Raw genomic sequence first — 70640 nt, 5'->3', positions numbered from 1 at the left:
TTCCTCTTCCAATATAGAGTAGTAACTCTTACACAATTGACAGTTTTAGAGAGGAGCCTGGGACGCTGAAAAATTAAACAACTTATCCTGGATAACACAAGAAATATGTGTCTGTGGTAGAACTCAAACCCAGGTCCCCATGATCCTCAAACTTGCTCTCTTTCCATTGTGGCCCTCTTCTTATCCTGTGCTAAAGACAGAAAAACAAAAATGAGACGATCCTCCTCTCAACGAGCTCCCGTTTTACCGAGGGAATAACCACACAAATATAATATCATTCCTGACTTTATGTAATACTTTCAGGTTAGGAGAGTGCTTTACATGTATTATGTCGTTTTGATCCTCATGATAACCCTGGGAAGTAGGTGCTGGAATTATCTCTATTTTACAGATGAGGATTAGAGATTGAGAGGGGTTAAAGACTTGCCCACAGTCACAGCTAGTATTCCAGGTCTTCTTAACTCTTGTATGTACCACCTAACTCTACCTGCCTGAGCTGCAAATGAAAGTGAGTTAATTTGCAAAAATACCAAATAATCTTAAGGTGAGAGTGGGGTTTGAAGCACTTACAACGAGGCCCTAGAGGCAATCTTTTAAGGGACCTGGGAGTTCTAAGTAATGGAGTTGAGGACGGATAGGATTTCAGGTCTGAGAGATAACCTGCAGAAAGGAATGAATGTGATGTGGGTGTGATATATTATATGTGTGTTCTTCCTTTGTTGCCAAAGAAGACCATGCCATCAGAGAAATGATGACATGACTTGCACTTGACTTTGTTTTGAGTGAGGGAGGGCTGTGCAGGTCGCCAGCCTCACTTTTCCTCCAGAGTCATCTGAATTCAGTGACCTGATATTCATCAGGATGACTGGAGATGACTCAGGATGAGGCAATTGGGATTAAGTGACTTGCCCAAGGTTACACAGTTAGTGAGTATCAAGTGTCTGAGGTGAGATTGAACTCAGGTGCTCCTGACTCCTGCACTGGTGCTCTATCCACTCTACCACCTAGCTGCCCTGATATCTTATATGGGGAAGGCTTCCATTCCAATGGAAAGACTGTGTTTTAACTTAGAAGCAGTAGGGAGCCACGACAGTTTTCTGAGGAGGAGAATGACATGATCAGATACGTGTTTTAGGAATATCAATTGGGCAGCCAGAGATTAGATTAGAGGGAGAGAGAGAGAGAGAGTCTGAGCTCAGGAGGCAATTCACCACCCAGCACTGATTTCTGGACCATTCTGGCACCAATTTTTCAACCTAACAAAGCTGTGTACTCTTAGTACCACTGTGCATTTCTGTGTGCAATTTAATACACAAGGCATTTTGAGTTCATATGATGTGCTACCTCATCCATTTTATGTTTCAAGATTTGTACTAGCTCCTGATGTCACATTCAGTTCTTGGGCAATTTATGAACTGTGGAGATTGCCAAGGGGTTTGTGGTTTGAATCTTCTTATTACATGAAAATAACTTTTAAAAACCTGAACATTTGTCCTTTTCCAAGGGCAGATAGAAGCAACAATAATTTAGAAACTGGTTTTTATGAACCAGTGTCCTGTATTTTTTATATATTTTTTAATATATTTTTGATATATTTCAGCCCTTCTATGAAATAATTCCCATAGTGCATATGGCAATGGGTTTATTATTCAGGAGGACATATATTTAGATTTGGGCTCAGATACTAAGCAAGCTACTTAAAACTTCTTTGTGCCTCAGTTTCCTCATTTACAAAATGGAAGACTCACTGGTCTCTAATGTCCCTTTCAGTTCTACATCTATGATCTCATGACTCAGTAAATACAAGCAGCCCAATCTTACCTACCCTACAATCCCAGGGCACACTCTTCCTCTCCACCTCAGCTCCATTCTGGATCATAGCATCACAGGATTTGAAGATGGAGCCTGATGCTTTATTTTCACCATTTTACAGGTGAGGAAACAGCAGTCCTGTAAGGGAAAATAACTCACCCAACGTCACATGATCAGTAACAGAGTCAGGAATCAAACTCAGATATCAAACTCTTAACTTTCAACACAGAGTTAGCTAAACTAAACTGCCAAGCAGTTAAACTATGCTTCAGAGAGCGCAACTTCGATGGGCTGGCCATGTCAGTCGAATGCTTGCCAAAAAGACTATTTTATGGAGAACTCCCATGGGGCAGATTCTGACATGGTGGCCAGAAGAAGCGATACAGGGACACTCTCAAGGTTTCTCTCAAGAACTTTGGATTTGATTGTGCAACATGGGAGACACTGGCACAGGACCACTCAGCATGGTGTGCCCACATCAGAAAGGGTGCTGTGCTGTGCTCTATGGGCAAGGCAGAATTGAAACAGCACAAAGGAAACATAGGATGCGGAAATTTGGTGTAACCACCCCAAATATTCACACCGAGTATTTGTGTCCAACCTGTGGTAGAGCATTCCAAACTCATGTTGGTCTGGTCAGCGACAGTCATACACACTGAAACTTCACTTGATCATGGTGATGTCATTTTGGTCCTCTTTGAGAATGAAGGACAACAACCAACCAAGCTGGCATCTCCTGGAAGAGGAAAAGAGATAACCCTGTCTTACTCAAAAATGATGGCAATTACAGCCTATAATGATCACAGCTTGGATTTACTACCGAGGTGTACATACTTAATAAATCTGTCTATCTGTCTGTCCCTAGAGTTTTTGCAGTTTACTAGGCACTTTCTCCACAAAAGCCCGAGTACTCATGGGAGAATTGTTATTTCCAGCTACTCATACCTAACCTCCATTGCAATGGGAGAGGGTGGGACCTTTCAGGAACATAGCTTAATTTACTGTGTTTTTTTCTTTATAAGCCTCACTAAGTGGGGCCATCAGTAGATGACCTCCGATGCAGCTGAACCCTCTTCATTCTTGTTCTATATAACACTGAACAGGACGCAGAACATCCAGTCCTCTCCTTTCACTGGTCACCTGTTCCCTTCCCCCTCTCTACCCCTAGACTTGGCTCTATAACCAGTTCTCTTCTTTACCTTTGTGATTATCCACTATGGCTTAGGCACAGGGCAGCTAGGTGGCCCAGTGGATAGAGTACCTGAGTTCAAATCTGGTCTCAGACACTTACTAACTGTGTGACCCTGGGCAAGCTCTTAACCCTGCTTGCCTTAGTTCCTCATAATGAGTTGGAGAAGGAAATGGCAAACCATTCTACTCTCTTTGCCAAGAAAACTCCAAATGGAGTCACAAAGAGTTGGACATGACTGAAAACTGAAAACAAAAAGCTCAGGTATGCCTTTGTCTTTGAAAATTGTTCTTGCTGGGTGGTGCTAACCTGGCCACCCTTTGTGACCCAAGGTTGCCCAACTAGTTAGTGCAGAGCTTCTTTCCTGATCTAGTGACGTCTTTCTACTACACCACCCAACTGGGCTATGACTTAGCTATGCCAGACTGACAAAAGGCATGTGCCCAGAGGTTTTTCCTCTACCTCTTGTGCCTTTTGTCTTTACTTAGTGTCTGGTCAGACCCAGTTCCCCTGAATGTGACCCTGAGGTAGAACTCTTTTTCAAGAGTGAAGTTTTTAGTTAATCAATCAAGCTCCCAAGCTAAGCAACTTGAAAGCAGGAACTGTCTTTCGACCCTTTTTGTATCCCAAATGTAGTAAGTATTTAATCATTTTCTTTTTTTGTTTATTGTTTGATTTTATTGTTTGTTTATTGATTGATTGATCTGCAAATAGCACAGACACTAGCTAGTATTTTATCTTTCTTTTCTCTGTTTTATTGGGAAGATTCCAACCCCCTCTGGGGCCATCAAGGCTTAGGATACTCTACTTCCTAGTAAGTGATTTACAAATGAAATAAGTGAGGCAAAGTGACCTTTGCCCCAGGTTACATAGTAGCAAAGGTGGGACCTAAGCCCAGATCACCTGATCCAGTTCTTTAGCTCTCTTTCCATAACAATCAGCCATTAGACTGTGACTAAGTGCTGGACTGTGAGTTGTTTGGGATAGCTCCAGAACCTTAGGGTAGAGCTGGGAGCTTATCAGAAGGAGAGTTCTATTACCTGTTCTTATTCTGGCCACTTTGCTAAACCTCTTCTTTGGTGTTTTTGTAAACCTCACCACTTGCAGGAGCAGCAGGCCAGGAAAAAGCTGGCCCCTTAAAGAGAAGAAAGTTAAATTTTGTTGATCTCATGAGCGGTCACCCTGGATGGGGGCTGAGCCATTAATGAGTTAAAATTCAGAAGTCACGAAGATCAAGATGAAAAGTAAAGTGAGTAGAACTAGGAGAACAAATTATACAATCACAACAGTATTATAAAAATGAACAATTTTGAAAGCCTTTAAAACTCTGATCAATGTAATCGTTAACCATGATTCACAGAGGACCAATGGTAATACACATGACCCAACTCCTACTCAGGGTATAGAATCACACACACACACACATACACACACAGAAACTCATACACATGTATATTTGTATGCATACTATATATAGTAGTTAATGTATATACACATGCATATATATATCTATATGTATGTATGTATACATATATACATACATATACCTATATTACTATATGTATATGTGCTTATATACATATGCAAATACGTAAATATTTGCATACATACATATATACATATACATATATACACATATAATATATATATGCATATATATAATGCCACCATTACATAAAACAATTTATACCATTTTCATTACATGAAACAGATAGGAGTTTGCTGCTTATTAGAAGCAGCTGGTTACCAGAGCTAAAGAAGGAATATGTAATAGTTAATGCATAGCTATTCCCAAGAGATAAAAGGGGATATACATCACTTGAGACAGGAGGTAAAGAAAAATATAATTATCCTTAGGCAATTAAAGGTAGAAAGAAGAACTTGAAGGAAACCAGCTGTTGTAACTTGATCCTACAGTGTATGCTGGGGTCATATATAGCAAAGTGGAGAATTAGAATAAAATGGAGTTGGTTGTGTCAACTCTTAACAGCCCAGTCTTAACAATCCACTTTTAACAAGCCCAATGTTATGAAAATCTTCCTAACCAACAGTAGCACTGGCCACTTTAGGATGTAGTGGGTTCCCCCTTATTGAAGATCTTCACATCTGAGGCCTTGCAATGATCTCACGACTTTCACCATCCTGGTGGCATATGTCTGGATATTTCTCAATATCCTTTCTGAAATAGGAAGTCTATAACCAAATATAACAATCCATATGCGGTGCCAGATCATGGAAGGCCTTGAGGAGCTTGAATTCCACTCAGAGAGTAAAAGGGAGCCATTAACGGTGTTAGGGTAGTGAGATGAGCAGATTGATGTCCAAGAAAGATTTTTATGCTAGTTTTATGAAGGAGGATTTAGTGAAAGGACAGAGTGAAGATATTACAATAATCTAAGTGTGGTAATGAGTGCCTCAACTACAGTAGTGACAACAGGACAGAGAAGAGGTGACACTTTTCAGAAATGTTTGTTAAAAATCAAATCAATAGGACTTAGTAACTAATTGCATGTGAGAGGGTAAGGAGAGAGAAGTATTAATGATAAACCTAAGGTTGCAAATATGGGAGACCAAGTGTATGGTGATACCACAGATAAAAGGAAGAAATTATAAAGTCTGGAAGAGTAACAAATTTAGGGGGGAAATAATCAACTCAGATGCAGACATGTTGCATGTGATCTGCTAGCAAGACAGCCAGTTAGAGATATAAATTGTAAATAGTTTAAAGAAACAGGCCTGGACCTCAGAAAATTAGTCAGTGCTGACAATATAGATTTGAGGTAGAAGGGTTCCAAACCCTTTTTGTTTGTTTGTGGAGGCTGTTGTTCACTTGTTTCTGTCATGTCCAACTCTTCTTGACCCCATTTGAGATTTTCTTGGCAGATATACTGGAGTAATTTGCCATTTCCTTCTCCAGCTCATTTTACAGATGAGGAAACTGAAGCAAATGGGGTTAAGTAACTTGTCCAGGGTCACACAGCTAGGAAGTGTCTGAGGTCACATTTGAATTCAGGTGTTCCTGATTCCAGGTCTGGCACTCTATCCACTGCACCATCTAGCCACTTCTTGAAAGAGAACTAAGTCTAAATTAAAGAAATGAAGAAGGGACATTTAGAGAGATAAGAAGAAACTCACAATGGCATCTTTGAAGCCAAGAGAAGAGGAGTATGCAGTGTGAAGGATGGAGAATAGTTAGAGTCATCTGTTACAGAGACATGTCAAAAGTTACAGAGACATTAAGAAGATTTGGTAATGAGGAAGTCATTGGTGACCTTTGAGAAAATGATTTCAATAGAATGAGGGTGGGGAGGGAAACTGAAAGAAGTTGCAATAAATGGTGAGGTAGTGGAGGTATCAGAGGTAGACAACTTAAAAAAAAAAATTTAGCACTAGAGAGGAGGAAAGAAAGAGCACAGTAGCTGAATGGGAAAAAGAGCCAAGAGAAGCATGTTTGAGTATTGGAGAGCATGGCCAAAGGCAGGTGAGGAGCTAGTGGTAAGGGAGGGATTGTATTTGGTTATTTTTTAAAATTAAATTAATTTTTTTCAATGTAAAAAAATATGTGTTTTCTCTCCCTCCTGCCTCCTTCCACTCATTGAAAAAATTAAAATATAAACTTTTGTAACAAATATGCATAGATAAGCAAAACAGATTACATCATTGGCCATGTCTAACAACTGTATGTCCATCTGCACTCTGAGTCCATCCCATCACTTCTCTGTTAGAACATAGGTAATATGCTTCATTGCTGTGCTCTGTAATCTTGGTTGGTTACTGAATTCATAGAATCCTTTTTTAAAAAAATTAATTTTTAGCTTTCAATATTCACTTTAATAAGATTTTGATTTCTAAATTCCTCCCCCTCCATTCCTCCCTCTCCTAGAAGGCATGCAATCTGATACAGGCTCTGCATAGATGATCATATTAAATATATTTCCGCATCAGTCATGTTGTGAAAGAAGAATCAGAACGAAAGGAAAAAACCACGACAAAGAAAAAAACCAAAAGAAAGAGAACACAGTATGCTTCCAACAGCATTCAGCCTCCACAGTTCTTTCTCTGGATGTGAGTAGCATTTTCCATCGTGAGTCTTTTGGAATTGTCTTCGATCATCTCATTGCTCAGAAGAGCAAAGTCTAACGAGGTCAGTCACTGCACAATGTTGCAGTTACTGTGTACAGTGTTCTCCTGGTTCTCCTCCCTTCATTCAACATCAGTTCATGCAAATCTTTCCAGGTTTTTCTGAAGTCTGCCTACTCACCATTTCTTATGGAACAATAATATTCCATCACATTCATATACTACAACTTATTCAGTCATTCTCTAATTGATGGTCATCCCCTCAATTTCCAATTCTTCTCCACTACAAAAAGAGCTGCTATAAATATTTTGTACATGTGGATCCTTGCCCCTTTTTTTATGATCTCTTTGGGATATGTTGGGATTGGAAGTTCAAATCCGTGTGGACGGTCTCGGGCGGGTAAAAGTGGGACTTCTAAATCTTAGAGTCTTACGAGGCCCTCCATGAACAGCGGGGATTCGAGAAGGTCAGACTGAGCTAGCTCGGCTAGCTCGGGTATTTCCGCCTCTCCCCGGGAGATACGTGATGGGTGGAGTCTCCCTGCCCTCGAGGTTGTCCCGGATCTGGGCACACTATTGTTATCTAACAGCACGGTATTCAGATGCAAACTGTGTGGCTGAAGATTAAGTAGGATTGAGGAAGCCTGAAAGCTCTCTTAGCACGTGAGGAGCCAAGAGGACAGTAGGCTCCGCTTTCTTCTTTCCTCTCTCCCCTCCCCCTCTCTCCTCGCTTGTACTTCTACTTCCAATCCCTTAAGATCTTAGCCTCCTTAGGAAATCTCCCCCTCTTCCTCCTAAGGAAGACCCCCTGCACTTGTAACCTAGACCCTGAAATAAAGCTCAACCCTTGTTCGACTCTGGAACGTCCTTTCTCTCATATGAGCATCTGGTTTTGGCCAACCGAAGACCTCGGAGGTGAGGTAAGAAGACTCGGGTAGCCCACACAGGCCTCTAGGCCTGGCAGGGATACATACCTAGTAGTGGTATTGCTAGATCAAAGGGTATGAATTCACAGAATTCTTGAGCCTTGAAAAGGTGTTTTACTTTACAATGATGTTACAGAATAAAGTGTTTACCTTATTTTGCTCACTTCCTTTTTTATTAATTCGTACAAGTCTTCTCAGGTCTCTCTTTAACTGTCCTTTCATCATTCCTTAAAACATGATTGTATTACATTACCTTCATATACCATAATTTGTTCAGCCATTCCCAACTTGATGGAAACCCCCCTTAATGACCTTTTCTTTGCCACTGCAAAAAGATCTGCTATAAATATTTTTGCTCAAATGGTTCCTTTTCCTCTTCCTTTGCTTTCTTTGGCTATAGGCCTACTAGTGGTAGAGAGATTGTATTTGAATGGGGAGGACTGCTTCGGTGAGATCCTGAGAGGCAGAAAAGGAAGGAATTTAGGGCCCAGGTAAAGAACAGATTCAGGGAGTATTAAGTAGATCTGTTCTTCTCTGACCACAGAGGGAAAAAAAGGCAATGTTGATGAGCAGTTGGGAGGAAGAGTGGTTGCTGGACACTTCCATCTTCTCTCTTAAGGAGGGAACTCATCTACTGGGGCCTTGGGATTAGGGTGGATTTTTCTGATGAGAAGAGGGTAAAAAAACTAGGACCAGTGCCCTAGGGCATAAGATAAGAAGTTGATAAAGGTTGAGTAGAAAAGACTGCCAGGGCCCATAGAAGATAATGCATTATCATTTCTAGTAGATGTAATCAGTCCCATTTTGTAATTTCTACAAGGACACTCAATAGTCCTAGATTTGGAGAGGAAAATCGGATAGTAGTAGTCATACAGGGTCAAATGGAGGAAGGTTATTGGAAAAAGGGGTGCTAGCTCTTAGTAAAATCTGAGAAAACACTATTTGAGGGTAAACACTATTTATAGGAAACTGATTACGTGCAATATTATTTCATAAAGCAGAGAACGTCAGTGGACGATACAAACAGTTTAAAGATAACTCAGCATGAGACAAATGTAGTAAGATCATCTAGAACACATTGAGAGGGGAAAATTGGAGGACGTCAAACAGAAGAAAAAGGAAAATATTCTGCAACAATTTTTATAGCCCATTATGTTTACCATATGAGTCACCTTACTTGGACTTTAGCATCACAGTACCAGATATTATATAAAAGAGATAGTAATGGTACTAAAGAGAACAAAGATGAAAAAAACAATAGCCAGATTGGGACCAAAGAGCATATAAATAACAAGAGCTACTTTAAAAGACACTTTAGTAGGGAAGCTAAATTGGAAGAATAGGGGATGGGTCAAAAGCCTCTAGGATAATGGCAAAAAGTAACTTTAAAGTGTGGAAAAGCTGTGGCAAAGTCACTTAATTCAAAGGTCTGGGTCTTGGAGGTCGTGTGGATCCAAGGAGGAAGTCCAAAGTGTGCCTATGTCTGTGTGGCTTTAGTGGGCTAGAGAGATATGTAGGTGGTAGGGTGTTGGGATTCTTTAGGAGGCTGATGAATTGTGTAGACAGGTTGTCAGAGGGTTGTTAGGTTAAGCATTGATATGTTGACATTTGGTTTTGATCTAAAGTCAAGAGAAAGAGCTTAGTTGATTTTTAAAATTGAGGGAATGACCTGGATATCAGTAGTTGACAATAAGGAGCATAGAGAGTCTCCTCTCCTGACTCCTTTAAGCACACACACACACACACGCACACACACACACACATACATACCGACATATACATATACATACGTACACACACACACCCACCCACATACCCACACCCACACATACACACCAACACACACCTCCCCACCAGAGTAATTCCCTCTCCAGGGCTAGGCTGGAAATGTTCTATTACTGCCAGGCTGGCCTGGTATTGGAATATCAGATTCCAAACTCATTGACCTTTTTTTTTTGCCAAGTACAACAGAGTGACTGATTTTCTTTAGCCATTCTCAATATGCTTCCTATGTGGAGATTTAAACTAATGGCTGGAAGTGGTTCGCTTATTCTAAATTGACTAAAGACCTTTTCTATACCTAGTTTTATACTTTTGAATGATTGATTCAATAGAGATGTCTAGGAATTGCTTATACCTGTTTTATACCTTTCATTGATTCTGTAGCTCAAAGAGGCTTTCTCACCTGATTAAGTTATTAGGAAATATAGTATCTTATTAGCTAAATTAATTGGGGCTGGGAGTGATTGATTGATTCAGTGGAGAAGCCCAGACTTTCATAATCTGTTCATTGGGGTGGGCTGCAGGCAAATCCACACCCTTATACTAGGAGCTTGGATATGAATTTGGAAAGGACTTGAAAGGTTATCCAATCTAAATCTCATTTTGCAGATTAGAAGCTGAGAGCGGGAAAGATTAAATGACACAGAGGGCTTAGTATAAACAGATTGTGTGTACCTTGAAGGAGGAAAGGTCACTGGTGATCTGGATATGGTAAGGAATATTCCCACTCTTTCTCCTACCCCTAAGAATTTGTGGTTGTTTGTGGACAGGGGCAGGGTCCTGGAGTAGGGGAATGAATGAAGAATGTCGTGAAAGAATTTTGTTTTTGAGGCAATGAGGGTTAAGCAACTTGTCACATAGGGTCACATAGATAGTAGGTTATCTGAGGCTGATTTTGAACGCTCAGGGCTTCCTGGGACTCCAAGGCTGGTGCTCCATTTTGCTACCAAGCTGCTCCCTGACTTTTCTTTTTAATTACAAAGCTACTTTTAATACTCTGGGGTAAGGCCCACAGGAATAAAAACCACTGGAAGAGGGTAGGCCCCTCCACCCCCTGGAGGAGAGCAAAGATGCCTAGGGGCAAAGATACACAGAGGGAATCCAATACAGACATAGGGCCAAGGGAATGTCTTCAGTTCTGGGACCTGAGTGATACAGAAGGAAGCAAGAGGGTGATGGGACTGGCTCCAGTATCCAGCTGCAGGCAAGAGAGATGGACATGAGCCACAGAATTACTTGGTCTCATTGGTCTTTTTCTGCTTCTGTTGTATGATCTCCAAGTCCCTCTGCTTTCTGGAACCTGCAGAGAACAAACATAGTGCTTAGCATAGTGCCACACCCATGCTACAATCAATTGGCCTCTTAGCAATTGCTTGATGTGACTAATAAATGTGTATTACTAATAGATCTGATCACTAAATACAGCTCTGAGTGACTCAGTTTATTTGCTTAGACAGGAACGCTATGGAATATTGTTCAAAAATACAAAAAAATTAGAAATCTATAACTCCAGAGGTCCCACTCCACATCTGGAATCTCCTCTCTCAGTCAACCTTCGACCACCCAATCACCTCATTCAAAAGATATACCGTGGCCACATAATTTAGTCAACAGAGTGAAAATGAAAATAAGAAGGTTAAGTATTCTTCTGTGAAGCTATCTTCTTCTAATCATTTCCATAAACCTTCTCCTTTCCTCAGAAGTTGTAGAAAAAATTAAAGGTATTGTATAATTGGGACCTTCTCTCAAGGTCAGAGACTATCACTATACCAAAGGAAAGCAAGGGAAGCTTTGTGGGAGAGAACCTCCCACCTCACCAATGGAAAGGATTGTCAATGTGTGCCATTCTGAGCTCCTCTGGTCTGACCACCATAACTCCAATCTCTGACATCTTGTTCTCTGAGTACCCTGGATTCAAAAGAGCACTAGTTATGGTACCGGCTCTTCTTCTCTAATCCAGATCAGGAGGGGGTAGTATTAAACTGAAGTAGCTTCTGGCTATCAGAGCTCCATAGGTCTCCATTCCAAGGTCCCAGTCCAGTCAACGGCCAGGGCTCTGCATGACAACCAAGGATGTAAAATCTTAAGGACAACAGAAGGAAACAGAGGCAATCAGTTTGGGACAATGTTCAAATCTTTCACCCATTGTATTGTAGGGCTTTCTACTTATTTCAAGTACTGGCTTCCTGAGTTTCCAGGTCTTTTTCGTTGTCTTTCTGGGTCCAGGAGTAAATAATAATTTGAAAGAGATACAAGAAGAGTATGACGCTAGTACAGGGTACACACATAACTATAGCACAATGTCTTATTAATACCCAAAGAAAGGACTTGACACATAGTAGTTGCTTAATAAGGGGTGGCTGGATGTGGATAGAGTGCCAGACCTGAGGTCAGAAAGACTCGTTCATCTTTGTGAGTTCAAATCTGGCAGCAGACTATTACTAGCTATGTGACCTTGGGCAGTCACTTCACCCTCTTTGCCTCAATTTCCTCATCTGTAAAATAAGCTAGAGAAGGAAATAGCAAGCCACTCCAATATCTTTGCCAAGAAAATCGCAGTCAGACACAACTAAAAAATGACTAAACAACAAGGGTGTTTAATAAAAGCTTGTTGAACTGAATTGTGTGAATGAGAGACACAAAACAACATGTTATGGGAATAGAAACAACGATTTCTCAGTTTCCCCAGAATCTCTTATAAAAACAGCTCATTTACTTGAATTCATGGGCAGTTCCCATCCTTATTTGATCTCTTCCCATGCCGAGAGTAGAAGGCAGAAAGTGGGCTTCAGGTTTCTCTGAAAAACCCAGTACAAGGACCAGACCAACCCCAGCCTGGAACCAAACAACCCCAGTTCAAACAGGACAGATTAGGATATTGATAGGTTCATTCTCAGTCCCCTTCTCCTGGATCCTTCACATCCACCACAAAATCCTGTTCATTGTCAACAAGAATGCAACTATACTTGGTACTTCTGACCTTTCTCTAGGATGGACAGTCAATAATCATTTAGGGCTATGTAAGGGGGTGCTGGATTATTATCAGTTGTATCCTGACCCTTGGTCATTTAGCCAAACCTTAGTCTGGGAATGCAAAAAATGAACTCAGTGATCCTGTAGCATTGGAGAAACAGATTGGGGAGTGTACGTAGGCTTTCTATAACTGGTGTTGTTTGGCTAACCAGTTATGGAAGAGAAGGTTCTTTCACTGGCTGTGGAGACATTCAAAAAGACATCTCACATCTAGCTATGGCCTCTCTGTGCTTCTGCACTCTTAGAAACATGTTCAGCTTTTGCCTTGGTAAGATCAAAAGATTCAGAGAACTCTTTACATTCGGTCATTCCAAAGTTTGGGTTTGCATGGAGGACATCATTAATACCCCAGAGGTATGAAGGGAGTGGAGTCTTCTTTGGCATCTAGGAATTCAGAGTTCAAATTTGTAGTTAGAACAGTATTGATGACTCATAAGCAAAGAGTGACCTTCAGGATCCTATACCAGTAGGAGCTAATAATAGGACTCAATCTGGTATCAGTGCATGTAAATTTGGTAACACCACTACTATGTAGGAATTGAACTGTTTCAAACCTACTTCCTCAGAAACCAAGGTGGCGTCAGGTAGAGTGTACCCCTGACATACTGGGAGGAAGACATTTGTACATATATTCTGGCTATGTCTTTGAAATAAACATCCTTTTGTGAAAGTTAGTCACTGTTAAGTGATCAAATGTAATTGGGGTGCCAATCACTGGTACCAGTGGGGGCTCCAGACAGTGGCAGAGGAAAGAGATACTCCAAGCCCTCAAGGTTACCACTTGCTATTCTGAGAGGTGACATAGCAAGGCTGACCCTAAGAGGATGAGGCCAGAGCATACAAACTATATTTAAGGACTTCTAGAGAATTCTAAGCAATTATTTAATACTACATACATGGCTTATGGGCAGCTAGGTGGTGCATTGAATAGAGTGCCAGACCTGGAGTCAGGAAGACTCATCTTCATGAGTTCAAATCTGGCCTCAGACATTTACTAGTAGTGTGAACTTGGGCAAGTCACTTAACCCTGTTTTCTCATTTGTAAAATGAGTGAGAGAAGGAAATGTCAAACCACTCCAGTGTCTTTGCCAAGAAAACCCCAAATAGGGTCACAGAGTAAGACACAGCTGAAATGACTGAACACAGGTAGCATGAAAATAACAAATCAATAAACTAATGTTTAAATAACTTTGAAAGCCATAAGAACTCTAATCAACACAATGATAAAAAAGTGATGCACTCAGGCAGTAGGAACAGACATTTTCTGGACATGGTCAATGCAGGAATTTGTTTTGTTTGACATTGCATATTTAATACAACAGTTTGGCTTTTCTTTTTTCTTTTTTCAATAATAAGGGGAAGTAGGGAGAGAAAACTGATTTTGCCAATTTAAAAAAAAATGTAATTAACAATAGTGTTTACCTAATAGAAAGGGAAAATAAGTCAAAGATACATCTGTGGTATTAAATCAAAGTAGTACACAGTTACACATAGCCTGAAGGACTATCATTAGATGAGGTGTTATGTGATCCAAACAAACCATCATTATATTTGATCATATTCCAAAGATTGTTATTATCTCCCAGTACCTTACAGCATTTGCTAGTTTGTAATTAATCTTGATCAAGTCAGTAGCTTAAATTAAAGGTTTAGTTAATTTAGCTAAGCATTAAGGCCTTCTTAACTCTAATTTTCTTATGTTTGAGACTCTAAAATTCTATTTTTTCATCCTCTATGTAAATTTCAAAACCATAAATGTAGATTTTAAACTAATAGCACCTCTGTTTAATCTCCGTCATGGCAGGGTCAGGGGAGGACCACAAGGTAGGTTTTTGAAGGTTGAAAACTCTTTGGTGGCTAGACTAGATATTATAGCTATTAGGGAGTCTCTCCCATATCTGTGCTATAAAGACCATTTGACTTTTAGCTGAAATGGATTACACCTTGGTAGACTTAGTAGACTCCCTAACTGGATAATTAATATAGTGACATGCTACCTTTCTGTAGGCTTCAGGAAGAGGGCATATGAGCCATTGTGAATCACTTATAGTGCCCCAACTGTTATGTGGCATGCTCACAGAATTTCACATGTGTATGAATCTTATCTCACTTATTAAACTGATTCCTCTTAAAAGTGGAAACTGGAACTGATTTCCTTGTCTATTTATAGCACTCCTTCTGACTTATGTCCTCAACTCAGCTCTCAGAGATTGGATTCTCACAAGACAACTATTATCTTATATTCAAGGTACTCTGTGAATACAAACTCATTTTCTTTTACTTCCTCCTCTTTATTTTTTTCTTATGTAAACAGTATTTTATTTTTTCCAATTACATGTAAATACAATTTTCAACATTCATTTTTACATAATTTTGAGTTCCAAATTTTTCTCTATCTCTCCCACCCCTCCCGGTTTTCTAAGGCAGCAAAGCAATCTGATATAGATTATACTTGTACAATCATGTAAAACATATTTCCATATTGTGTTTGTCCTTCGTTGCTGAAAAAGACCATGCCATCAGAGAAATGATGACATGACTTGCACTTGACTTTGTTTTGAGTGAGGAAGGGCTGTGCAGGTCACCAGCCTCACTTCTCCTCCAGAGTCATCTGAATCCAGAGACCAGATATTCCTCAGAATGGTGGAAGATGACCCAGGATGCACTGGGAGACCTTGGGCCCTTTAGGTCAAGGTCTTTGCAGGCAATCAAGGTGAGAGAGTAATTATCAATAGTGACTGTTGCTGCTCCCCACCCAGCCTGATGTCTTTCTTTCTTGACCTCATTAAAGGGGACACGCCTTGGCTACTTCTTAAACTGGTGTGTTTCCATATTAGTCACATCGTGAAAGAAGAAACAGAAGAGAAGGGAAAAAATGCACAAAAAAGAAAGTCAAAATAATATGCTTCAATCTGCATTCAGATTCCATCAGTTCTTTCTCTGGATGTGGATAGCATTTTCCATCATGAGCCTTTTGGAATTATCTTGGATCATTGTACTACTGAGAAAAGCTAAGTCAGTCACACAATGTCGCTGTTACTATATACAATGTTCTCCTGATTCTCCTTACTTTACTCAGGTATCAGTTCATGTAAGTCTTTCTAGGTTTTTCTGTAATCTGCCTGCTCATTATTTCTTATGGCATAATAGTATTCCATTACATTCATACACCTCAATTTGTTAGTCCTTCCCCAGTTGATGGGTATCCCCTCAATTTCCAATTTTTTGCCACCACAAAAAGAGCTATTATAAACATTTTCATAATATTTCTCCCTTTTTATGATCTCTTTGGGATACAGACCTAGAAGATGGATCAAGGGGTTTGTACAGCTTGATTGCCCTTTGGGCATAGTTCCAAATTGCTCTCCAGAATGATTGGATCAGTCCACGACTCCACCAACAGTTCTGTGGTGTCCCAGTTTCCCACCTCTTCTCCAACATTTATCATTTTCTTTTTTTTATTATACTAGCCAATTTGATAGGTATGAAGTAATTCCACAGAGTTGTTTTAATTTGCATTTTTCTAATCAATAGTGATTTAGAGCATTTTTTCATATAACTATAGATAGCTTTGATTTCTTTATCTGAAAATTGCCTGTACATATCCTTTGATCATTTTTCAGTTGGGGAAAGTAGAATTCTTAAGACTACAGTTCATAAGTTCCCACCAATGCACTTAATTTCTATAGTCAGCCAGTGGACACAATTAGCTCAAAGCAAAGGAATTTTCTGAGAGAGAATAGTAAGAACACAGTAATAGTAATTAAAAAACATTTTTCTCATAAACCTGGGTGAACTCTCTCATAAATACAATGTCAGTGGGAAGAGTAGGTACATACACAGTGTACTCATAGAGATGCACATATGTAGAGAACATATATGGCCAAGGCAAACTTATGATTCCTGCAATGCAGGATCCCAATGTCTTTTCTCATCTTGGGGTATCCTCAAACTGCTCCCCACTGGGCACAATACCTGGGTAGATTCCTAAACTGTTATTCCCTGAGTCTGTTCCTTGACTTAGTCTGACCCTCAACTTCAAGGGCTAACTCTCTCATGAATGCATAACGGAATATCTTTTCTGCTGCCAGGTCATGCTCCTAAAGGCTGTCTCTTGCCTCAACTCTTTATCTGACCTTCCCTCCTGCTAGGCGCTGTGTCACCTACCAGGTACCTAGCTCCACTGAAAAATACCATAGCCAATGGTGCCAGAGGAGAAAGAAACTGTCCTTTCTGCAACAGAGTGCCCTGGCAGAGGTACAGGGGAAAAGGCAGCTAGGTGCTGGAGCAGATAGGGCACTTAGCCTGGAATCAGGAAGACCTGAGCTCAGATAAGCCTCAAATACTTACTAGCTGTGTCACTGTGACCCTGAGCAACTCATTTAACCAGTTTGCCTTATTTTTTTTCAACTGCAAAATAGGGATAATAAAAGCACCTACCTTCCAGGGTTGTAAGGATCAAATGATATGGTACTTGTGAAGCACTTAATAAAGTGCTTTGCATATAATAGGAATTTGTTGTTGTTCAGTTTTCTGACTCTTCATGACCCCATTTGAGGAAAAGATATAGAAGTGGTTTGCCATTTCCTTCAGTAGATCATTTGCAGATGAGGAAACCAAGGCAAACAGAGTTAAGTGACTTGCTCAGGGTCACACAGCTCATAAGTGTCTGAGGCCAGATTTGAACTCAGAAGATGAGTCTTCCTGACTCCAGGTCTGGCATTCTATCCACTGTAACACTTAGTTGCCCCAGTTAGGCACTATGTAAAAGAGAAGGAACAATCCCTTCTCAAGAGCTAGGTTCTTCCTCTATAGATGCTTATACTCTGGTCTGCCAAAGAAGCCACATTGCTTGAAGCTGCTACTAAACTTGTCTCCAAAGCTGGCAAACTAACTTTTTAAAATTATTATTTAACTTCTATATCAACCTAGAATTTTTTTTCAACACTTTTATTTAAAGTTTTGAGTTTCAAATTCTATCCTTCTCTCCCTCACTCCCCTCCCCCTTCCTGAGATGGTAAGCAATCAGATATATGTTATACATGTGCAATCACGTAAAACATTTCCACATTCGTCATTTTGTACAAGAAGGTTGGAATAAAGAAAAAAGAAAGAAAGTGAAAAATAGTATGCTTCAATCTATATTCAAACAATATCAGTTCTTTCTCTGGAGATGGATAGTATGCTTCATCATTAGTCCTTTGGGAGTATCTGGGATCATTGTATTGCCGAGAATAGCAAAGTCATTCACAGTTAATTATTGTTACAATGTTGCTGTTACTACGTACAGTGTTCTCCTGGTTCTGTTCACTTCACTTTGCATCAGTTCATGTAAGTCTTTCCAGGTTTTTCTGAAACCATCCTGCTCATCATTTCTTATAGCACAAGAATATTCCATCACAATCATATAGCATGGCTTGTTTAGCCATTCCCCAATGGATGGGCATCCCTTTGGTTTCCAGTTCTTAGCCACCACAAAAATAGCTGCTACAAATATTTTTGTACATGTAGTCCTTTCCCCTTTTATTGGATGTCTTTGAGATATAGACCTAGCAATAGTATTGCTAAATCAAAGGGTATGCACAATTATATGGCCCTTTGGGCATAGTTCCGAATTGCTCTCCAGAATGGTTTTATCAGTTCATAACTCCACCAACAGTACATTAGTGTCCCAGTTTTCCCACATTCCCTCCAACATCCAACATTTTCCTTTTTTGTCATATTAGCCAATCTGGGAGGTGTGAGGTGGTACCTCAGAGTTGTTTTAATTTGCATTTCTCTTATCAATAGTGATTTAGAGCACTTTTCGTAATGACTACAGATGCTTCAATTTCTTTGTCTGAAAACTGCCTGTTCATATCCTTTGACCTGTTTGTATCAATTTGGGAATGACTTGTATTTTTGAGTTGATTTGATTTGATTCAGTTCTCTATTTGAGAAATGAGGTCTTTATCAGAGATATTTGTTGCAAATATTTGTCCCAGTTTTCTGTTTTCCTTATAATTTTGGTTGCATTGACTTTGTGCAAAAACTTTAATTTTATATAATTAAATTATCTATTTTACATTTCGTAATGCTCTCTAACGTCTTCCTTTATCCATAACTCTGCCAGATAAACTATTCCATGCTCTCTTAATTTGCTTGTGGTATCACTCTCTATGTGTGAATTATATACCTATTTTCACCTTATCTTGGTATATGGTGTGAGATATTGATCTATAACTAGTTTCTTCCATACTGTTTTCCAGTTTTCCTAGCAGTTTTTGTCAAATAATGAGTTTTTGTTCCAAAAGCTTGGATCTTTGGGTTTGTCAGATGCTGAATTACTATGCATGCTAGCTTTTTAAAAACCACCAATGGTGTGACCAAACAAAGCAACCATTAGTAAGTAATTTTCTAATTCCATCAAGAATTTATTTGTATCTTGTAAAAAAGGTAACAGAATGAAAATTCTTCTGCGATCTCCTCCGCTAAGTCAGAGATAAGGATTAGGAAACTGAGTGATGTGGTAAGTCCTCACAAAACACTGCATCTCTGCCCTGGCCCATTCACCTGGTGCCTAGTGCAGGGCCCTGCGGAGGGCAGGTTCTCTATAGATGTTGGTTGAGCTGAACACTCTTCCCTTGTTGACTCATCTCTTTACTTGTCTAGCTTTGAGAGATTGCTCAGCTGAGCCCGTAGGAGCTGGGGTATGGCCCCTCCCTGTCTTTTACCTTGCCATTATGGTTTGTGGACTAGGTTTGACCCTGGGGAGCCAGCCCTGGAAGCCCTGCTGAGAAGACATTCCCTTTTCTTCACACTCATTGCCCCATTAACAAACCATAGAGCCCCAGGGAAAAATTGTTTATGCCTGAATTATGACTCATGTCTACAGACCTCAAAGTGGGGAGTAAAGAGAGGACCTCAAAATGCAAACATGAATTGGGTGTGGAGCAGGTAATTTATTTATCCACTTAAAAAAGAATGTAAAATATAAAGAATGACAATACTCATGAACAGAATAAGAACAGTAGTAGTAGTAGTAGTAGTGGTGGTGGTGGTAGCAGTGGTAGTGGTGGTGGTGGTAGTAGTAGTAGTAGTAGTAGTAGTAGTAGTAGTAGTAGTAGTAGTAGTAGTAGTAGTAGTAGTAGTAAAACTTAGCATTTTATATAGTACTTACTATGTGCCAGGCACTGTGTTAAGTTTTACAGTTATTATCTCATTTGATCCTCACAACAACTCTGGGAAATAGGTGCTACTAGTATCCTCATTTCACAAATGAGGAAAATGAGGCAAACAGGAGTTAAGTGATTTACCCAGGGCCATACAGCTAGTAAGAGTCTGAGCTTGGATTTAAACTCAGTTCTTGACTCCAGTTTCAGTCCTCCTCTTGATGGGCCACCTCACTGCCCCGTCATCCACTGAGGCAAATTCAAGTATGCTTCATGCTCCTTCATTCAACATTAATAAGCACCTGCTATGAACTGAGCTAGAAGCTAGAAGAGACACTAAGTTTTTGTCAGATTTAGCCTTTGTGGTGCTTAGAAATCTGTATTTCTGACAAGATGCTATATTAGAAGACGCAGACAGGCAACATAGAGCATTATACGTTAGCTTCACTTCAATTCAGTGGTTTTCCAGTTGTGTCTGCCTCATCATGACCACATTTGGGGTTTTCTTGGTAAGGGTACTAGAGTGATTTGCCTTTTCCTTCTCCAGCTCATTTTGCAGATGAGGAAACTGGGGCAAACCGGGTTAAATAACTTTCTCAAAGTCACACAGCTAATAAGAGTCTGAAGCCAGATTTATCCACTGTGCCACCTATCTGCCCTGATAATTCCATTAGAGGGTTACAAAACAAAGTATTATAGGTACAGGTGGCATTTGAGTTGAGCTTCCTTTTAAAGTATGGGCAAGAATTCAACAGGTGAAAAAGGGAAGAGAGGAAATTCCAAAGGGAATTGCCCAAGCAAAGGCAGGGAGGTGGAAAATTGAAATCTGAGATCCAGAGAGAGAGGAGTCCCGTTTGGCTAGAGTATAAAGTTGGTCAATGAAATAAGAAAGGGGAGTTCCTTAGAGTGCCTTAAATACCAGGCTAAGAAGTTCGAACTTTATGCAGTAAGTTATAGGGCTCTAGTGATGATTTTAAATCAGCAGAGTTGGCATGACCAGATACTTGCTTAAGAAAGATTATTCTGGCACCAGTCTAAAGAATGGATTGCACAGAGGAGAGGATGAAGGCAAAAATACCTACAAGTAACAAGGCTGTATAAAATGTAACAGAGACATGTCTATCTGACTACAATTGCCATAACACCTGAGACCAGAAACCTATTCATTAGGAGAGGCTATCAAACCTTCACTATTACCAGGGGGACTGTGTACCTGGATTCAGGAGAATTTTATCAGGAGGCTAGGACTCTGATAGTGGAATGAGAGACATCTGGGAAAGCCTAGATCCAAGCATACATGATGCAAATGGTATGGGAAGGGGTTTGAAGGATAGGGCAGGGATATTATGGTAAATGTTTAAGAAAATGCTTTCTGGTAGAAAAATATATATAACATCTTTAAGTTTAATGTGCATTAGTAACATTTTATCCATCACTTTCTTAAGTCTAGACCATCAGCAAAACAATACATTGTGTTTGGAGATTTCTGAGACTACAAATGCTCACACTGAAGATGTAAAAATTAACTTTTGTAAGCTGGTTAAATCTGGCTCCAGCACACTCCGGGGAAGATGCTCAGAAAGTCTGACTTGCATTGCCAACAATAAAACAAGAGACCTGAAGCATTTAAAGCAAGACGAGACTGGGTCTGCTTGTGGTTAGAGATTTTCTGAGTCTCTTCAAGGTTTTCCATTCACATTATTCTTTGGAGAAAAGACTCAAGGACTCCTGGGTGTGCTGGCAGAAAGTATTTACTTCAAATATTTTACTCTTAAATTGTGAGCAAAACCAACTGATATTTCCTTTGAGGAAACAAGTAAGGGGTGGAAACTCTGAAGCTTACTTGGCTTGATGTCATCACATCTGAGGTTCTCTGTAAGCATGACTTCTCAAAATCTTACTGGTATGGTCTGTTTTGGTGCAAAAAGTTCAATTTATTTGGAGAGTACCCAGATGATCTGTACTCAGGGCTCCAAGTTATGGAGGGATGATAATTTTTAACTTGGAGGGAATTGGATGTACCCACATGTTAAGGGGAGGTTTCTAGTTTGCCTCTAATGTTGGCCCTGGTTTCTAACATGGATTCATCTAGTTCTTAAAAGGCATTATCCTACAACATTTCACAAAATTTTCACAATTGGCTTGTATAGGACCCCATTAAGATTCTTCCTTCCTTCCCATGTTGAACGGCCTGAAAGTATAGTTTGGGATATATTTATTGAATGAAATTGGAATTTAAAAGATACAGCATTAAAGCTCCCAGGAGATTAAGCAGTGCTCCAGTAAAAAGTCTGCAATTTTTACTCATTACCAATTCCATCTTTAGTTGGGTATTCTTGGTGTACCTGAATGATCTTTTAGAAGAATAAATTCTAATGCTCTGTTTTCTTTTTTGGATTCAATAAATGTTTGTTGATCTCTTGTTTTTATATTATCAACATTTCCCAATGTATTCCTACCAATTGGCCTTCCCATGAAGCTATGGGTTTAATGAGGGGCATATTGCGAAACATGCTTAGAATTGGCCTTCCTGTATCTATTAGACTATGTGAGAGCTTTGAGTCCTGCTCCTTGAAGGCACAGATTGTCCTTCACCTAGCCCAAAAGTTGGTGGTATTGTTCAGTTGTGTCTGACTGGTGACCCCATTTGGGGTTTTATTGGCAGAGATACTGGTATAGTTTGCTGTTTCCTTCTCCAGCTCATTTTTCCAGAGAGTAAACCCCAAATGTCCTTGGGCCCCATATTAGTTTGTTGTAGATCTTGGTACCTGACTGAACCCAGAGCAGAAGTACCCCTTGGTGGCAAGCATCTTAGTGCACCTGGTGCCAGGGAGTCTGTATTGTTACACAAGCACCAAGACAAAATGGTTTCTCACCAGAAGGATGACTTCCAACTGACCCCAAGTTCCTAATCCCTATGGAGAGAACCCTATTTGTTCTGAGAGCTCTGTAAGGGCCAGGCTTTTCCTGTGAGAGGGGACGTTTGTTTTTTTCCTCCTTTTCTTATTGTCTTTGAATTAAGAAAGGACCTTACGAATGCCAAGACAGGCAGTAATCTATGAGACTTAATGAAATGATATTTGTTTCTTAAAATTGTGATATCACAGATTTGGAAGTGGGTGCAATCCCCAAAGACCATTAATCAGGGTTGATCTGTTGCCTTGTAGAAGAATGTTTGTTTCTGCAGGAAGAACTGTTCTATGTGCACTTTTCTGAAACTCTATATTTTTTAATATAGAATTTATTTTTCAGTTCTCAACATTCACTTCCACAAGAATTTGAATTGAAAATTTTCTCCCCATCTCTCCCCACTCCTCACCCCAGGACAGCATGCACCCCATCCAACCCTTCCTCCAGTCTGTCCTCCCTTCTCTTACCCACCCTTCTTCCTTCCCCCTTCCCCTCTATTTTCCTGTAGGAGAAAATAGATTTCTATACTCCATCGCCTGCATAGCTTAGTTTCCAGTTGCATGCTAAATTAATATTTAACATTCATTATCAAAGCTTTGAGTTCCATATTCTCTCCCTCCCTCCCCACCCACTCTTACTGAGAAAATAAGCAATTCAATATAGATCATAGATGTGCAACAATGAAAAGCACTTCCATAATAGCTATGTTGTAAGACTAACCACATTTCCCTCTGTCTTATCCTGCCCTCCATTTATTCCATTCTCTCTCAAACACAATAGTGTTTGCTTCTGATTATCCCTTTCCCCAACTTGCTGTCCCTTCTATTATCTTCCCTCCCCTATCCCCTTCCCCCTTGCCTTCCTGCAGGGTAAAATAGATTTCCATATCCAAATGAGTGTGTGTTATTTCCTCCTTAAGCCAAATCCCACCAGAGTAAGGCTCACTTATTTCCTTTCATTCTCCCCCCTCTTCTCCTCCATTGTAAAAGCTCTTTCTTCCCTCTTTTATGTGAAATGATTTGCTGCATTCTACCTCTTCCTTTCTCTTACTCTTCGTACATTGCATTCAACAGTAAATATTTTTTTTAGGAATTCCACCTTCATATTCAGCTCATCCTGTGCTCTCTGTTTATATGTGTGTGCGCGTGTCTGTGTATGTGTATACACACACACACACATATATATATACACCCATGTACATATACATACCTACACATATATAATATACATACATACCCATACACACCTACTCCCTCTAACACTCTAATACTGAAAAAGATCTCATGAGTTACAAATAACATCTTTCTATGTAGGAATGTAAACAGTTCAACTTTAATGAGCTCCTTAAGACTTCTCTTTCCTGTTGACCTTTTCATGTTTCTCCTGATTTTTGTATCTGAAAGTCAAATTTTCTATTCAGTTCTGGTCTTTTCAATAAGAATGTTTGGAAGTCCTCTATTTCCCTGAAATTACATTTTTTTCCTGTGAAGTATTATACTCAATTTTGCTGAGTAGGGGATTTTTGGTTGTAATTCTAGCTCCTTTGACTTCTGGAATATCATATTCCAAGCCCTTCAATCCCTTAGTGTAGAAGCTGTTAAATCCTGTGTTATCCTGATTGTATTTCCACAATACTTGAATTGTTTCTTTCTGGCTGCTTGTAATATTTTCTTCTTGACCCAGAAACTCTGGAATTTGGCTACAATATTCCTAAGAGTTTTCCTTTTGGGATCTCTTTCAGGAAGTGATCAGTGAATTATTTCTATTTTACTTTTTGGTTCTAGAGTATCAGAGTAGTTTTCCTTGATAATTTCTTGGAAGATAATGTCTAGGTTCTTTTTTTGATCATGGTTTTCAGGTAGACCAATAATTTTTAAATTATCTCTCCCCAATCTATTTTCCAGATCAGTTGTTTTTCCAATAAGATATTTCACAGTCTTTTGTTTTTTCATTCTTTTGGCTTTGTTTTGTAATTTCTTGATTTCTCACAAAGTCATTAGCTTCTATCTGCTCCATTCTAATGTTTAAAGAACTATTTTCTTCAGTGAGCTTTTGAAACTCCTTTTCCATTTGACCCATTCTGCTTTTTAAAGCATTCTTCTTGTCATTGGCTTTTTGGACCTCTTTTGCCATTTGAGTTAGTTTATTTTTAAAGGTGTTATTTTCTTCAGCATTTTTTTGGGTCTCCTTTAGCAAGCTGTTGACTCGTTTTTCATGATTTTCTTGCATTGCTCTCATTTCTCTTCCCAATTTTTCCTCCACTTCGCTTACTTGATTTTCAAAATTCTTTTTGAGCTCTTCCATGGTCTGAGACTATTGCATATTTTTTTGGAAGTTCTGGATGTAGAAGCCTTGACTTTTATGTCTTCCTCTGATGGTATGCTTTGTTCTTCCTCATTTGAAAGGATGGAAGAGAATACCTTTTCACAATGAAAGTAACCCTCTATAGTCTTATTTTCCCCCTTTTTTTGGCATCTTCCCAGCCAGTTATTTGACTTTTGAGTCTTTTGTCAGGTGGAGGGTATACTACCCTAGGCTAAAGAGGTTTTGTGCAGCTGTCCTCTGAGATATTTCTAGGGACCTGTAAGTTCTCAGTTCCTCCATGGTGGCACAATCAAGGGAGAGGAGGTTACTCCTCTCCTGGTCTGCACTCTGATCTATGAGAAACCACAAGCACTTTTTTCTGCCCTGGAACTGTGAGTAGGGTTCCCTCTCCACAGCCACCACCAGCTCCAGGAAGCCAGCTTCAGTGCTCCTCCTCACCCCAGGACTGTCACTCAGGTCTGAGACCCAGATCAGCTGCTTGATTCCCCCAGGGTCTTTAGCCCAAGGGGTCCAAAAGTGGATGTGCTGCTGTCTCCCTGAAACCAGGGCTGAGGCCTGACCACACTCCCCTCTCACCTAGGTGAGATAGCTTTCTCACTGACCTTTGAAGCCATCTTTGGTGTTTGTGGGTTGGGAAATCTGGAAACCTCAGCTGCTACCCGTGATTCAGTGCCCTGAAGCCTGCACCAGTTCTGTTCATGCCTGCAGAGCCCAGACTGGGCTGTGCTCCACTCTGAGTTCAGTACGATAGACCTCTTCTGTCAGCCTTCCAGGCTGTCTTGGACTGGAAATCTGTTTCACTCTGTCATTTTATGGCTTTTGCTGCTCTAGAATTTGTTCAGAGTCATTTTTTACAGATATTTTATGGACTAGGGGAAGGGCCTAGAGCAGGTCAGTCCTTCTACTCAGTCATTTGGCTCCGCCTATTCTGAAACTCTTCTGTACAAGACATTCAAAAGGATAATCCTTGACCTTCCTTAAATCACTAGAGGTCTATCTTTTCCCCTAAAACCCAGTGTACCCTGAGGCATGGAACAACAAGAATCCCTGCTCAAGCTCCACTCAATGGCTGTTTTTGGACCCTCCTGACTTAGAATCAATGTCAATAGTAACTGTTTCTGGTTGAAATAACAACCCTGAGGCTCCTACACCTCCCAGCTAGATTTATTTATTTGTTTATTTTTTATTTTAAGGGGCCATCCCCTGGCTACTTTTTAAAGAGGCCTATTCACTGAATGGGTATTACCTCACTTTAAGTGAGTACCTGAAAAGGCCTTACCCTAAAAGGCCAACCTCTCCCATTGCAATCTGGGCCATCTCCAGTCATCCTGATGAATATCTGGTCACTGGATCCAGATGGCTCATGAGGAGAAAGTGAGGATGGTGACCTGCACAGCCCTCTCTCACTCAAATCAAAGTCAAGTGCAAGTCATGTCATCATTTCTCTGATGTGATAGTCCTCTTTGAAAGTGAAGGATGAACACAACAACAAATAACAACAAGAGGTCTATCTATAATTTGGGAATATGGACTTCTGAGTATAACTTTAAGTAAGGTGAATGGGTGGGGATGAGGGACCTGGGAGAGGGGAAGAAACTACATTTACAGATCAGTTTATGTTCTAACCAGGTGATGCCTTTAGGAGCCATCTCTTCTCTCTGCCAAGTAAGTCACATGTTTGTTGAATAAGGCACTTTGTGGCTTTTTTGATCTCCTTGTTGTGGCAATCGACTTGTATTGATTAAAATTCTATCTGAAATTATTAGAGTTTTGTAGAAGTTTGTTCTCTTTTTTGTTTTTAATAACTTATTTAAGTAAGTCAGAGCTAAACTGTCTTAATTGCATACCTTATATTTTTCTCATTATAGTTTTTTAAAAATAAATTCTGATTTTAGCTTTAATAAACAGTTGACAGTCTGATTAAATGCTGACTCAGGGATAACTCCAACATAGGAACAAATTTTTTTCCAGTTTGTTAAAATGCAATTGATTTCATTCTTTGTGGTATAATTTGGTGTGCTCTATGTTTAGTACCTACCAATTCTTTTTTCAAAAAAAGTGATGGTGATATAGAATTATGAGGATTCTATGTAATGTACAAGTCTGTCCTCTCTCATCACTTGTGATTACATTAACAAAAATGGAGGCTAAAACACTGTGGCTTACTACAGCCAATGGCTACACCAAACATTGAACTTGAAAATCTGTTGGAATTCCAGATTGGAGTTGTTTTCATTTGCATACCTCTAATCAACAATTATTTTTATATGACTATATAGCTAGCTTTGCTTATTTCATCTGCAAACTGCCTGATCATATATCCTTTGACCACTTACCAATTACAGAATAGCTTATTTTTATAAATTTTACTCAATCTCATCAAAAATAAGGCCTATATCAGAAAAGAATTTGCAGTATTTTTTTCGTTTTTTCATTTGATTATTGTGTATTTCCCTCTATCCTGTTTTTCCCATTTGTCCTACTTTTTCCTTTCATACTGGTCCATCCTTAAAAGTATTTTGCTTCTGACTACCTTCTCCCCCAGTCCACCCTATTATCCCCCTCCCTCTTCTTATTCCCCATCCCTTCCTACTTTCCTGTAGGATAAGATAGATTTCTATACCCAAATAAGTGTCTGTTACTCCCTTTTTGAGCCAATTCTGATGAGAGCAAGGTTCAATACACAGCCCCACTTCCCCTCCACTGTAGTTCTTTTGTACCTTTTACGTGATATAGCTTGCCCTCTTTCGTCTTCTCCCAATCCCTTATCTCTAAATTTTATTTTTTTGACGTCATCCCATTATAGTTCACTCACACCTGTGTCCTCTATGTATAGTCTTTCTAGCTGCATTAAAAATGAAAAGTTCTTAGGAGTTATAAAGTATCATCTTCCCAAACAGGAATATGAACAGTTTAACCTTATTGAATCCCTTATTTCTTTTTCCTAGTTACCTTTTTAATGCTTGAGTCTCATATTTGAAAGTTAAACTTTCTATTCAGCTCTGGGCTTTTTGTTAGGAATGCTTCAGTTTCACTGGATTATACTGTTTTGCTGAGGATTCCTGGCTTATAATCTTAGCTCCTTTGTGCTCTGGAACATCATATTCCAAGCCTTCTTATCCTTCAATGTAATCTTGTTATTCTGACTGGCTCCACCATACTGAAATTGTTTTTGGCTGCTTGCAATATTTTCTCCTTAACCTAGGAGCCAGGAATTTGGCTATAATATTCCTAGCAATTTTCATTTTTTTCACTTCCTTTTTCAAGTGATCAGTGGATTCTTTCTATTTCTATTTTGCCCTTTGGTTCTAGAATATATCAGAGAAGTTTTCCTTAATTTTCTGAAAGATGACATCTAGGTTCTTTTTTTGATTATAGCTTTCAGCTAGTCCAATAATACTTAAATAACCTCTCCTGGATCTGTTTTCCAGGTCAGTTGTTTTTTTAATGAGATATTCTACATTTCTTCAACTTTTTTCATTCTTTTGCTTTTGTCTGTTTTTTGATATCTCACAAAGACAAGTTTCCACTTGCCCAATTCTAATTTAAGAAATTATTTTCTTTTGTGAGCTTTTGCATCTCCTTTTCCATTTTGCCAATTCTATTTTTTAAAGAGTTCTTTTCTTCAGCAAATTTTTGTATATATTTTTCTTCTTTGGCCAGTTCTATTTAGTGAGCTCTTTGATGGATTTGTGTACATTCTACTATTTGGCCTGTTCTGGTTTTTAAGGTGTTATTTTCCTTTTTTTGGGAGGAGGGGGTACCTACTTTACTATGTTATTGATTTTTTTCGTTATTTTCTTATATTACTCATTTCTAATTTTTCCTCTACCTCTTATGTGATTTTTAAAAATTGTTTTTGAGCTCTTCCATGAATTCTTTTTGGGTCTGAGACCAATTCATATTTTCTTTCAGGCGCTGGAAGTAGCATTTTTGACTTTGTTGTCTCCTTCAGAATACCTCTTCACTGTCACTATAGTAATTTCAGTAACTTTCTATGGTCAGGTTTTTTTTTTTTTTTGCTCATTTTCCCAGCCTATTTCCTAACTTTTAACTCTATGTTAAAAGACTCTGTTCCTAGGGGTACTGCCTGAAGCTTGAGGCCTTTCTAGCTATTGCTCAGAGCTAGTTTGGAGTGGTAAGAGGGTGTCTATACATTTTCAGTTCTTCCAAGGTGATATGATCTAAGGTCAGGTGAGGGTCACTGTTCTCCTGGCCTCTGTTCTGGCTTTTTCCACCCTGTGGAACTGTGGCCAGGGTCCCCACTCCTCTGTGGCTACAAGCTCTGCAGTGCTAGTGATCCTACTCCCCCGAGGCTGTGACCTGGATAGGGTGACAGGAAAGAGACCTCCTGTAACCTGACCAGGTGTGGACCAAAAACTCTAGAAGCTACAGCTGCCATTGTTGATTCAGTCATCCCCAAGGCTTGCTGATGTCTTGCTGGGGTTACTGCCTGTGTCCACTCTCACCCTGGTGAGACAAACCTTTCCTGCTGACCTTTCAAGTTGTCTTAGGCTGGAAAATTGTTCCACCTCAACCTTTTGTGAGTTCTGATACTCCCAGAATTCATTTTGAGGTGTTAAAAGTTTTCTGGAGGGGAATTTGAGAGAGCTCAAGTGAGTCTCTGTCTCTTTTTAAAAATAAGTTCCCCAGCTCAAGAAGTCTTGCCTTAGTGCATTGTAGGGAAAATTATAATGAATTAATCAGATCTGGATTCAAATCCCAGCTATGCCACTTGCTATGACCTTAAATAAGTCACTTAACTTCTCAAACTTTAAAATGAAGGTATTTACATAACTCCAAAGGACCTGTGATTAAGAATGTTACCTACCTTCTGACCATCAGGGGCCTAATGTAGAATGAGACACACATTTTTAGCCATAACTAAAATGGGAATTTGCTTTGCATGACTTTTATTTGTCACAAAGGTTGTTTTCCTTTCTTCTTTAGGGAAGGAGGAGAAGGAAGGCAAGATGGAAGGAATAAAAAAATAAATGTTTCATAATTTAAAAAGAACTTAACTAAAATTCAGGGGTTGAACTAGATGATCTCTTTAACACTTCCAGCTCTCTTGTGAGCCTAAAGGTGCTGTGGCCTCCGTCTAAAAGGCAGCTTCCCAGTCATTCAGCTTTCCCTGGAAAGGTCACTGCTTGGGAGTGGGCAAGGAGGAAAACTCCCCTTTCAGCCAGCTCCTGTCATCCCCAAATCACTGCATACAGTGAAGGCAAAAACAAGAAACCCTCATGGAAGGTAAACAAGGGGAACAGCTGGCTCCTCTAAGAAGGGGGGGTGGATTAATAACTGGTGACAGAGAGGAGTTACACTGCCACACAACTCAGAACCCTCACCTCTCAAGATGCAGTTCAAACACAACTTCATGCACAAAGCCTTTACTGGTGCTGCCAGATGCTAGGGCCCTTGCCCTCTCCCTAAAATGCCTCCTATTTACTTGGTAGGTATTCACATACAGACAAGTTACTTCCCTCAAAAGAATGAAGTTCCTTAAGGGCAGAAGCCACATTTTTGTCTGCGGTTCCCAGAACTTAGCACAGGTCCAGCAACATAACTGGCTCTAATGGAGTAACGGTGTTAGCTTTAACCCTTTAGGTCCTTTGGAAAAAACCAGCTCAATGAAAAAACCCATAAGCACCAGACCCCCCCCCCCCCCATGGGATAAGCCTTGCCCCAACCCCTGACCCAAGGAGAAAAGCATGAGATTTTTCTTTGGGGGAGGGTGTGAGGGCATTTAGATGAGAAGTAAGGACTGCATAATCCTTTAGAGATACACCATAACTGATGGCCCCCAAGCCATGCTGTTCCTGCCCAGACCAGTTTCTATCCCCCCTTCTGTGGCCCATCTCGTAGTCCCAGAGAGACCCTCAGATGAGACAGTTGAGGCAGGACTTTACTGAAAGAAGACTTATCTCCTACTAAGAAACAGAGGCACCAAGGTAGCGAAGAGGTCAAAGCCAAATCAGTCTTTTTCAAGCAGCTTCAGCTGCCTCCATCTTCACCCTCCAGCCAAGGCACAGTACGGACTAACCTTGTCTGTCTTCATGGAGTTCAACATAAGTTAAATACACATCCATTTCCTGATCCCGTGTCAATCAGGTCTTCAAGGACAATAACCACACACCTGAAGAGCAGGTGGTCTGAGCCATCCTGACCATGCATCTGCATGACTACTAGATGGCTTTCCCACCCCTCACCCCCCCAACCCTAGAATGAGTTGGGGGTGGCAGTGGTAGCTTTTCTGGCAGACATCAGGGGCATCCCCGGTGGGCAGGGGCTAAAAAAAATTAAACTTAAATTCTTCCTCGGGAGAAGCCAGGGCAGTGGTCTCTCCCCCTGGACGACGCCTGCAGATCCGGCCACTCTTCCTTCGGACAGCCTCTTCAACGGGCAGCACCTGGGCGGATCGAGCTGCTGCAGGAAAGAGATCCAGCATGGGCTTAGGGCTGGAAGGGCACACCAAGCTTGGCTCAAGCCAGTGTTGGGAACAAAGGGGTGCTTCCCCCCTTCTCCTCAAGGCACCGGCTCTGCCCAATGACGCAGCAGCACTGGGCACTGCCTGTGTGACCCTGGCAAGCTTCCCCCTCTGTAAAGCGGGCGTCAGACCGAGGCCTCCAAGGCAAGTTCGGCCTTGGATCTACCATACTAGGAAATCCCTTCGGACCTGGCCTGTGCTGCTCACCATGTTCAGACCAGCTCCATGGATGGCTTCTCTGGGATCAGAGCCCGCACAGCGGGGCTGGGATCCAAGGCCCTCGGCGCCCCCACCCACCCACCCCACGCTCTTTCCAGGCTCCATCAGGGCTGGTACGGTAGACACAACAGCTCACCAGCTTCCATGGCCTTCAGGGCCGCCTTCCGGTCTTCCTCCATGCGGGCGCGGTAGTCCCCGAACAGCGCCCGCATCAGCTGGCGCTTCTTGGGCAGCTCGGCCCGAGGGCTGCGCAGCGTCTTCACGGCCCGAGCCGCCTGTTCGGCTGCGGGCAGAGAGGGGCACCCCGTGATTCCGCGCTCCGAGCGGCCCTCCCCCCCTCGGCCTCTCCTCGGGCCTACCCTGCTTCGGGGTGGATCTCTGGGTCCTCAGGCCCAGCTCCAGCTGTTCCACGCACCAGTCCAGCTCCCGCTGGAGCCGAAGCTGCTCATCCTGGGCCTGCGGGTCGGAAACGAGGGGCTTCGGTCAGTCAACAACCCCCCCTCGGGGCCTCACTGGACACCGAACGCCGCGCTAAGTGCAGGCGATACAAAGCAGGGCTAAAAGACCGGCTCCGGCCCGCAAGGAGCTTCCGCTCAAGCGGGGGCGGGCACCTTGGCACGCCCGGCCCTCGGCTCCCGCACAGCCATCGGCCCCAGCCTGCAGTTGTACTCAGTCGGGATCCCGAGTACCCGACCGCCCCCCCCCCCCCCCCCGCCCCCGGCCTAATGCTCACCCGCTCCTCGGCGCCTCCGCCCTGGCCCGGCCCGCGATGGGCAGGCGGCGGCTGCTTCTTGCCCTTCTTGTTGGCCCCGCGGCCTCCGCCCACAGGCTCCGGCCTCTTCGGACCCGTCGGCTGCGGCGCCTGAAGCAGAGGGCGAGGAATCGGCGGTGACTCACCTCCGGCCCCGGCCCGGCCCGGCCCCTCACCTCCGGCCCCGGCCCGGCCCCGGCCCCTCACCTCCGGCCCCGGCCCCTCACCTCCATGCGCCGCCCGGCCACCACGCGCTCCGCGGTCGGTCCCGGGTCCTGCGCACATTCCCTTCCTCCCGGAAACGCGGCTTAGCCCTCCAGTTCCGCGGCCAGGCCCCCGCGGGCGGCCCGCCTGTGGCGGCGGCTCGGAGCGAGGCGCCCCGGGGGAAGGCGAGGCCCCGGGACGTAGGGGCCGCCCCGGTCGCCGCCTTTCCTTCGTCCCCCGCAGCCGCGGTCCGGTTCGGTGCCCGTCTCCAGCCACGTTCTGAGCTCGCCGCTCTTCCTCCTCCTTTCCTCGCTGTGTCCATGGCCGCCGCTGCATTCTCCTGCTTCATCCCGTCTCCCTCCTTTAACCGCTTCGTCTTCACTGCGGGCTCTCCTCCTCTCGGCTCCTCAGCCTTCCTGGGTCACAGGGCTCTGGATCTCCCAGCACCTGCCCTGGCTCACTGACTTCTCGGGGGGATTCTCGTCTCCCACCCCTCCCCACACATCCACGAGCACTGCCGGCTGTCCTCCTAACGCCTAAGTCTGGCCCGGACCACGTCGGAGCCTCTTCAGTCTCGCCAGATTTCTCTTCCTAAATGTGACTGGTTAGGCCGTCCCCCTCTGCAAAGCCTTCCACGACCCATCTCTACATGAAAAAGTGCCCCGCAAACAATGTGGCCCTAACCCAGCTCCCTGACTTTACTACCCTGTATTGAAGAGGGCAAACTGCTCTAATTCTCTGAAGCACATCCCCCATTTTCCTGCTTAAAAGCTCATACTCAACCATCCCCACCTTGACCAGCTCTTCTCCTGGTCCCGTCACTTATTTCAGGACACTTACTTTCTCACACTTGCATTATCTAAACTACACAAACCTATTAACTTGCCCCGTTCCCTGTTTCATGTTTGTTAATCTTTGCTCCCAGATAAGACTGTAACCTTCTTGTGGGCAAAGAATCATAGCGATAATTATTGCGATAACTCCACAAGGAGGTGAGGCTGACGGAATGGGCCACATCCAATGAAACACACAGCCCAATTAAAAACAATCAAAGAAAAATAAAGCCCTCTAAGGGGCACATTCATCTGTGCTGTTGATCAAAGAGGGACAAGGCCTGATCATCAAAGGTCCCAATCAATACTCATCATGGAGCAAGGAGTGGTAGCAGCAGGAAAAGGAGTATCCATTTTATTTTGGGGAGCAGGAGGAGACTACAGAAGAGGCCCTCCCACGGAGTCCACGTCTAAGGCCAAGATTATGCCTCCAAGTGCAGGGTCTAGAAGGGCTAGGAATCTGTCCCCTCAGATATTTAAGACCCAAAGGAAGCTGCCAACCTCAGTGCAGATGCAGCATCTAGCTGAGGGCTGAGTAAAGTCTTCTGGCTCCAGCCCATCAGTGACTGAAAGTCTTGTCCTTCCACACCAGTTCCCCTGCAATGTATGTGGCCTTAACATTCAGGCAGTCATCGAGGACCACGAAGTCTGTAGACAAAACACCGATGGAAATGTCCTTGTGAAGCATCAACCTCCTAGTATGCAGGGAGCTCATGCCACTGCCCCTCCCACTGTTCTCATCTGGCCAAGGTATATTCACAGCATTTCAGAGTTGGGAAGGACTTCAGGGGCCTCCAGTCCAACTCACACCTGAAAAAGAATCCCTTCCACAAAATATCCAGCAGGTACTCATCAGCCTTGGGTGAAAGACCCCGAGAGGAACCCCTCACTATCCTCTTTCAATTCCAGGTCACTCTCAGAATTAATGAATTTTTTCCTTGTATCTGGTCTAAATTTGCCTTTGCAAATTTAACCCCTCAACAGCTCTAATCCCTCTCCCAATGACTTAAGCCAGCTACCATGCCCACTTCTAAGCCTTTTCTTCAGGTTACACATCCCTAGTTTCAACAAGTCTTCAGATGGCACCTTCACCCAGTGTCTCATTTATCATCATTCTTCCTTGAGAACTGGACAGAAATCATCCCCATCTGATAAATGAGGGAACTGAGGTGTAAAAAGTGAGTCATGTATAATCAATATCCTACTGCTTCCTTCTCAAGGGGTAAGAGAGAAGAAGCAGGAGGAAGGGAGAGAATTTGGAATTCAAAATTTTAAAAAATGACTTAAAATTTTAAAAATTTAATTGGGAAATGTTTAATGAAATAAAGTGTGTGTGTGCATGCATGTGCGTGTGTGTGTGTAAAAAGTCACCCAATATCATGACATTAAAAGCAGAACTTAGGCTAGCATGTAGTTAGGATGAATACCCAACACTAGGGACCAAAGCAGGAAGGGGGGATGCTTCAGAATGATCCCAGGGTTTCTACTCTTACCCCATTTTTTAGTCAATAAGGAGAGGGTTTATGCACAAAGGAAACCTTCACCCTTCTCTCTCAAACATGGCCTGTTCCTGCCCTTCCCCCTTCCCAGCTCATTCCTCTTTATGATTCTCCCAGAAGCCTAATGAAAGAGGAGAGGCAGGGCAGGTATGTGGAATATATGACTGGATAATCAGTCATTTTTCCTTTCTGGGCCTAAATTTCCTCATCTATATGATGAGATACTGAACTAGATATTCCCTAAGTTATTTAAAAACACTCTAAGTATGAAGAATTGCCAGTGGGGCTGCAGTGACCCTAAGTGGGTCCCCATCCCTATGGGGTGGGAGACAACAACAGACTTGGAAAGAAGGGACAGTGTCAGGGGGAAGAAAGATAGCCCAGAGAACACAAAGAACTCTCCAGAGCTGAAGGATTCTATTTTTTCCCCAAGGAGACACAAAAGCTGTGATGGTAGCTTTTGTTTTTCAGCATCTGGTTACCCCAGGCTAACGCCCTCAGCACTACTGGCAATAAAATTTCATAGAAAATTCTAAATTGGCTTTAGCCAGTGCTGGTTTCAGGGGTGGTTAAATTGGAAAATAGGTTAGCTGATGAGGAGATACTGTACCCTACATTCAAAATGAGCAGGGAAGATGGTTCCAGCCATCGAGGCCAGATAAGAAGAGAGGATCTCATTTGAGTCTTGAAATTAGAGGAGCCACAGAAAATAGTTTGACATCTCAAGACCAAAGACTACTCAAATGGGAAGACTGCAGGTACCCTTTCACCCCACCAAGTTAGCTCCCCCACATTCCCAAACCTGATACCTGCATCTGAGCCAAAGTCCAAGGTCCCCTTTTGATTTTCTATCCCTAGCAGCTGGGCTGGGTGCAGGGTTGCAGCCTCAAGTGCCATCTCCACACTGCAGCCTGTTGGGCAAGTGATGAGTATGAGCAAATGCCCTTCCTCTGGAAGTACTTTTTCCTGTGGTGCCACCTTCCAGCTTGGCCAGGCGAGTGGACATCTGGCTTCAGAAGCTGGCGATGAGCAGGAGAGGAGAAGGAAAAGGAGTGTCTTGGGAGGGAGTTTCCCCGGTGGGGCATGTATTTGTTATGTCTTGGCCTAAAAAAGTTTCCTGTTATGTTCTGTTAATTACTTCTCAAATTAAACCCTAGAAATGCACATCTGCCCGAACAGTAGAGCAGCACACACAATAATTCACCCAAGGTTCTCAGGGACCGAAGTACCCTCAGAAGCTGAGATTTCCTGAGGCAACCAAACAAGGGCATATCCAGGCCTCGAAAAATAGACCTAAAGGCCCCATGGCATGACACCAAGAAGGTCTATTCTCTGAGTGGAGGAAGAAAAGGACTCAAAAGAAGACAGCCACTGAAAGCAACCAAAAGCAGAGTCAACCCCCGCTCCTGCCTCCCCCATGATTTAAGACTTCTTGGTCTCAGTCTCAAAGAGCATCCATCCCCTTCCCCAGTCTGAGGACCTGTGGCTTGGAGGAAGTGCCGGACACAAATATCCAATGAGGCCACACTGCCACAAAGGGTCTTGGTACCTATGCGAAAAGAGACAAGAAGCTAGACACAGAGGTTGAGGGATAGACATGGTGGGGGGGAGTTGAAGGATGCTAAAGAAGGGATTGGATTTCAGTGGTACATGCTACAGGGACAGTGACCAGAATGGCATGTTTTGGTAGATATTAGAGCTGTTGGGGCTTTGTTTTGTATTTCAAGGGGAGGGGAGGAACTTGACTAGAAATCGGCATCCCTTCTGTTTAGCCATTAGAACATAGATCTCTACCCCTTTACCTGCCACGCAGCAAATCAGCCCATCTACCTCGATCTCTTGCTGACCCAATGTGTGGCGACCGTTGCCCAAGCCCAGGGCAGGAATGGCATCGGTGACCAGCACAAGCCCTAGAAAGGGGAAAGATCACAGTTTCTGTCTTTTATTCACCCCAGGCTCTTTGTTCCCTCCCTTCACCATCAGCCCAGTCACACCCTGGGCTCCCCAACTTTGTTCTACATCCCTGTGTGTCTATCCTTCTCCTTGTTCCCACCTTTGGGATTGGCAGCATGTGCAATCCTTAGAGCTGCAGGGTTTGTGTGGATCCCATCTGCAATCATTCCAAAGAAAACTTGCTGTCCAGGTGGGATCTTGTCACTAGTTAGAAGACCCACAATGCCAGGATCACGATGATGAAACTGGAAGGTCAACGGGGGCAAAAGGAAGAGGCAGACTGATGGAGGAGCTGGCCAGTTAATACTCCAATATTGCCAACATCACCCTTCTCAGGCTGCTATCTCCAGAAACCCTCTCATATTCTTCTTAGGAGTTCTCTCCCCTAACTATACTACTCCCTTTCCTGGAGTATGTCTTCCACCAGAACACCAAGGTTTGTGCAAAAGCTGAAATAGGGCTCACTGAGGCCAGGCCAGGCCAGCCTAGTACTGTCACACAGGAAGTAGGGGGCGAGAGGGGAGAGAGGGGGAATCACAGGGATAGTGAAAGAGAGGACTCCTGAAAGGACTGAGACAGGAATGCCTAAATAGGTGACAGAAAGTCACTCACAGGCAGCATGGCATTGAAGAGGTGGGTGATAAATCTGGCTCCATTTCGGACTGCTTCTTCAGCCTCCTGCAAGTGAGATACGGAGTGACCTGGGGGGTTGGGTCACAAGAAGAGGAATTAGTGTTGCAGGGGATATCTGAGGAGGAGACAATTATGGGTTATAGGGAGCTTTCAGGTGACAAAAACTGTTTGTTCTATACGCACACCCCAACCTGCTCTCACCCACAGACACACAGATGCCACGGGTCGTGAGTTCCCTGATGACCTCATGACTTCCTGTAAGTTCAGGGGCCAGGGTGACTATGGCAACATTGTCCAGGGATCCATAGGTTTTCAGCAATTCCTTGAATGTACCAGCCTCAAAATTTCGAATGTGGGATTCAGGATGTGCCCCCCGTTTTTCAAGGCTAATGAACGGTCCTTCCAAATGCACCCCTGAAAAACAGAGGAAATGGACTCAAGACAGGCCCATTGTAAATTCCTCTCCCTGCCCTTTACTCCTCCAACCCATCTTTCTTCCCAGGGCAGGTAGACCCAAGGAATATAAACAAGTGGTTGTTGAAGAGCCCTATTGGGTTAGAGGACTGGTTACTCACCAAGGACCCCTGCTCCTCTGGAGCTACCATTTCTCACAATGATCTTAGGAAGGATCTGAGAGAGAAGAGCAATTCAAGTTTTAGACTAGACCAGACCAGAACCCCTTGTCCAAAGCTAAGCCCAAAGACAAAGCAGTCTGGTCCAGCCAGACCACTACTACCGACTACTGGTACGTCCCAGCATAGCTAAGATCCCAGTGCCCAGGACTCCAGCCCAAGCACAGAGGTCTAGAGGCTAGAATCTAGCCTATCCCGGAACCCGTAGCCCAGAGCTCAGAGTTCAGAGTCCAACCCAGCACCCAGCCCCAAGCCAGGACCCTAATGACCATGGACCAAGGCCCAGAGCACAGCCCAGAACCCAATACCTTACACAGTTCACAGCTTCTCCCTTCTCCCAGGAGAAGAACTGCATGGCTGGTGGGGCTAAATGGGCAGGAAAAATCAGAAAATCAGTGAAGAGAATTGCGAGGGCCTGAGCCAAGGAACAGGATGGAGTTAGATATAAAAACAAAAGAAGTCACAGAAAGTGAAGGCCAGGACAGATCCCTACAGAACATAAAGCAACAGCAGGATGCAGCAGGAAAACCTCCGATCTAGAACGTGACAGGGCACAAGAAAATCCAGCCTAGAATCGGATTAAGTGAAATATCTGAATTCTCCTTTCAGCTCCTCCTTTACAAAAACAGTGCCAACTGGAGCCAGGAGAGAGGGGGCCTCTAAAAAATACCACAGCCTATCGGGCCTAGAAGTGAGTGACCTTAGAGTATGAGTCCAGCTCCCTCACTCTATAAAAGAGAAAACTTCCCACTTATCCCAGGTAATCTATCAAGTTAGAAACTAAGCTTCCTCCACCCAGAAGCAGTGAGGGTCCTAGAATCAGAAGCCTCAGTTCAATTCTGGCCTGTGTGACTCTGGGGAGGTCACTTCTCTCCACCTGCCAGGGTTGTTCTGAGAATCAAATATGAGAATCAAATGACCTAACGTTTGTAAAGAGCTCAGCACAGTGCCTGGCACTCCTTCTTTCCTTTCTTCCTCCTAGGCTCCCTCTGGGTGGTAACAGGTAGGGCAGAAGCCCCAGGACACAGGGCAGCAGTGATCAGTGGGTCTATGTTGGTAGCCCTCAAAGAAAGGGCTGGCCCTAAGGAGTAAGAGCCCACTGAACCAAAAGGACATGTCCTGAGGCCTGAAGATAAAAGTTGTAGCCAGGACTAGAGTTGTCTCTGTAAATCTGACTTGAGGAGGAGGAGAAGACAGGAATCTCCTCAAATGTCTCCCACCATACCACCTCTCCTATCACTACCAAATTAATCCTCCTTACATACAGGTTTCATAACATCACCCCCTGTGCAAAACTCTTCAATAGCTAGCTAGTATCTACAGAATAAAATACAAACTTCCTAGTATGGCATTCAAGGCTCAGGATGGCTCCCCACTGACTTCCTCCCAAGTTTTATCATTCCTTCATGTACCCTATATTCAGTCAGACTGCTCAACACACCAACCCCAACCCCACGACTATCTCCATAAATGTCAGCAATTTACCATCTTTATGCCTCAGCCCAAGGTATTTTCCACTCCCAGAAAATTCTCAAGTCCCAAATCTACCTTTTAGAGAAACTACACTTCCCTGGGGACCAGTCTCAAATGTAAGACCTCAAATGGAAGAGTGCCTAACAGAGATCCTGAGGGCAGGGTCTTGTTAATCTCTGTATCTCTGCCTGCGCCCATCACAGTGGTCTACTCAACTGAATACTTAATAGAACTAAAATCAAAGGGAAGAAAGTGGAGAAAAAGTATCATGGGAAACATGCGTACTTGGAAGATAGGCAGAAACATAAATATTGGTGCTATGAGTCAAAGGGATGGAAGAATTAGGAAGCAAAGGGTTGAGATGTCATTCAGAGAAGAGTAAGACAAAACTGAGGGGCTACACATAAGACTTGTTCTTTGATAAAAGAGGTCTGCTCAACCATTTGGGCCTAGAATATGGTTTGTTGCAGACAGACAAAGTGGTAAAAGTTTCTGAGTCAAACTAGGAACTGTGTGATATGAGGAATGAGGCAAAGAGCTACCCAGATTTAGTCCTTGTGCTGTAAGGTCACTGCAGGTCTATATGATCCTACGTGGGAAGGGTGGGGAAGGACCCTAACCCTCAGGAAGTGTTCGATTCTGAAGCAACCACCTATGGCCCTGGGGAAGGCGGAGTTGTTCTGCAAACCTTAGAGTACTTGACAAACTATTGTTATTGTTACTATGATCCCAGAAGCACAAGTGCTAAGTTCATATCCCCAATATGTACTGTACACCAGAGTCAAATTAGTCACCTTCCTTAGTATATGCCAGGCTCCTCCTGGAGCACCTGCCTTTTTTCTCTCACCCATAAATCTTAAGCATCTTTCAAAATCCTGTCAAGTCTACCTCCTCCAAGAAGCCTTCCTAACCTCAAAGGACCAAATGTTTATGAAGCACCTATCCTGTGCCAGGTACTACGCTAAGTGCTTTATGAATATTACATCATCTAACTGGGAAAAAAAAGTCTTGAAACTGTGTGATTAACTGTGGTTCCACATGCTACCTTAAGCCTGTGTAATGAGACAGCACTAGCCTCCCCCCAAAAAACAAAGACATCAGGCCAATCACCAATAAACACACCCACACTTCTATGGCCCAAACCAAGTTTCCTCCTCCATACTCTGCAAAATCTTCCAAAACCTACAAGAAACTGCTTCATTACAAAAACAAACAGAACAAAAAGGAGTTGTTCTTCACTTTCTTGAAGGTCCTCAACTTACACCTGCCTGTACTGGTGGTTCTGATGAAGAATTTTTCACTCATTCTCAAAGGCTAAATGAAATACAACTAGTTAGTAGGTGGCAACTGGCTAGACACAAGAAAAGATCAGACAACAAAGGTGGAGGGCACTTTGAGAACAATCAATGATCACTGGTCTTTAAGGTGAGGGATGTGGGGGGTGAGTGGAAGTTTAGTAGCCTGCCTGAAAACAGGGGGCTAGACTGGAAGACCTCTGGGATTTTAGAACATAAAGAGTTCTCTGGATGAAAGGAAGCAATGACAATACCACAGAACCCTGGCTTACCTACCTTGTGATAAATATCAGGTGGTGAGGTGACCAGGGTTGGGCAGAATGAAGTAACCCCATGAGCCAGGAGCTTCTTGGCAACCAAAGCAATCCCTTTACTTATATCTTCACTGGGCAGGGAGAAGTCTACCCCAAATCCACCTGTGACCAGAGAAAGAAGCTGACCCTCACTGCCCCATCCATATCACTTATCTCACCAGTCCCTAATGCAAGGATTTTGCATCAGTCAGGAGGCTACTCTGTCAGTGTAATGGGTTAATTTTATCTGTGTTCCCCCATGAAGCATATACCCAGGAACTACAGTAGTTAGACCAACTGATGCCAGAGTCTAACAGAACAATGGGAGAAACAGAAATAGGCTGAAGAGTTAAGAAGTCAAATGAAAACAGCTCTGCAAAGTTTGGGAGCTGGCCCAGAGTTTAGGGAACATGTCTGATGGGAGGCTAACAACTCAGATCCATAGAAGTTTCTGAGTAGACAGACCATTAGGTCAGAAAGGTTTCAGGGAAGCAAACCAGACTAGGTTCCACACTGGGAGGGAACCGGGTTGTGGCTGAAGTGGGTATGGCTGTCTCCCAGTTGAGAGAGGTGAGCTGGGAACACAAAGTACGGGTACCTACAGAAGCTCTCAGCTCTGTGGGGGGAGCAGGAAAAGCACAAACCAAAAGACTGAGCTGCGGAGTGTAGAACTGAAGGTGGGGGTGGGGGCGGAAGGACGGGGACCTTTTCCTACCATTTATCTGAACATCAATGAGGCCTGGGGCCAGGATGTGGCCCTTACAGTCCTTCTGCACATCAGCTGTTTTCTTCTCATCAAAGAAAAGCTTCTCTGGATCCAAGATCTGGCCTCCTCGAATCCACAGGTCCTCCCTGAAAGCACAGAGCTTAAACAAGTAGAATGGGAGTCGGGGGCAGGGGGGCTCTCCCCAACGCAATCCTACCTCCCAGTTACTGCCCCTCCAGCCCAGGGGTGGGACCCAACAAACCCTTTTCTGGAGATGTGTCTGTGAAGTTTGAACGGGTCAAAGGGCCGCACCCGCGGCCTCGAGGCGGCAGGTGCCTGGTTCTTTCGGGTCTAGCCTAAGGAGCACTAGAGGCCGGGCTCGAGCCCTCCCTCGCCAGCGGGCGTCCCTGGAAACGTCCCTGAACCCGGCTCGCCCCCATTCCTCTGCAAAACGAGCCGGAGGAAGTGGCAAACCATCCCTGGATCTGTGTCCAGAAAACCTCCACGGGGGTCCCGATGAGTCAGCCGGCCCGGACAACTCGCTCCCGGCCCCCGCTCTCCTTCGGGGCTCTCCGGCTCTGGAGGCCCTTCCTCCCCTTCTCGGAGCCACAAGTTCCTCCACATTCCGGCCCTCGCTCCCCCCACCCCCGGCCAGGGCTGTCCTCTTCGGGGCCACCCCACGTCCCTCGGCCCCGGCCCCCCACACGCCCCTCCGGCCCCGCACCTGAGCAGCGCGTGGCCCCGCAGGATGCGGCAGTTGGTGAACTGCACGATGCGGGCCTCGGCCTCGACCTTGCTGGGGGGCATCCTGGCCCGGGATGTGGGGGTGAGGTGGTACCGTCGCAGGGAAGAGCCCGGCTCTGTGCGAGAATCCCACTTCCCGCGGCCCTCCGCAGCCCGGACTGCGGGACGTCCTGGGCTGGGCCGTTTTCTCCCCGGCTTTGGGGCCCAGCCCCGCTGTCATGTGATCACCGATCAGCTGACGGCACGTGACCAAGGCGGGCGGGCGACCTCGCCCCCGACAGCCCCGCCCACAGCGGTCCCCCTAGCGGTCATTCTCCGACTTCCGCCGCGCTCTGACCCTGCCTCAGCCTCCCGCCAGGTGTGCCGGAAGAAGGCTCGGCACGGCGGAGGCGGCCCCACACCTGGAGCTGGGCGGGGCGCGGGTAGCGGAGCCGGCCGGAGACAAAGCAGGGGCACGACTCCGGGCACGAGTGGGACCGGCGTCCGGGGGCGGGGGGCGTGACCCAGGGGGCCGCGGTGAGGACCACGGCCCCCAAATGCAGACTTTCCCAAGTTCAGGGTTCGAGGGTATGCGGGTCCTGTGACCCCCCCAACCCACCGCTCCAGCAGCTCCAAAGGTATTTCCCTCCCCCCACCCCCGTCTCTCCCCATCTCCAGACCCCTACCCCTTTCCATTGACAGCATGGGGTCTGAACTTTTTATGCTGATGGCTGTTTCAAGAGACTTGGTTTCCTTCCTCGTCTCTGCATTTTGTCCATTTAAAAGCATCATTCCAAAAGAGGTCCATAAAAGGGATCCACGTCAAAGTCCATGACACAAGAAACACGAGGAACCTCCCCAGTAAATGCGCCCCAGCCATTCACAGATGGACACACCACACCAGCCCCTCCGGTCAGAATTTTATTTGGAAATATCACTGTGAGCCCTGGCCCCGTGCTACACAGCACCACTGGAAACACACCTTCAACATGTTCCCAAATCATACAATTCTTACTGATACCAGGACACTACAGCAATCTTGAGTTTCAAATGATCACATCCAAGGAATTCTCAGCACTTGACATTTAACCCCACAGTGCAATAATCTACCTATATTTAAGATTAATATATAGCATGGGAAATTGAAAATTCTTGCTCCATAAACGTTATGAACATGTCAAATCTTTATAAATAAACATCCAGTGAAGAGAAAAATGACAATCTAATTCATCTTTATACACAGAGTACTAACGGCAAATGGGTAGGGAGATTGCACGGCTGCCTGGCCGATCCCAGGAGGCCTCGGCCCCAGCTGGGCCCAGTTCAGGCACCATCCAATCTGGTGCGGTGCGACACAGACAGAAGAGTCACTAAGACATTGCGCATTTACAAGACCAACTACCGACTGGACAACTGCACCAGGTGTCAGGCCATTCGTTCTGGAGCGAATTGGGAGGGATGGGGTGGTTCAAGACGGGTCTTTACATCATACTCTGTGGCTGAAGGGGTCAGTGGAGGGAGAAGGAGGTGGGGCACTGGAAAGGGGAAAACAGGGTCTACTTTGTAGAGAGAATGAGGGCCACAATCAGGCCGTACAGCCCAAGCACCTCAGCGAAGATGAGAATCAGAATCATCCCCACGAACAGCCGGGGCTGCTGCGCTGTCCCCCGAACACCAGCATCACCTACAATGCCAATGGCAAAGCCAGCTGCCAGCCCACTCAGACCTACGCTCAGGCCTGCTCCCAGCTGAAGGAAGCTCCTAAAAGTCAAAAGTCAGAAGTCAGAGCCTCAAACAGGCTAGTTACTCACAAAGTAGGGAGGGGGGGATGCAAACCTAAATTCCTCCCTCCACTAACTACCCCACCCCAAATTCCCCAGAGGTCACCCTCCTCAGTTAATAGCTGTTGAATGAATAGGGTCAGCAGCCAAAAGGGTAAATGTACGAAGGCAGGAAGGGGGTAAGGAGAGGGGATCTTGTTACTGAGGAGGTATGGGTGCTAGGCAGATAGGTACCCACTAAATTATTCATGAGAGTTTCCCCTGTGACCTCAGTATGAGCTGAGAGAGGGGGCTGGGGAGGAGGTGGGAAGTCCAGGACTACACTCACTTGAACAGGGTGATTCCCGGTGTCAGAGAGTTGGCAATGAGTACAGCCACCACCAGACCATAGATAGCGATGATACCAGCCATGACGACAGGAATGATTGACTTCATGATCAGCTCAGGTCGCATGACTGACATGGCTGCAATACCAGTGCCACTTTTTGCTGTGCCATAAGCTGCACCAAGAGCTGAGAAAAGAAAAGAGGGAAGCAGTCAGTCAACAAGCATTTATTAAGCCTGTCTACCCTCAGAGTCCAAATTCTAATGGGGGAGGCCAATATGGAAAAAAACTGCACACGCAAGACACAATGTAAATGGGAGCTAATCTTATGGAAGGCACATGAGGAATGGGAATGTCCTCCTGTAGAAGGGGCCACTAAGCAAAGTCTTAAGGGAAGCCAAAAGGAGAAGTGAAAATGAAAACATTCCAGGCATAGGGGATAGCAGATGAAAAAAGCAGGTGAACCAGAACCTCCTTCAAAGCAGGCTTGCAGACAACACCTGAAAGCTTAACCCAAAGCCACTTGACAGTCTCATGCGTCAGAGAAATTGTTTATCTTACTTCTAGTCTGAGAGCACTTAGCACTCCTTCCCCCCCAACACCCTCAAACCATATATAGCTTGGCAAAGTGGAAAGAGATGGTGACAGCCATAAGCCCTACCTCACAAGGGTCAAGTTGAATAATAGAGAAAAGGCAGAAATGTGATTTAAGTCCATTCCTCACTGTTGGTGCAAAAGCTCAATGCAAACAAGGCCTTTAAAATCTAGGGAAATGCCTACCCCTTTCTTTACCAGTTCTTAACCTAAGATCCATGAATTTGGGAGTTTTATTCCATATACTCATAGAAACACAAACTGTTTATATCTGCTTGGTCACAATGCTTGACATCAAGGAGAACCTAATAAGGCAGGTTAAGAGCAAAATGGAAAGCTTCAAGCCTCTCTAGAATATTTTTTTAAGATGAGAAAATGATTAGTGTATCCAAATGGAATGTACATCAAGGAGAAGCAATTTAAAGTTTTATTTCAAAGGTTACACCACCTTAAGCAGACACCCCTAGCATGGGTTTTTACTTAGCTGAGAGAAGGTAGGGGAAGTTGGAAGCTCAAGTGTGTAAAGGAAAAAAAGGGTGAAAAACAGCAGAGCAAAATGGCTAGTTTTCTTCATTGTAAACCCTAGGACCTAAGATGGGAGGTATGAATCACCTTTCTGCTTATTCCAGAAGCACAAGTTATTACCATCCAAAACCCAGCACCGTTTCATCTGGTGAGCCTCCTCTACTATAGCCAGGAAAAGCTCTCTCTTGCTTCTTTCAACCCCAAATACCTTCTGATGTTTCATCTCATACTTGGAAATCCTAGTCCTAGTAGCCCAACACATCCAAAAAAGTGCACTGTTATGAGACTCAGGGAGAGACTATTCAGAAAAAGATGGCTAACAGTTTCAGATATTTCAGGTCATATAAATCTACTGGCTTTCTGATAAGTGATAGGTGACCTTGGAGAAAGAAAATGTCCACAGAATGATGAGGCTAGAAGGCAGATTTCAAGAAGGTGGGTAAGAAAAGGTCTGGAGGAAAACCAGGAATTTGAGATAAATTGGATAGATGACTTCCAAGGGTGAAGAGATGTACACAGTGGGGTGGGGGTTAACCTCACTGGTGAGAGATACAGAAAAGACACCAAAAGAAAGCTCACAGGGAGAATAAAAGCAAATTGCATCCAAGCCTTCTAAATCAAATATCCTACTTGAAACAGCATCTACATTTACTTCAGGTCAACAGGTCAAGATGCAAAGAAAGACAAGAAAGTGGCAGAAAATACCTAGAACCCTGGGAACAAGAGTTGTAGAATAAAGACCAACTTCTAAACTTAAAGCATTGAGGACCACTAGGTTTTTGCCAAGAACTCAGGCTCAAAGAAAGCACTTGCCCCTTCTGATTACCAGTCTTCATTTCTAACTGGCTGCTTTGCCTCTGGTCAAGTAAGATAGACAATTCAGAGTACTACAAAACCCTACACAACTATCATTTGTTATTAGCGTCCCTACTTCTACACTCTGAATCTAGTCTTCACAGGTTGCTTGACTAATCTTCCTAACGGACAGCTCTAATCACATCACCCAACTGCATAGACATCAAGACCATGCTCCCTAATCTCACAATCAGAGGCCATTTTGGCCCTACCTCAATTCTACCAGGATCTTCTACTGCTCCTGTGCAGTTCATTCATGCTTCTATACCTTCAAACTGCTGTTTTTCTGCCCATAATATTCCCCTGGTGCACAGCTGTACCTTATCAGGAAAAAGACTTTTCTTTTTACCCACCTTTACCAGAAAGCTATCCCAGATCATTCAAATCCACAGTGGATTCAATCTTCTTTAAAGGACTACAGCACTTCTGGTGTTGCTAACTGAAAATTTGATACATGCCTTGAGGAAAAGAATAAGGCTAAGATTCTCCTGTATCCTTCCACTGCACCGAGCACCAAGAATTTGGGCACACAGCTTTTTGCCATGAGGGAATTATCTGGAGTCATCCTGGCTCTGCAGAGATTTCCTTTAGCCTATAAGAGCATAGTAATAAGGATCTTAACTGAAGTCCTCAGCAATCATCTAATCAACTCCATTATCTATAGAGATATCCTTCAAGACACTTTCTTTCCCCCTCAGTTCCAAAGATCCTGGGTGACTGATTAGGCTGATTCCTGTTCTCACCAGAACCAAGCAGAGGAGGTAAGGGGGGAAAGGACATGAACAAAGACACCTGTAACAGTAATTAGCATGGCATGTAGAAGACAATAAGGGAATTGTTTTTTTTAATATGTTCCACGCTGAATGAGATATGAGGATAAATTGGTATACATGTTGAATACGGTAAGGCCTTGAACATCAGGCTCATAGGTTTGAACGCCTATGGCAGCATCAAAAAAGACTAGTGATGCTCATGGGCCAGATGGATAGGTTTAAGGAAACCCAATATAAATTATGAATAATCTAAGATAAAGGTGATGAGGGCCTAATGAGGCATTCTGAAGGAAGGGATGAAGATTTAAAAACAACTCAAGTTTTCTAATCTGGGAGGAATGGCAATGACAAAACGATACTCACATGAATAAAAAGTTAGGAGCACTAAGGTTCTGGGAAGCAAGCCTGATTAATGTGGCTTCAGACAAAAAGGAAACATCCTATAAGCAACTGACAATACAGAACTGGAGCTCAGGCAAGCAGATTAAGGGCATGGATAGGTTGGAAAGTCATCTGCTTAGAAGCAAAATAGCTGAACCATATAAAAATTTGCACTCTTCAAGGGAAAGCCCTTGGACAAAGCCTTGAGGAATTACTGAGGCAGAACAAAAGAAATGAGAAAAGACAGGACAGAGAGGTTGGAAAACCAGGGGAACTGGTTGATAAAAGTAGGAATGTTGTTACAACAAAGTAATTAGAGTTAAATGTTACAAAGAAGTCAAGGAAAATGCAAAAAAGGAAAAAAAAGGCATTGGGTTTGGCAAGAGAGTAGTCTTTGGTGACCTTGGAAAGAAGAGTTTCAGTAAAGTGGTAAAGACAGAAGTCAGACCGAAAGGGTATTGAAGGAGTAGGCATGAAGAAATTACTATGAGCATGAGCTGAGTTGGAGAGTTGCTAGATTAGGCAGAGTCTAAAAAAGGTTTTATAATTGTTTAAACTAGTAACAATGGGATACCTAAATGTATGTATTTGTATATAGAAAGAACCAGTGCTTAGACAAACTGAGGGTGCTGCAAGCTACATGTAAGGAAATAAGATTTCAACAGGATCAGGCAAAGCCTAAGGTTTGGGATTCAAGGTACAGTGGAAAGAAAATGAGATCTGGAGTGGAAGGACTTGGTTGTCTTTGCAGAGTACTATGTGGGCAACCTTGAGGCAAGTCACTTAATCTTTCTGGGCCCCAATTTCCTCCTGTTGGCCTCTAAGGTCCCTTCTGGGTCTAAATCTATGATCTGGCAGAAAAACTTTTGCTTTTAGCACTGGGAAAAAATATCTGTAATAATCCCTACCCCCAATTACTTTATATGTATTTAGTGTTTACTTTTTTCTATATACGAGTTCCTCTGTCCTACCCCCAATAGAATGTAAGCTCTTAGAGGGCAGGACCTCCAGAGCCTAGCATATATTTTTAATAAATGCTCTCTGAATGATTTGGGCACAAGCACATAGTAGCCAACATAAGATCTGAAAAGCCTAGAATGAACAAACAGTACCAGTGACCCCTTCATTCCATGAATCTAGGCCAGAGCAGAGAAGCTGGTGGAGCAAGTACAAAATGGAGGATACCTAAGGACTGAGCAACCAAAAACCAAGGGGAAGAAGTACAGGAACACAGTTTGTTGGGTCACCACCCTTACAGCGATTGCTAAAGACTCAAGGGTGGAGTTGGATCAATCCTTTGCTTCTGTGGTGGCAAAGACATTTTCAACCCATGCCTCAGGTTTGTCTGAAGTCAGCATACATTTGCAAAAAAGTTGCGCATCCCAACTCTATTAGGGTGCCTGTTCAAAGCAGCTAATGCATTTCATGTTATGACTTCAAAATACCTAGTAGAGAGTCAATGAAGGCTGTGGACACAGATGATTTAGAAATAGCAGAAGCTGCTTCTCACATTCTTCAAGAATGGGAAGTAGAGTTTCTTAAGGCTTTTGCCACAAATTAAACCCCATGTGATAAGGAAGAAATGATCAGTCAATAGCATTTGACATTGAGACATCACCGAAGGAAATCTGGCCAAGAGACAGGCCACAGGGTGAGCAGAACATGAGTCAGTACAAGATGGGCTGCTGGAGACCCTTGGAGTTGATGACTAGCTCAGTCCAGGTTTCCACTGATGAGGTATTTACTGTCAGCAGATGATATTTGGTGTTCAAACCCCTCACATTCCTATAAACATACTTGAACTCAGCCACTAAAGCAGGGCAAGACAGGGCTTGGTCACTGAAGCCAAAACCCAAACCCACTAGATGAGGATAAGACCAGGCCAAACCAGTCAAAGGAGACCGCTGACTAGGAATCAATCTCTCTGCTAAACTCTTCATTCTTCTCCTAATTACAACTTTCTCCCATATATGCTTCATCACAAATATAGCCCCTTCTGAAACCATTATTCCTGCCCCTCTTCCTTGTTTACACTCACACCCTTCAGTAGAACAAGGTCTTCAAAGGGTAGGTATGGGGGGGGTGGGGGTGGTCATATGCTTAGCATCCAGGGATCCTGCGTGTTTTCCTAGGATATATCACCAACTAAAGTGACTTCTCCCTAGCACTTTCAAGAGAAACTGTAAGTTTAGCCTTCAAAATCAAAGGAGGGGGGACTATGATAACCTCTTCAGTTATGCTACAACCCCCTATCTTCACCACTCCATACAACATTGATAGGTGGCTTCTTATCACCTCTAGGATCAAAAATAAAATCCAGTGCTGCCCTAGTGCTTTTCAACTCAGTGATGTTGGCCTCCTTGCTCTTCCTAGAACAAGACACTCCATCTATCAGATCTGGGCAATCTCACTGGTGGCTGATGCCTGGAAACTCTCCCTCCCCATCTCAGCCTCTTGGACGCCCTGCCTTCCTTAAAGTTCCAGCCCAATTTCACCTTCTATAGGAAGCCTTTCCCATTTTCTTAATTCTGCTGAATTCCCTCTATTTCCTATTTATAGCTTGTCTGAATACAGTTGTTTGCTGCTGTCTCATCCATTAGATTGAGGGCAGCTAGGTGGGAGGTAGATAGCATGCTGGGCCTCAGACACTAGCTGTGTGGCTTTGGGCAAGTCACTTAACTTCCATTTGCTTCAGTTTTCCCATCTGTATGAAGATAATAATAGTATCTATTTCCCAGGGCTGTTGTGATCAAATGAAAGAATGCTTAGCAGTGCCCAGCACATCCTGAGGGTTACAAATGTTAGCTATCCTTGTGAGCTGTACCCCAGGGGTTAGCGTTAATACAGAGTCAGGGACAGTGACCAACAAAAGTAGATTGGCTGGATCTCCCAAGGAACCTCAGAATGGCACACACCCATTTCTAAAGAATCTGAAGTCAGTCTTTAAGAGCACAGATTTCAGGAAGGCATCCATTTACTTGGACCCCCTTAGGCAAAAGAAAGTGAGAGGTCAAATTCTATCCATTTACTTCTTAGGTAAAAGAATACTAGGGTTTTCTACAGGCATGCTCTAGGGCCACAGTCTTAAGATTACTATTCTCGGTAAAGCAATCCAGCAAGTATTTATGTTAAACTAAAACAGAACAGTTCCTGCCCTGCAGGAATTTACGTTCTATTCGGAGAAAACAAGCACAAAGAAGGCAAAATTCGAAAAATATAGGAGGGGAGGGGAGAAAGTTTATATATAGACAGAGACGAGATGGGAGACAGAATAAATAGGAATATTGAGTAGATTGGTTTGGTGGGAATGGACTAAACCTTGAGCTAGACTGTTCAGAATTTTAAAAGCCAAAGAAATTTGATTATATTGTAGAGGGAAAAGAGGAACTACTATAAGCTTCTTGAAAAGGGGAGGATGACTGGAAAGATGGTGGTGCTTCAAAAACAGAAAGAGGGAAGTAAAAGAGTGCTTAAGGGGAAATAAGGAGTTACTTTAGATGTGCTGAGATTGAAATATGCCTGTGAGACATCCAGCTGGCTATCTGATAGACTGAAGGCTTTCAGGAGAGATATCAGAGCTAGATACATAGATTTGGGTGCTGATGAGAACACAGAATGTAAAGAGAGAATGGGGTCTGAGACATGGACAATGATCCAGCAAAGGAAAAGGAGAAAGCAGCAGTCAGAAAGAAGTGTCACCAAAACTAAGAGTATTTGACAATTGGTAATGATGGAGAGGAGTTTCATTTGAGTGATTAGGTCAATCAAAAGAACAGGGGCACTGAAAAGCAACAGTTTTTCCCCTAGGAAGAGGAGGCCACACGAGAGGAGAAATCATCCCATTCACATAGCTTGGGAGACAAGGGCTGCGAGGAATGAGAATGGAGCCTTCCGGGGAGAGCAGCGTGATATCAGCTCCGAAGGAAACCCAAGCCTCTCTAAAGTTCCCAAAGCACTGCAGGGGGCCACAGCCGAGACTCTGGCCAAACCTCCGAAACATCCGATGGCCGTTCTGAACCGAGAACCCCAGAACATACATGAAGGTTGTCTTTAGGAGGAAGGCCAGCGTTTCGGAGGCAAAGCCAGAGACGGCTGGGATGATTAATGACCTCCTCCGGACAGAAAGCGCTCCTGATACCATTCCAGCAGGGAGGGTGCCTCCGTGAGCTAGCTGCCTGCCCTCCAACCTGTTACACCAGTCGGGCACCCATGCTCCCTCCTGCAAGGATGGGCTCCAGGAGACCGAGTGGGCCTCAAAGCCTTTCTAACGAGGTCGCCCACAGAGCCATCCTGAAAAGGCTGGGGGTGGGGTGGGGGGGCAGCATCCCGGCATCTCCAGAGCTAAGATGGCAGCTCCGCAAAACGCAGCTCTCGCCCCTCCCCACCCCAGACCTGCGGGAGTCCGCAGGAGCGCGGGTGGGGGGAGGGAGAAGGGGCAGCCGCCCAGCACAGACCCCGCACCCACAGGCGGCCAGGAACCACAGGGTCCCTCCCCAGCCTCCCTTTCCCCGGACAAGGTGCCCACCACGAAGAGCCCCCCAAAATGAGGGGAGAACCCCTCCCCTAAGTCACATGACGCGCCGGCGGGGTGCCCCCCCCGCCGGTTGGAGCTGTCGTCAGCCTGTGACGTCACCAGGTCCGAGTCCCGGATGCCGAGGTCCGGGACCCCCGGGGACAGCGAGTTCTCGTCCCCACCCTGCCCTTCTCACCGCTGAAGACCATGGCGGCTGAGGCGCCCATGACGGCGAAGAAGGACGCGTATTCGGGACTCTCAGACATGTCTGCGCGGGGTCGGTAGGCCGGAAGGAGGACGGGGCGAGGGGAGAGAGGCAAGGGCACGGGGCTGGGTAGCGGGTAAAGGACCAGAGGGTGGGTAGGCGGGTGGGACGGCGTAAATTCGGGAGACACCGGCTCCGCTCCGCGATGCGCTCTAAATACCACCACCGCAGAACAAAATGGCGGCCGCAGTGGCGTCACATGATCCGAAGGCCCTGCCCCTGGTCTGCACCATTCGGCGACGGTAGGAGGGGACCGATCGGGTGGGGCTGGTCAATCTACATCACCTCTGGTCATCCCGGGAACACCACTACAGGCTTACACTACAAATTCTTTTCTTATTTGGCACAAGTGAAGACTCCTGACTTGATTTCGTTTCTGCTTCCGTAAGCGCAGCGCGGGGCGCTATCTGCACCCCCTTCGGTTTCAGATTCAGTGTGCCTGTCCGACCACCTGACTCCGGGGGCGGGTCCACAGCTCCGCCCTCAGCCGCAGGATTCGCTTTTATTAGCATAAGGGGTGTGTCCTTAAATTTCGTCCCGCCTCCTCTGCGGGCTCCGCTTCCCCGCCCCTCCAGGCCCAGGGACAGCCTCGATCTCTGCCCAGGGGACCCGAACTCCCGGCTTCTATCAGTGAAGCGCCAGCCTTGGTTTCCCCAGGGTCCAGGCTGCTGGCCTTTGTGTCAGCTTGCCATATTTCCGCATGTGTGGCTCCCCACGCACCCCACCCCCAGCCCACTCTCGTCCCTCTAGGCAGGCCGCGACCCCATCTTATTTTGTGCTCGCGCTCTTCCCTTCCTACCCCGGCAGAAGTGCTCCCCATGTACAGCCGCCCAGCCCCCGAAACCCTGGGGGTGGGGCGCGGTCATCGCAGGGGCTACTGCGGGTGCGGTGATGTGGGCAGTGGGCAGTGGGCAGCGGAGGGGGCGTGGGCCTCTGGGGCGGGGTGAGTGTCTCGAGGTCAGGGCGAGCCGACCATCAAACCCCGGACCTAAGACCCTCAGCCAGGCGGACACCCCCATTTCTGCAGCGAGGCCGAGGCCTGTCCAAGGTCATGCAAGGAAAGAAAGTCCCCCTGGGAGGCAGGAGGGGGAACTTCCTTCCCGACCACTGTTTCCCAACTCCGGAGGCGTGTCTAAGAGGGCAGCTGCAGCCCGATGCCCCCAGGCAGGTCCCGTCCGCCCGGGCCCCCTGGGCCTGGTGGGCCGATTAGGAATGAATGAAAGTTTATGTTCCCGTGCTCTTTGAAGGTTTCCTGAGCGTTCCTCCCCAAACAGCTCTATGGGGGGCGCAGTATTAGTGTCGGATTGGAATCTGACCCCTAAATCGGCCACAGCCCGGGAGCCAGGGGCGCAGTTCTTCTGGCCAACTGAGGGACAACTTGGAGGGCTGCAGGAGCTCGGACTCTTGTACCTAATGGGCATGGCTTCTGGGTCCGAGTCTCATCTGTCTGTCTCCCGTTTCCCTCTGTCTTTTTCCTCTTCTGTCTTTCTCTGGGATCTTAAACTGCTGACAAAATGATCTTCTTTACCCTGGGCTGCTGTATGTGAGGAGGAGGGGGAGGACATAATGCCTTCCCTTCATCCTCCATTGGGGCCACTTCCTCCTTCCAGTGAAAAATCACGGGTTTCAGGCTGAATCACAGGACAGGCTCTAGCAAGATATCAGGGATGTTGGAGGGTGGGGGTGGTGAGGAGAGCATGTTGTCCTTATATATAGGTGTATGTGGGGAGGGGAGATATAACATTGATCCTAGGGAATCATAGGATCATAAATTTAGTTTTTAAATAGCCTTCAGAGGTGATTCAGTCCAGTAGCCTCATTTTACATATGAGGACCAGAAAGCTTAAGTGTTCAGATACACATACAGTAGCAGATCCATATTTTGAACCTAGGTTCTCTTACCAGGTCCAGTGCTCTTTCAACCTGTAGAATACTTTGCTGGCCTAACTCATCAATCATCTAAGGCTGGCTTAAACCTTCCTGTCTACTTCCCAAACTCCTGGTTCCCCAATCCCAATCATCCAATGCTAGTGTCAGGTGTTATAGGCTTTCTCTGGCATCCTGGTCCTATGGAGATCAACCTTGCCAGGATTTCTTGGCTTTTCTATTAAACTCTCAGGAATCTCTCTTTGTAAATTCACCTTCATCACCCATCTCTTCCTCAAATAAAGGACGCAGCTAGGTGGTTCGGTGGATGAAGCCCTGGGCCTGGAGTCAGGAAGACTCAAATCTGGCCTTCAGACACTTACTAGCTGTGTAACCCCTGGGCAAGTTGCTTAACTCTGTTTGCCACAGTTTCCTCATTTGTAAAATGATCTGGAGAAGGAAGTGGAAAACCACTCCAGTATCTAAATGGGGTGATAAAGAGTTAAACATGACTAAAAAAAAATAGCAGTTCTCTTATAATCCTTCTATTTTCTGGTATTAATGGAAAGGTAGATTTCCTGAGGATACCACATTGTTTTTTCCTAATATTCTTTATCAAGTATCCTAGTATTCTTTCTCCTTTTTCCCCACCCACCCCCATGGCAGCTAGGTGGTAAAGTGGGGTAGAGCACCAGTGCAGGAGTCAAGTGGACCTGAGTTCAAATCTCACCTCAGACACTTGATACTTGCTAGCTGTGTGACCTTGGGCAAGTCACTTAACCCCAATTGCCTGCCTCATCCTAGGTCATCTCCAGTCATCCTGATGAATATCAGGTCACTGGATTCAGATGTCTCTGGAGGAGAAGTGAGGCTGGTGACCTACACAGCCCTCCCTCACTCAAAACAAAGTCAAGTGCAAGTCTTGTCATCATTTCTCTGATGGCATGGTCTTCTAGTAGACACTTAATGTTTGTGGACTGACTGAACTCATTATCTTTCCCCTTGAAAAAACCTCCCTTCTACCACCTTCCTTATTACTTGTACACCAGTCCCTCTTCCCAGTCCCTCAAGCTTGAAACCTAAGCGTAATACTGGACTCCTTACCACCACCACCACCACCCATTTCCAATTTGTTGCCATGGGCTGTTGACTTCACCTTTGCAACATCCCTCAAATACACCCCTTTCTCTCCTTTGACATTGCTACCTTCTAGTGTAGGCTCTCATCCACTCACACCTGGACTACTGGAATAGCCTGCTAATAGGTCTGCCTGCTCTAAGTCTCTTCCTGCTCCATCCTCCAGCCACTAAAGTGATTTTCCTAATATGTAGGTCCAGCAATGTCAACCCCCTACTCAATCAACTCCAGTGGCTTACTGTTACTTCCAGGATCAAATACAAAATGTTCTGGCATTCAAAGTCATTCATAACCTAGTCCCTTCCTTCTTTCCAGTCTTCTTAGACCTTACTTGGTACATGTGTTCTTGGATCCAGTGACACTGACCTGCTGGTTGTTCCATAAAGAAGACCCTCCACTTCTCAGCTTTAGGCATTTTCTCTAGTTGTCTCTCATGCTTGGAAGGCTTTCCCTCTTCAACTCTGCCCCCTGGCTTCCCTGGCTTCCTTCAAGTCCCAATTAAAAGTCTTTCCCAGCTCCTCTCAACTCTAATGCCTTTCCTCTTTTAATTGTTTCCTATTTATCCTGTATATAGGTTGTTTATATGTGGTTGTTTGCTTATTGTCTTCTCCGCCAGACTGTGAGCTCCAAGAGGACAGGGATTGTCTTTTGCCTCTTTTTGTATCTATTTGTAGCATTTAGCAAAGTGCATGGTAAATAGTAGTAGGTGGTTAACAAATGCGACTTATAGATAAGCAAACTGAGACTGGACAAAATTCAATTACTTGCCAGAGGCCTTTAGAAGCAGTAAGTGTTTGAAGCAGAATTTTGAACTCAGATTTTACTTACTCCAAAGTAAGTACTTTGCTTACTCCAAACCCAAGTAATGTAGATGTTGTGTTCCAATCCCACCACACACACACACACACACACACACACACACACACACACACACACAGTAGAATATAAGGTCCTTGAAATCAGTCTGCTGTCCTATGTTTCTATCCTTAGCACCTACCACAGTACCTTGTACAAGACAGATGCATAATAAATAAATATTTATTGAATTGTGTTAACTTTGAGCGATGCAAAAGAAAACTGAGGTATGATGGCAGGGGAATAGACTTAGAAGTAGAAGTGGGGAGTGGAGCAAGGAATATAGATGGGGTGGGTGTGTTCATCCTTCATTGCTGAAGAAGACCATGCCATCAGAGAAATGATGACATGACTTGCACTTGACTTTGTTTTGAGTGAGGGAGCAGGTCACCAGCCTCACTTCTCCTCCAGAGCCATCTGAATCCAGTGACCAGATATTTATCAGGATGACTGGAGATGACTCAGGATGAGGCAGTTGGGGTTAAGTGACTTGGCCAAGGTCACACAGCTAGTGAGTGTCAAGTGTCTGAGGTGAGATTTGAACTCAGGTCCTCCTGACTCCTGCTCTGGTGCTCTATCCACTGCACCACCTAGCTGCCCCAAGTGTCTACTATATGCCAGGCATGGAGATACAAATATGAAGAAGAAAAAGAAAGAGAGTCCTTCCTTGCCTTCAAGGGGGAGCTGAAATGGGAGCATAGTATAAAACTCAGAGAAATCCCAAAGTAGAGCAACCAGCTAAGAAATGAGGAGATGTTCTGAGTTGAGCTCCCTCCTGGAAAGGAGGTTTTGGAGCTTATAGCTCCAGAGGGACAGAAGGTGGTAAGGAAGTAGTGTCCTGTAATGGTAATTAAAGAGTTAAAGACCTTCCTCACCCATCTGTTAAGGAAAGTTTGATTGGGGAGACTCACACCTCTTGTTAATTTCTAATGAGGCACTGGTTTTTAAGGGCTGTGATGCCCCTCTGGCTCTGAAAAATGTATAAATTCTCTGAGGTGAGGTTTTACTTTGGGGCTTACTCTTTGGAAGTGTTTGTTTGGCCAGATGAGACTCTGGGGAATCGCTAAGGAGCCCCCCACCTTTGAAAACGCAGATGTTGGTGCTTCTCTCTCTGGTAACTATGTATTGATTATGGTCAGACCGTTGGGAGCCCTGTCTGTCCATTTTGATTTCTCTGTATTTTCTCTGAAGTTCAAGGTGCTGACTTTTTTCCCTGAACTAAGTGAATGATATATGTACTTGATGAAAGTGATTGTTGACCCCTTAAAAGTTGCTTTCCTTTTAGAAAAGCAGATCTAAGAACCTGTACAGCAGGTTCTTACATACACCTGTTGGTGTCCTTGCTGTTACTTGTCCCAAGGCTGATAGGATCTTTCAAGATGATGAGGTATTCCCAATAATGAGCCTCAGTTTTGGTCATAGTGAATTTAAGAGGTCTTACTGGACATCCAATTTGAAATGTCTGAAAGGTAGTTGGGAGACTAGAGGTCAACAGAGAGGTTGGGGCAGGATAAGTAGATTTGAGAATCAGCGTAGAGATGGTAATTAAACCCAGAAATCCCTAAGTGAAATAGTGCACTCTAGAAGAGTATACAGAGCCTAGGACAGACTCCTGAGGAACATCTAAAAGTAAGAGGATCCAGCAAAGCAGACTGATATCTCTAGTACTTCATGGTTGCTGTGAGAATCAAATGAGAAATTGTATGTCAAGTACTTTACAAACTTTAAAACTTTATAAATGTCAGTTATTACTATTATAATTAATATAAGGTTATTTGAGGAGGAGAAAAGCCCTGGGGACAGTCAAAGATAAGAATTCTGAAAGACAGAGATGGGGAAAGAGATGGTCCTACAGGCATGGGGTGGAGGAGGTGGGTCACCTTGTACAAATTCATGGTGGCAGGAGATAGCATATCACATTTAGAGTACAGCTAGTTTGAGTACAACAGAGAATCATTAATCATTAAGTGTTTATTAAAGGACAACTGTGTCCCGGGCACTGTGCTAAGTGCTAGCGATACTAACCAGTTTCTGCTCCTCTCAAGCCTACGTTCTTAGAATGGGGTGGGGCAACATGTGTATAAATAGGTATGTACAAGATACGTATAGAGTAGAAACTTTGGAAGGGAAGAGACTAGCAGCTGGGAGGACTGGGAAGAGGGTTGAGTTGGGTTTTTTTTGTTATTATTATGTTTAAGAAGGTGGCATTTAAGGCTAATCTTGAAGGATGCCAGGGTTATTCTGACAAGATAGCTCCTGAATGGAGGCAGACCACCCAACTCCCATATAACTACTTTAGTCAAACACTAAAGTTCACACCAGATCACATAATGATAATGGAAATTCAATGAGAAACTACAATAAGTGACTTCTTAGAAATGCACAAAAGATCAACCAGAAGCTGCAAGACAATGGGAAAGAGGGCCCCTTCCAGTGAGCAACCTTCAGAGAAGAGTTGTCTCTTAGCAAGACTGGAGGTGACCAGGGACATATATCCTACAAGGGTCTGTACCCTAAGACAGCAAGAGCTGAAAGCTCCCCAGAAAAGCACCAGGGTGAAAGCCTTGGAAGTACATGATTGAGGCAGCCAGAGGGGACATTAAATGGAAGGAAAATAAGTACCTTGAATAGAAAATGGTAAACCTTAGCCAAGAAATGGACTTCCTGAAAGCATGAAACAGCAAGAAACACTAGAAGAAAATCAAAAGATTAAAAAACAGTAAGATCTGATAAAAAAAAACAAAACAAAACTGACCTGCTAGAGAGAAATCTGAAGAATCACTAGATTCCCTGGAAACCATGATTTTTTTTAAAAACCTCTAAGAGTGTATAGTTCAAGAAATCATATTATTAGAACCAGAGGCAAAGTAAAGATAGAAATAATCCACTGATCCCATCCTGAAAGAAATCCCCAAAGGAAAAGTCCCAGGAATGTCAGAGCCCAAATTCAGAGTTTCTACGTCAAAGAAAAAATTGCTGCATGGGTCCAAAAAGAAGCAGAATACCAAAGAACCCCAGTCAGTGTCACACAGAAACTGGCAGCTATTAAAAATAAGAAAGACATCTTGGAATAATAATATTCCAAATAGCAAAAGGTATAGGCTCACAACCAAGAATATATAACTTAACCTGGAAAAGTGAGTATAATTCTATAGGGTATAAACATGAATCTTAAATGGAACAAAGGACTTTCAAGCATTTTTAGTGAAAAGACCAAAGCTAAGTAGAAACTTTGAAATACAAACACAGTAGTTAAGAGAAACCCAGAAAATTTATTTGAGCAATCAAAAGGAGCTATGTGATGATACAGTGCTAATAATGTTCGAATGGGTTAGAAGAAACATCTTTTCAGAAACTTAATATCTTTGAAGGATATCAGGTGAGTTACATAAGAAAAACTGAGATTCTGAAGTGTGTTGAAATTGTAACTTGTTATGGTCCTCCTGGCCAATCCATCCCTTTCTAGTCAGTATAGTAAGTAAATAAGTAAGTTTTTATGGGTAGCCAGTATAAAGGGGACAATAGCAGGGCATGACTGCAAAGGAAAACCTAAAAACTGAGGACAAACTGTCCCAAAGATCATAGGAGCATAATTTGCATGTATTAGCCCAAATTCATATCCTAGTAATTTGTGCTGAATCAGGAGAAGCCATCTAGGTGCTGTTTGTTAAAGTTCTGTTCAATGATGTAAATTCCAGACAAACTTCAGACCTCCACAAATCCAGATCAACAGAATACCAAAAGGGTTCTGATAATTTTGAGATTATGACTTTGAAGTCTTACCTTTAACTATGAGATGTTTTGGATATGTTAATGAACCAACCCCTAGGTGGCAGAGAGTAGTTGGTCTGTTTCCCCCCTGCCCCCAACTCTATTAAAAAAAAAGAGAGACCTCAGACCTCAGACTCCTGCCCCACCCACCAGCCCTCTCACATCACCTAAGAGTTCATGCTGCTCAAGCTCTGCCAACTCCAATTATTACTGTAAGTGACTCATCCTTTCTCCATCCCTCTTCCTCAGGCTGCCTGCCTCCCTTCCTGTTCCCATTCCCTTCCTCCTCAAGTTGTCTGCCTCTGTATCCCCATTTTTTAATTCTTGTCTTTGTGCTGTCCCACCCATGGAGGTTATTAAAATGTGATTGTTACCCTGTTTTCTATTGCCAGTCAAGGTCTTTCCCCATGAGTCCCCAAAGAACTGGGTGTGCTTGCCCTTATTTCATAATTTCATAAATTATCAATTTATGTTGGTTCCATTATGAGATTTTGGAGCAGGGAAAGGCATATACTAGTGTAGAAAGGAAGACTTGTTATTTCTTATAATTAGGGTTCATAATACAAACATGGAGGAAGGGGTTAGGAGAGTCAGCGTCACATAAAACTTACACTTATTTGAACCAAAGGAGGCTTAAGCACACACAAACACACAGAATTTGGTGTAGAAATTCATCAGATTCAACAGGGAAAGAAATGGGAATGGGGATTAAGAGGGAAAATGATACTAGGAAAGAAAGAACTTCAAGTAAAATGAATTTTCCGATCCTGAAGGAAGAAATAAAAGGGAAGTAAGCAAAAATAAATAGAAGTAGAGAGAAGAAAAAAGAAATAAAAGAACTAGAATATTAGGGGATGTAGAATGAAACATATTTTGGGACATGCATTTTTAGACATGGCCACTGTGTGCATTCATTTTGCTTGACTATGTTTATATATATATATATATATATATATATGTATAGGGTAGGGTAATAAGTACATAGTACAAAGTTACCCTGCTTTTCTGTTTGCTTCTAAGTCTTCTTTTGTTTTCTGCTGTATACTTTTTATTTTTTTCTCCCCCTCTCCCTACCCCACCCCACCCTACCTTACCCTACCCTATCCTAGAGAAAGCTACAATTAAACACAAATACACACACACACATACACATACACATATACCATACCACATATGCTTCTATTTATCAGTTTTTTCTCTGGAGGTAGATAGCATCTTCCTTCATAGGTCCTTTGTAATTGATTAAAATAATTTTTTTCCCTGAGGTAATCTAGTTAAGTGACTTGTCCAGGGTCACACAGCTAGTAAGTGTTAAGTGTCTGAGGCAGAATCTGTAATCATTCTCTTGGTACTGCTTATTTCATTTTTCATTATTTCATGCTAGTCTTTCCATGTTTTTTCTAAAGTTAACCAACTCATCATTTCTTATAAGACAGTAGTATTCCAGCAAAATCATATACCACAACTTGTTTAGCAATTTCCCAATTCAAGGTCATCTATCATTTTAACCAATTTAATAGGTGTAAGATGACATCTCAAAGTTGTTTTAATTTGCGTTTCCCTAATCATTGATTTAGAGCATATGGCTTTCTGTAGTTTTTATTTATTTATTTTTATCAAAAAATTGCCTGTTCATATACTTTGGCCATTTATTAATTGGGGAATGACTTGCATTCTTACAAATTTGACAAAATTCTTTATGGATTTGAGAAATGAGACCTTTATCTGAGAGACTATCTATGAAGATTCCCTCCCCCAATCTTCTGCTTGCCTTCTAGTCTTGGCCATATTGATTTTATTTGTACAAATACTTTTAATTTAATGTAATAGAAATTATCCATTTTCTATCTCACCATGCTTTCTTTCTCTTGTTCATAAATAAATTGTTCTAATCCATCAATGTGATACTTAATTTGTTCCATGTTCTCATTTTCTTGTGAACATCCCTTTATATCAATGTCATGTATCCATTTTGACCTTATCTTGGTACATGGTTTAAGATATTGCTCTATGCTCAATTTCTATCAGATTACTTTCCAGTTTTCCCAACAATTTTTACTAAATAATGAATTATTATCTCCCAAACTTAAATCTTTATATTGTCAGACAAGATTGTTATAACCATTTACGAATGCGTTTTGTATATCTACTCTGTTCCACTGATATGCCTCCCTATTTCTTTGCCAGTACTAGATAGTTTTAATACATAGTGTCCTATAATATAGCTTAAAATCTGGTACTGCTAAGCCTATTTCCTTGATATTTTTTCATTAGTTTTTTTTGAAATTCTTCACCTGTTCTTCCAAATGAATTTTGCTATTTTTCCTAACTCAGTAAAGTATTTTTTTGTAATTTAATTGGGATGGCTTTGAATAAATAAATTAGATAAAATTGTCAATTTTATGATATTCGTTTTGCCTACTCATGAACAATTAATACTTCTATAATTTTGGACTTTATTTATATTTAAAGCATTTTATAATTATGTTCCTGTAGTTCCTGAGTCTGTGTAGGCAAGTATACTCCCAGGTATTTCTCCCAGGTACTGTCTACAATTTTTAATAGGGTATCTCTTGCAAGATTTTGTTAGTGATATGGAAAAATGCTGATGATTTCTGTGAGTTTATTTTACATCCTGCTACTTTGCAAAAATTATTGTTTTAACTAACTTTTTAATTGAATCTTTAGGATTTTCTAAGTATATCACTGTATTGTCTGCAAAAAAGATAGTTTGTTTCCACATTTCTCATTCTGATTCCTTCAGATTTTTCTTCTTATTGCTAATGCAGCATTTCTAAAACAATATTTAATAATACTGGTGACACATAATTTAGTTTCCCTGTTATCTCTTTTAATTAAATCTGTTTTAACTTCCAACTTTGTCTCAGATCACGATTGTTACTCCTGCCTTTTTTTTTTTTACTAATGTATAGTAAATTCTGAATAAATTCTGTTCCCTTTATTTTAACTTTGTGTGTATCTCTCATTTTTAATTGTGTTCTGTGGATTCTGATTTTTAATCCATTCTGCTATCCATTTCCATTTCATGTATGAGTTCATCCCATTTACATTCAAAGTTATAATTACTAGTTGTGTGTTTCCCTCCATCCTATTTTTCCTTTCTATCCTTTTCATCCTATTTACCCTGTCCTTCTTCATAAGTCTAATTTACTTCTAACCCCTACCTTAATACCTCCCTTATGTTCTCCTTTTATCTTTCTATTCCTTAATCTGCCCACCCTTCTAAAAGATCCTTCCTTGTCTTGTCCCCTTGCCCTCTTATTTCTTTATAAATTTGGAAAACTTTTGTACCCTTCTAGATGCATATGGTTTTTCCTCTTTAACCCAGTTCCATCTGTTTCCTTTGCGTCAGTTCTTCTTTTCATGCCTAATTTGTATGAGATAGTTGCTCCTTTTTACTTTGATTTGCTCAGTTTTATTTTTTAGAATTACCTCATCATACTCAGCTTTTCTTTCAAATTACTCAAATAATCATAACAGTCTTAAGAGTACTGATAACATTTTCACATACAAGAAGTAAACAGTTTGATTTACTGAGTCCCCTTATAATTGGTCTTTAATGTTTACCTTATGTTTCTCCTGAATCTTATGTCAAATTTTCCATTGAAGTTCTGGTCTTTTTGTCACAAATACTTGAAAGTCTTTCAGTTCATTAATATTCTTCTTTTTTTTTATTCAGGATTATACTCAACTTTTCTGGGTAAGTTATTTTTAGTCACAACCTTAACTCATTTACTCTTCAAAATATGTTCCAAGACTTATGATCTTTTAATGTAGATGCTACTAGGTCTTGTATGATCCTAATATTAGCTCTGCAGTATATAAAATTTTTTTCCTTGTTACTTGTGATCTATTCACCTTAACCTGGGAGCTTTGAAACTTGGCTATCTTATTCCTGCAAGTTTTCCTCTGGCAATCTCTTTTAGGTGGTGATTGGTGGATTTTTTTTTCTATTTCTACTTTACCCTCTTCCAGAATTTCAGGGAAATTTTCCTTAATAATTTCTTATATTGTATCAAGATTATTTTTTTAATTATAACTTTTGGGTAGTCCAACAATTCATGCATTGTCTTTCCTTGATGTGTTCTCCAGATCAATTGTTTTCCTAATGAGGTATTTCACATTCTTTTCTATTTTTTTTCATTTTTTGATTTTGTTTATCATTTCTTAGTATCTTATGTCATTAGCTGCCCCTTGCCCAATTCTCGTTTTCAAGGAGTTAATTTCTTCCTTAAGCTTTTGGATCCCTTTTACCCATTGGATTACTTTCTTTTCATAATTTTCTTGATTTTCTTGGATTATTCTTATTTTTTTCCCTAACTCTTCCTCAATCTCTCTTATTTGATTTTTGAAGTCCTTTGTAAGTTTTTCCAAGTTTTTGAGCTTTTGACCATTTGGCATTTCTCTTTTAATTAGGAATAGCTTTTTAAACTTCACTATCTTTCTCTGAATATGAACCCAGATCTCCTCTATCCCCATGGTAGCTGTTTAGGGTCAGGTTTTTTCTCCTTTGTTTATTCATTTTCATTTTGTTTTATTTTCTTTTTAGTAACTTTTATTTATTTAGCAGCTATTATTGTAGTTGGTTCTAGTTCTGAGATGTGTGGAATGGTGCCCCAGGCTTCAGGTCCTTCTGTTATTTTCTGGGTTCTGTCTCCCAGGGGCCCAACCTTAGGTAGTCCTCTTCACCCTTAAGTCATGCATGGCTAGGGTCTCCAGCCATACTGTCCCACAAAAATTCTTGCCCTCTGTGGTCTTTCCCATCACAGCAAACTTCAGTTCTCCCCTCTTCCCTGTAGCAGAAACCAGGCACTCCATTCTTTTGCAAGTGTCCACAGCTCTCCAGGTCCCTGTCCCTCTGCTACTCCGCTCACCAAGCATATGCTAGTTTTTCCTCACCCACAGCCTCAGTTCTACACCTCAGGTGGTCAGCACAACAGGGCCTGGCATCCCAAGAAAATGGAGCGTCCTTCAATCTTCCCCTACTCAGCTGTCTGACCCCTACACTGTCTGTGAGGGTACCCCCTGACTCAGCTGTGCCCAGGTCTTGTTTGTTGAAACAGTGGAGTTTGCCTGGAGGTGTTTGCACTTCACCTTGACCAACCTCTGCCCCTGGAGGTCAAGTTTTTCCTGAGATCCTCTCAGGATTGTCTTAGGAGGACAACTGCTTTACCTCCACTTTTATTTATCTTTTGCTACTCTGTGTTCAATTTGAGGGGGTGTTCTGTCTTTTTTGTGGAGGAAATTTGGAGAGCCTAGAATTTTCTGACCTATTCTAGCGTCTTCCCAGCATCCTCTCCTGACTGTGCCTTTGTGTTACAGAGTTTTTGTTTTGTTTTCTAGTTTTCTCAATGGGGTGGGAATACCAGGGGGAGGGGAAATTTAATACTGGTGACATCAAAAATAACACAGTCACTGTAATACTTTTAAAATAATGTAGAAAACAGAAAGTACTTCAGAAAGAGACAGAGCAGGAAAGTTTTAAAAGTATGTAAAATTTATTATGTTTTATAAAAAAAAAAAAAGGCTCAGATTCCTTAACAGTCTAGCCAATATGGTGGATCTTTAATAAACTTTGTTTTTCTTTGGCTGAAAAAAAAACCCGAAAAGGTATTAATTCAGTTTCAGACAGAATCCTCTTTTAATATTCAGCTGGGTGTATGAAAATGATCTCTCTCAATTTTGAATGACTTAAGGACTGATCCATGCAAAGAGCAAACACAATTCTAGAACAAGCAGGAAGTACGCAACCTACCTCCTAACAGAAAAGTTAATAGCTCAAGGTGCAGAATGAGACATATTTTGAGACATGGCCAGTGCAGGAAAGTTTCATTTAACTACGCATATTTGTATAACCCCCATCCCAGGGCCTATTTATATGGGACTCTCTCCTTTGTGGAGATGAATGCCCTACCCAGTGGTGAGGGGAAGGGTGGAGTTGTTGAGAGGCAACAGAGCTGTACCCTTTGGAGTACCTTTTGGGACCATTCGGGGTTAATCCCTTTGGGGACTTTTCAATAGCTAATATCTCTTATGGAATTCTTCAAGTTTTAAGTCATTTTTTGGGCTCTTGACTTCCAGCTTTGAGAGACACGATAAAGAGACCAACCCCACTTCAGGTAGCTAAAGGAAAAGACTCTGGGAAGACATGAGGAGCTGGCAGTCCCCAACATGTCCCTTTTCTCAGGTAGGTACAGTAGAGACTTCAGGAAGTTTCCCTTTGGGTGAGATCAAGGACTCTTTCTGTTGGTTGAACTGAGTTATCTTTCCCTTTGTGAGAAAACTCATTCACTCTATGTTGTCTTCTATGTATTCTCCTATGTATACCTTCTCTAATTTGTTTTACTATGATTCAAATAAATGGATTTCTTTGCTATTCACTATATGAGTTTATTGTGTTACTGGTATTAGGTAGGAAAGGAGTCGAGCTTTGCTTTTAGAGCTTGGGGTTCCCCTTCCCCCCAGAAATGGCAAAGCAATCAGAAGTTGGATGGAACACAATCATATCCCCTATGTGAATATTTAAGGGAGCATAGGTACCACCTTCTCTCTGGGGAGATTAGAGGGGGACCCTGGTCCCAACTTCCTGCTTCCTCTTTTGTCAGAAAGTAAAGTCTCCTTTGGAGCAAATGAGGCTCGAGATGTTTATTCTGCCTCCCTTCAAGCTGCACACAAGGATTCTGACATGGGTGGCCTCACATGTAGGGCCCCCTACTCTCTTTACTGTATGGGGTTCTGTCTGTGGGAACAGAATTTTTGGCCACTTATTTTTAGAAGATACTATGGAGCTTGTTTTTTAGGCTAGTTTTTTCTTCTTCTCTAAAAGCTGGGATAAATTGTGTCTGTTCCGTGTTTTTTTGTTTTGTTTTGTTTTGTTTTTTTATTTTGTAATGTTTAACAATCGCTGCCATACAATTGTGATTTTATCCCCCCCACCTGCCCCCCACTCCCCCCCTCCCTCCCCACGACTGCATACAATTCTGTATAGATTCTACATATACTTTCCTATTGAGTATATTTTCACTATAGTCATGCTATGTAGTCAGACTAAGATAAATGAAAGAAATCGTATAACAAATCAGAACATGATACACAAACACATACACATACACAAACATGATCTGCTACAATATGTGAGTGACTTCCATATTTCTCTCTCTGAGTGTGGCAGGCATTTTGCCTTGAGATCCTCCATTGGGATTTTTTTTTTTTTTTTGGTAAGAAGTTCTTGTGTTATTACAAAAATCTAAGTCTACCAGAAAAAACTCTCACACACTGTGGTTGTTGCTGTGCATAAAGTTCTCCTGGTTCTGCTCCTTTCACTCAGCATCAGGTCATATAAGTCTTTCCAGGCCTCTCTGAAGTCTTCTTGTTCATCATTTCTTATGGCACAATAGTACTCCATTACATTCATATACCATAATTTATTCAGCTATTCCCCAATTGATGGACATCCCCTTGACTTCCAGTTTTTGGCAACTACATAGAGTGCTGCTATAAATATTTTTGTACATGTGGGACCCTTTCCCATTTTTATGATCTCTTGGGGATATAGTCCTAGTAGCGATATTGCTGGGTCAAAGGGTATGCACATTTTTGTAGCCCTTTGGGCATAGTTCCAAATTGCTCTCCAGAATGGTTGGATGCGCTCGCAGCTCCACCAACAATGAATTAGTGTTCCAACTTTCCCACATCCTCTCCAGCATTTATCATTTTCTTGTTCTGTCATGTTTGCCAATCTTATAGGTGTGATGTGGTACCTCAGAGTTGTTTTGATTTGCATCTCTCTAACCAATAGTGATTTAGAGCATTTTTTCATATGATTATAGATAGCCTTAACCTCTTCCTCTGAAAATTGCCTGTTCATATCCTTTGACCATTTATCAATTGGGGAATGACCTGTTCCGTGTTTTTTCAATAATTTAGTCTCTCAGAGCCAGTCCATCCTGTTTTCAATGGCACTACTTGACTACACCATTTATCATCTCAGGATTATATTGAACAGCCAGTAAAACCCGCCCACCTCCCCTCCACCCCCCACCCCCAGCGCAATCCTCAGTAGGCTCATTGTTTAGATTCTGAGGGCCTGAAATAAGTTTAAATAGCAATTTTTTTACAACCTTATTTATATTTTATATTTATAAATTAATATTTTTTCTTGACAGCATCATTCCCTCCCAGACTGATTTTTTTTTAGGATGGTGAATCTTAAGGCCCATCTCCTTTAGCTGTAGTTTTTATTGTGTTCAGTTGTTTCAGGCATGTCTGACTTTTTGTGACCCCATCTTGGCAAAGATACTGGAGTTGTCGCTATTACCTTCTCCAGATCATTTTACAGATAAGGAACTGAGGCAAACAGGGTTAAGTAAGTGACTTGCCCAGAGTCACACAGCTAATAAGTATCTGAGGCAGGATTTGAACTCATGAAGATGAGACTTCTCTATTCCAAGGCCAGAGCTCTATCTACTGTATCACCTAGCTGTCTCAGTTCTTATCTAGTCCTTAATGACTGAATGAGTGTTGCTTCATGCAAGCAAACTAAGGCCTGGGAAAAGTTCTTTATTTAGAAAGATAGTTTTTGGCATTTTCCTGTGATCAGCTTTATTTCAGAAGCAGAATTTTGTTTTCCCATTTTGGGAAACACTCATTTGTGGTCATGTCCCACTCTTTGTGACACCGTTGGGGGTTTTCTTCTCAAAGATACTGGAGTAGTTTGCCATTTCTTTTTCCAGTGGATTAGGCAAACAGAAGTTAAGTGACTTCCCCAGGGTCACATAGCTAGTGAGTGTCTGAGGTTGAATTTGAATTCAGGTATTCCTGACTACAGCCCCAACACTCTATCCACTGAGTCACCTAGCATAATTAGAAGTAGAAATTTTTTTAGAACCACAATTTTGTTTCTTCTTGGTTATATCCTGGAATATTTTTTTCAAAGTAATTTTTATTACTTTGTATCAGTTTTTTTTTTTGGAGGTTTAACAAGCCTATCCTGACTTGGCTATAGCCTACTATTGTGCAATTGCTACATTGATTGACACTTAAAAGTCTAAATGCTACTGAATGTAAGATTATTTGCTTTATGTTAATATATGAACAAATCACTGGAATTGTTTTCGTTATTTGAATTCATGTCTTTTGTTGCTTTGGTAAGCACATTATATTAATCTAATAGATCACTGTTGTTGCAATACTGTACATTTGCTAACTGAATTAGTATTTGTCTATTAAAGTAGGTACATATTGAGCAAGCTCTAGAAAATAGGAGAGCCAAGATAATTGAGGAGTATTATTTTGCTTTTAGATTTAAAAAAACACAGAGGTCTCCTCATATCAAGAATAAACCCGAAACTTAAGAATAAGGACATTTTCAGGATATTGGACAGAAAAGTGAAAGGACTGGAAGACAATTAAGGCCACTTATTTTAAGGCAGGTGAGATAACTCAGGAACAGAGGCTCCCAAAGTGGGGGAGTACTGTCCACTGGGGGGCAGTAGTAGCTTCAGGTTCAACTGGGGGCATTGAATAAAAATAAGGAAGCAAAAGAAGAGAATTTTGAAAAACCCTTTGTTCATGTTTCATCTGAGGTGTAAGAGTTAAAGTTATAATGATTACATTATTTTCCATACAAACATATAAGCAAGTTGTAACTGATCAGCGCTTGTCTTCCGAAAAGTCTTAATATCAGATGTTGGCAGGGGAGCGTGTCATGTCAGAAGTCCAGCATGCTGTGTGCACGTAATAAGATACCATATGCTTACATGATGCAATGTTGCATCGTCAAAATTTCAATGCAGGAAAAATAACCTACAAATTTACAATAAGATGGGTTATTTTAAAAAATGAAATGCTATAAATTTAAAAAAACATTAAAGGGTTAAAGAAAGTAGATTTCTTGGGGTGGGGTGGTGTTGAGTAAATTTTCTTTTCTTTTTTCTGAAAAGGGGATGGTAGGCCAAATAAGTTTGGGAGCCTCTGCTCAGGAAGTTTCCCTAATCTTGTCTGAGTATTTTGACCACAGCGATATAACTGAGGAATTAACAGCAGAAAGTTATTCCTGGGAATTCCAGAT

At 42.9% G+C, this 70640-nt stretch overlaps 3 protein-coding genes across 10 annotated transcripts; all 3 read right to left on the bottom strand.

The window, feature by feature from the left end:
- Positions 1 to 31095: 31095 nt before the first annotated feature.
- LOC140497154 (UPF0488 protein C8orf33 homolog) lies at positions 31096 to 33610 on the bottom strand. 3 transcript variants are annotated; one of them, XM_072597759.1, is made up of 5 exons: positions 32873 to 33610; positions 32648 to 32776; positions 32274 to 32370; positions 32051 to 32197; positions 31096 to 31634 (listed from the first exon to the last, which is right to left on the bottom strand). In XM_072597759.1, exons 1-5 carry the CDS (start codon positions 33203 to 33205, stop codon positions 31498 to 31500), a joined length of 843 nt encoding a protein of 280 aa, XP_072453860.1. In that variant the 5' UTR covers positions 33206 to 33610; the 3' UTR covers positions 31096 to 31497. The 3 variants fall into 3 exon arrangements, with proteins under 3 accessions (XP_072453860.1, XP_072453869.1, XP_072453877.1); XM_072597768.1 differs by having other exon boundaries at positions 31096 to 31631; XM_072597776.1 differs by having other exon boundaries at positions 32893 to 33116.
- A 418-nt stretch (positions 33611 to 34028) lies between these two features.
- Positions 34029 to 43184, bottom strand: AMDHD2 (amidohydrolase domain containing 2). Of its 6 annotated transcripts, none has more exons than XM_072597739.1 (12): positions 42911 to 43166; positions 42196 to 42332; positions 41464 to 41603; positions 38728 to 38785; positions 38363 to 38417; positions 37989 to 38201; positions 37767 to 37855; positions 37255 to 37399; positions 37004 to 37111; positions 36682 to 36750; positions 36011 to 36220; positions 34029 to 34350 (listed from the first exon to the last, which is right to left on the bottom strand). In XM_072597739.1, the coding sequence occupies exons 3-12, from the start codon at positions 41520 to 41522 to the stop codon at positions 34262 to 34264; spliced, it is 1095 nt and encodes a 364-aa protein (XP_072453840.1). In that variant the 5' UTR covers positions 41523 to 41603; positions 42196 to 42332; positions 42911 to 43166; the 3' UTR covers positions 34029 to 34261. The 6 variants fall into 6 exon arrangements, with proteins under 6 accessions (XP_072453840.1, XP_072453848.1, XP_072453815.1 ...); XM_072597747.1 differs by having other exon boundaries at positions 38733 to 38785; positions 42911 to 43152; XM_072597714.1 differs by lacking the exon at positions 38728 to 38785 and having other exon boundaries at positions 34029 to 34512; positions 42911 to 43184.
- Positions 43185 to 43817: 633 nt separating this feature from the next.
- Positions 43818 to 53394, bottom strand: ATP6V0C (ATPase H+ transporting V0 subunit c). Its single transcript, XM_072597790.1, has 3 exons — positions 52853 to 53394; positions 45019 to 45202; positions 43818 to 44670 (listed from the first exon to the last, which is right to left on the bottom strand). Exons 1-3 carry the CDS (start codon positions 52920 to 52922, stop codon positions 44466 to 44468), a joined length of 459 nt encoding a protein of 152 aa, XP_072453891.1. The 5' UTR covers positions 52923 to 53394; the 3' UTR covers positions 43818 to 44465.
- Positions 53395 to 70640: the final 17246 nt, after the last annotated feature.

Source organism: Notamacropus eugenii, chromosome 1 (assembly GCF_028372415.1).
Source record: "Notamacropus eugenii isolate mMacEug1 chromosome 1, mMacEug1.pri_v2, whole genome shotgun sequence".
NCBI lineage: Eukaryota > Metazoa > Chordata > Mammalia > Diprotodontia > Macropodidae > Notamacropus > Notamacropus eugenii.
The sequence above is the reverse complement of the archived record's forward strand: the minus strand, read 5'-3'. Positions and strand labels throughout refer to the sequence as shown.

Bases quoted from the DNA above. Each gene is read 5' to 3' on its own strand.
- ATP6V0C (XM_072597790.1), bottom strand. From the start codon at position 52,922: ATGTCTGAGAGTCCCGAATACGCGTCCTTCTTCGCCGTCATGGGCGCC. The intron at 45,203-52,852 runs GTGAGAAGGGCA...TTCTTTTCTCAG, and splicing joins AGCCGCCATGGTCTTCAGCG to CTCTTGGTGCAGCTTATGGC. The intron at 44,671-45,018 runs GTGAGTGTAGTC...TTTGACTTTTAG, and splicing joins CCGGGAATCACCCTGTTCAA to GAGCTTCCTTCAGCTGGGAG.
- LOC140497154 (XM_072597759.1), bottom strand. From the start codon at position 33,205: ATGCAGCGGCGGCCATGGACACAGCGAGGAAAGGAGGAGGAAGAGCGG. The intron at 32,777-32,872 runs GTGAGGGGCCGG...CCTCTGCTTCAG, and splicing joins GTGAGGGGCCGGGGCCGGAG to GCGCCGCAGCCGACGGGTCC. The intron at 32,371-32,647 runs GTGAGCATTAGG...TCCGACCCGCAG, and splicing joins GCGGAGGCGCCGAGGAGCGG to GCCCAGGATGAGCAGCTTCG.
- AMDHD2 (XM_072597706.1), bottom strand. From the start codon at position 42,993: ATGCCCCCCAGCAAGGTCGAGGCCGAGGCCCGCATCGTGCAGTTCACC. The intron at 37,856-37,988 runs GTGAGAGCAGGT...CCAACCCCCCAG, and splicing joins TGGCATCTGTGTGTCTGTGG to GTCACTCCGTATCTCACTTG. The intron at 34,351-36,010 runs GTATCAGGTTTG...TTTTGTCTACAG, and splicing joins GGACTTTGGCTCAGATGCAG to ACTTCGTGGTCCTCGATGAC.